The sequence below is a fragment of the Parasteatoda tepidariorum genome, chromosome 4, assembly GCF_043381705.1.
Source record: "Parasteatoda tepidariorum isolate YZ-2023 chromosome 4, CAS_Ptep_4.0, whole genome shotgun sequence".
NCBI lineage: Eukaryota > Metazoa > Arthropoda > Arachnida > Araneae > Theridiidae > Parasteatoda > Parasteatoda tepidariorum.
In genome coordinates this window covers 16,070,427-16,142,515 of record NC_092207.1, presented here as the reverse complement: position 1 = coordinate 16,142,515, position 72,089 = coordinate 16,070,427, and the positions used below count along the sequence as shown (strand labels likewise).

Below are 72,089 nucleotides of genomic sequence, written 5' to 3'. Positions count from 1 at the left end.
TAAATACAACACCGATCAACCCAAATCTATAATGAAAGAGTTGAAAGCTTTGTGAAAGAATATAGAATGTGTCACTTAAGAGTATTGATACTTGACGAGCTTAGCTGACTTGAAATAGAATGGAAAAAAACAGTTGCTAACGTAAACAAATGCCACGTTTTAACAAATAGAACAGGATCAAGATACCCCCGACTACATCACTTGCAGGTATCCCTTTAGTTGCACAAATTTCAATAAAACATCTTTTTCTTTTCAAAAGTAACGAAAAAAATATATAAGCGTCAGAAAAATTCCAAAAATGAGGAAAATTTAAAGATCAACATCTGAAAAATTCGTTATTGGTGGTCAACCACTCCGTTATCTAGAGAAAGTTTTGAATGTAATTTAACATTCCAGGATTAAAAATTTTGGTACGAGAAGAAATTCAAGGAGACTTCAATGTAGAGGACTCTGCTGTGCATCTCTTGTTCATTCAATCGTTATAATTTCCCTGTGTGTCCTATTAGGTTCATTTATTTTTGGGAGAAACTAAATATGGGCTTGTCATTTAAACAACGTTCATTGAAGATTCTTTTACTAATTGACCATAAATCCCGAAAAAGGAATTGAAGATCGAATCCTATTATACGTGAGACTTCATTCGGTAAATTGTAAGGTGGCATGAATAGCTCGATATTTGATCAATAAAAAAAATGGCGAAACGTGCCTTCAGATATTAAGTTCTTTATCTTCCAAGAAAAAGATTGTTTTAAAAATCTTTTATTGATTCCATATAAAAATGAAATGTTGGCGCATGTCCTTTTAACTAAACGCAGGTTTTTGTTATTAGAAATACGACGTTTTAAATGATCATCTAGTCAATATACAAAAGTACTTTAAAGGTGTGGTTTATAATAGTAGGTAATGTACTGCAATTTTGCGAATTGTGTTTATTTAGTTTAATAATTATTTAAGACATTTTATTGCATATTTTAAAAGAAAAAAAAAGTAGCCATCTGCATGAGCATTAGAGTAAGTTTTTAAATTTATATTGTATTTTTATTATATACTCGCTGAATACCCATTTTTTGTAAGGAGTGAAAACAAAGCATCAGTTCATCTGTACTGAACACTACTACAATGCAAAAAAACTTTGATAAATACCAACAAAAATTATAAAGTTACAATGATTCCAATGTTTTTTTATTTATTCATTGTTATTTATTACCCTTCTCAGTTGCTTTACATTATTAGATTAAGCAAAATGCATTTTTAGTAGCTCATCCGATCAAATTAAAGATTAACTGCAGTCTGTATCATCTGACATAATGTTGTTCATTAAGGCAACCCCATACTTAAAATTTACCACAGTTAATCTACTTTCACCTGTACTCACCTTTCTATACAATAAATCTAACATAAAATTGTACAGTGTTGAAGCAGCTGTAATCAGCATTATATTTACTATAAAATATTTTGTACGTATATAAGGTTATATTTGGTACCTATTAAAACGGCACAAATTACCACGAGGCCAGTAGTGCTCATTAACAAAATTATGCATAATTGGTGTTAATAATAGTAAAGCAACTTTTTTATGGCACCCCGTAATGAGAATAAGTACATTTTCTCCATTTATTTTTCAAATTAGTTCATAGCATTTCATTTAAAATTTCAATTAGTACTTATTACCAAAATTTATTAAGCATCATTGGCTTCGATAATAATTTACCGAATTTTTACGATCTCTTGAGCAAACTGTGTAACATTACTCTATCAATTTTGCCTCATTGTTTTATTTCAATTAGTAATTTACAGTTACTAATTAGTACAAAGCTTATTATTTTACTTCAATTAGTAATTTACAGTCACTAATTAGTACATAGCTTATTATCTTACTTCAATTAGTAATTTACAGTTACTAATTAGTACATAGCTTATTATTCTACTTCATTTAGTAATTTACCAAAATTAATTATCATTGGCGTCAATAATAATATTGGTGTTTTTTATGCTTATTCATCAAAAAATTAGCATAAAACGTTTATTAATTATTATTATGAAAAATTATTTTATTATTTAATATTATACCAAATTAGCATTTCTTCATTAATTTTGCTTTTCATTACAATACTTTTTTTGTTTCCATTATCGTTGAGATCACGTTTATATGAGATCACGTTTTAAAAGCATAACTATAAACAAAATAAACACGTGGCTTCCGATAACCTTAGGAATAATAATTTGGTGATGTAGTTTGCCTATGTTACGATAAAAAAGATAACCTGGCATAAGAAATAAAATATAATTAAGTATAAGAAAACGTGATATAATCAATCATTTTTAATTATAGATGTAAGTTAGCAAACATTACTGATGTTATCTTTAAAATATTTTAAAAATCTGTAATCGTCTTGAAAAATCTATATTGTCTTTGTGCCGACCGGCCAGTGTAGGGGTTAGGGAACTGCCCTTGGATCAGAAAGGTTCTGGGTTCGAATCCCGGGAAAGGCATGGATGTTCTTTCCTTCTCTGTACTATCTGTCCTTACTGTGGGAGTAACGTTGGCCCACGTAATATGGTGCCCCTGTGGCGACCGCCATCTATCGTTAAATACTTTCACTGCGCTGAAACCGTCTACCAGTTGTCGCGTGCAATCATTATCTAGCCACGCGCTTGCTTTTTATAAAAAAAAAACATTATCGTTCTTTTTCTTGCCATATTTTTACAGATCTGTTATATTTAAAAATAAAACTTGCTTGTTATGTGAATTCGTGATTATTGATAAGTTAATTCACTTTCTGATCCATACTTACCACTTACTACACGAATTTACACCCCTGAAAGTGTGGCCAACAAATTTGCTCTTCAGGTGCCTGTATGACCTAGGGCATTATCCAGGTGGTCATTGGAAAAAAAAAATATTGTCTTTGTTGAAAATCGTTTATAGCCTATTTTAAAACACTGGTTTCCGCTAAGCCAATGATAAAATTCCCTTTTTGAATTTAAAATATTAAATTCCATTTTTAAGTATATTCCATGTCTCTGAATTTAAATTATAATTTTGAAATAATCGGGCTTCGTAATTAGTTAAAAATTTTACTCATTTAGGTTCATTTTGAATCTCGTATTTTCAGAGGTTATGGTATACCCCAATCCAGTATACAAACATGCACACACACAAATTCTTTATTTAATTATATTTATAGATAATTTGTTGCATCGTTCGGTGGCTTTAAGTTATAATATTAAGTAAAACACATTTTTGGTAGTTCATCCCATCAAAATTTAGACTAACTCTTTTCGGTATCAGCTGGCATATGATATTTAAATTTTTCACAATCAAGCTATTTTCTCCTGTATTTGTTTCTTCGAGAAACTGGATAAAATGTATCATTAAAATGTATAGTATTTTGTTTCATTATGAGGGTATATTTGGTTCCTATTAAAACTGCACCAGTTACCATGATGTCAGTAATACCTGTTACCAAAATTTATCATCAATAATATTAAGGCAACATTTTACTTTGTTTTAAGCGAATAAGTATTATTTCTCCATTAACTTTGCCTTCTAGTACAAAGCCGAATTCGTTGGGGAAAAAAGTATGTTTATTCAGAGAAAATGCATTTTTGTGTGCAATTTAGTAACTTAAAATAACGTTTACACTTATTAATTAGCATATTTGAGGTCAAACCTCGAATCATTAATATTGAGTCTTAGAACGTGAAAATCCGTTCATTAAATCAAAAATTATTTTGAAGGCTCCGTATTTTTTTTTTTGACGCACTGTATATTATTTTGAATAATGATGCAATGAGACTTCATTCGCTATTGGCTATTGGCGCTATTATTCGATATTGGCGTTAATTAGCAAGCTGCCCAAGTCCAGTTTTTGTGAGAAACGTAAATTTATTTGCTATTCTTTAACAAGGTTTCATAGTATAGTGCAAAAAAATTTCGTATATACGATGCAATATAAAGAAAGAATCATTTACTTAGGATGCATTTATAGAATATTTCTTGAGATAAAATTAGTTTGTTAATTGAACATGCACACAACATAGAGAGAATATTAACATGAAGTCGAACTAAGCTTAACAAAACCAAAGTAAACAGACGTTAAATGAAAAAAAAAAAATTTAAATTTTTTTCTTTAATTTTTTTATAACCGTTGTTGAACAGCCGACCCAATTTTTGGACTTACAACTATTACTGTTCAACTCCGTAGCCTTGTAATTTTGAACCCAATCCAGAAGACAATTGAACTCCTGGATCAAGTATTGGGGGAAATTTGCCTTGGTGGAGGACTTTTTGATGGAACTAACTCGCATTTGTCTTACATGGAGAGGAAGACCACGAGAACCTCCCACGGTTAGCCTGTCGGCAAAGGGACTCTAACCCCTGATCCGTCTATCACTGAGAATATTATACGTCAGCACTGTGATTGGTGCAAGCCGAATGCAGAAATCGTATCGACCAGCCATCGCTGGGATTCGAACCCGGTTCACCTCATTGGAAGACGAACGCTTTATCCCCTGACCGGAAATTCTCTTTCGCTCTATCCACTGACAAGGGAAACTAGGGAAGTGTGACTCGCAAATTTTGAAATAAACTAGTGGGATGTATGCTTTATGAGGAATAATTTTAGGGGGCAACATTCGTTTCGGCCCATAGAAGGTCCTGTGAGGGATAAAAAATAATTCAATATATAGAAAAATCGGTATTTTATTACTTCAATGCAGACTATTAGTTATTGTAATTGACTTATATTCCAATTAATTTGTAATTAATCAAATAATTAATTAATTTGCCATTTAAAAAATTATTTAGCTTATTAATTAATTAATTATTAATTAATTAATTGATTTGCAATTACATACTCCAATTAATTTAAAAAACTTTTTGAAAAAAAAAAAATTTAAAAAATCATATGTCAATTTTCCTCTTTAAATTAACCTAACAGGTTTTTCTGAAAAACTACAGATATTTAAAATTTTCGAAATCAATTTTGACAGTAAATATGCATTATATAGTACGTGAAAGTATCACAAAATTAATTAGAGTATGAGATAATTACAGTAACTAATAGTCTGCATTGAAGTAATAAAATACCGATTTTTCTACATATTGAATTATTTTTTATCTCTCACAGGATCTTCTATGGGCCGAAACTAATGTTGCCCCCTAAAATTATTCCTCATAATCCCACTAGTTTATTTCAAAATTGGCGAGTCACACTTCCCTAGTTTCCCTTGTGAGCCATCGCGGCTCAGACGTTAAATATTAAAGAGATTTCGCAAATTTACGAAAACTTCCGTACGCTCTCGTACGTAAGATTTTAAGTAATTGCGCATGCGTCAATTCTGGTGAAATGTGCACGTGCCCGTAAAAAAATATCAACCTACGTACGAGAAAATAAGACATTTCGCAAAAGTCCGTAAATTAAAAACTGTTAACGTGGAGGAATATCGTTTTAACTTCGATTAAAAAATCAAAAAAAAAAAGCATTTGCAATAATGGGTATTTAGTTTGTCTACTGCAAGAACTCCCCCGCCACAAAGTCTGAGGCCGTCTGCTATTGCGGAAACAAGAATAGCGCCTTTCAGGGAGGGTAGCTTCTCTTCACTCTAGGGCTAACACAATAGACCGAAGAAAAAGATTCTCTTCCTCTAGTTGACCCGAGCCAAAACTTGTCCTAAACAGTGATCACACACCCGTACTTAAAATAGTTATGCCTCGTTACCATAGTCACAGCCACGGGTCCAGTCGAATGGCTTGGAGAGTTCTCACTGTAGACAAACTATAGCCGATCTCTTCAAAGGAAAGGAAGGTGAAGGATTCAAGATGCATTGCTCTACGTAAAATTGCGGTTCTGTGAGTAGAACAACTGTGTAGACTATTAGATTTTGATGAATTCAACGACAAAGAATGCAACTTATTATTTTGAATTTGTGGCTGAAGATTTAAAAAAGTTTAGTCTCTGCATGAGGTCCACAATTTATCATTTCTTACGGTAATTGGCTATAAACTACAGGTAAGTTAGTTCGTATAAGGAGTATTTATTAATGTTTGATTAAATGAACACGAATAAAATTAAATTTTGTTTATAGGAGTTGAAAGTTTAGCTACTTTGCTTAGGATATTGAATTACCCAAACAGATTGTTCGATTTAGAAAGAATTTTTTGGAATTTGCTCTAATGTCTAAACATCATCACAAACACGATCGCCAATTACGGTATGTGCTTTTTCCTCTAATATTTGTTGCTATAATTTATATACACCGAAGAGCCATTACATTATGACCACCTTACATCCATAACAATGGGCTCGCCGAGGTTTTCATGGTTTCTCGCCCAGGAACAATGTTTTCATGGGGCACATTAGGACCCATAATCCTCATAGAACAATCCCTGACGTCTGTAAGCTACTTGAACATAGTTGCAGACCGGGTTCACCCATTCATGGTAACAGTTTTTCCTGGCAGGGGAAGGTGTTTACCAACAGGATAATGCACCATGTCATAACGGTCGAATCGTCATGGATTGGTTAAAGGAACATTCCAGTGACTTTCAAGTCATGCCTTGGCCCCCAAATTCACCTGACCTTAATCCAATAGAGCATTTGTGGTCCTACTTGGAAAACAAAATTCATGCTGCCACTCTACCGCCCCCTCGCAATGTGAAGGAATTGCAAGACCAGTTGGTGAGCGCTTGGTACCAGATACCTCAGACTACCTATCAGCACCTTGTGGAATCAATGCCACGGCGGGTGCTAGCAGTTTTGAGGGCTAAAGGTGGTCCTACATGTTATTAGCAGGGTGGTCATAATGTAATGGGTCTTTGGTGTAAATTTCTTAAGTATTTATATCTTTCATTAGAATAGATCTAAATTTAATAAGATATGAGAACTTTCTTTATGAGCAAAAAAAAAATTAATTAAATTTATGTATCTAATATAAGAATTGAACTACACTAATGTCTTCAATTTTCTTAACATTGAGACCCATTTCTTGTAAATAATATCTCTCTATTTTTTCTCTCGTTTGTTAAGTAAATTTTTTCCGAGATAGAAAGCACAATTTTTTTTTCAAAAAGTAAATTTTTTGCAATCATTTTTAATTATTATTTTAAACTTAGAAATTAAATATTAAAAAAGTGATTATTACGAGTGATGTATTAAAAGATCAAAACTAGGTCATCGTTGCAAGACATAAATTCTTAATTCTCTAAGATAACTGATGATCAAACACTAATAATAAATAGCTTTGTGAAACATCAGTATACTTACATGTTCGTGCCAACTAACATCGCAAAAGCAGTTGTATTAATTAATAGATCCATTAATGTATCAAAATTAAACTGTTTCCTATGCTGGAAAAAAAATTTCACGAAGAGAACTAATATTATGCACTTAAAATTTCTCTAACAAACATCTACATCGGTACCTTATCACGTTAACTACTATCGCCAAAAATCAAATGGGTTTTGTACACAAAATTTTTAAAAAAATATTATGTAGTGTTTGGCCGGGATTGACTACGAGTTAGTCACCTTCTGCTTTTATTTTAAATAGTTTCTTTCAAGCCACTATCGCCAAAACTGTAACTAATAAAATGTATGATAGCAAATTAATTTTTTGGCAACTAGTGGCTGTTGCTAGGTACACATTTTCTTGCTTGGAAAAAATTGTGATTTTTAATCTTTTACTCCAATACTTTTTCTCACGATATATTTCTCACAATAAACAATCACAATATATTCTCATAGATATTTTCTTCATAAATGTTTGTAAATCGCATGTTTGGTTTGTTTTTCGATGAAGTATTGCATTTATATATTTGTTTTATCAACTTCTGAATTTTATAGCAAACAAAAGCGTTTCTTTTTAACAAAAAAACAAAATAATTTTTTATATTTATTTACTTATCTATTTTTATTTGTTACCCATTGGCAAAATGGGTGTTGTTTTGAGTTTTTTAGCGTGCGCACCTTATTTGGACGTTATCACGCTTTTCAACTGTATTCAAGAGTAATAAACGGTGTGCATGCGCCGTCATTACATGCATTGCTATGGCAACCGCTGCTGTTTGATAATCTAATATATAGATATAATTCTCTTACGTGACTCCCAAATTTTGGCTGTATTTCTTTTCCGCCGGTGGCAACGTTTGCTTTGTTTTGTTTACTTTACTATTTCTCTTACACAGCGAATCGACCAATGATTGCCGCTAAAAATGCCACATGCCAAATCTAGCTGAGGTGGCTCAACATATAGCTCTTTTGAAAACGGAAATTGAAATAACTAGAGAGCATCAGCTGCGGCAATCTCATACTATTAAGCTAGGCAGAAGTGAGTAGTCTTTGTCGATAGATCTCCATTTTAGTATTTTGTCAAAAGCGCTTTTTTCACGAATTTATATATTACGAATTTATTTGACGATTTTTGATTTATATCACGAATTATACTATAGCACATTTCTAATAGGTTTAACGAATTACATGTCATTTATTTGAATTGAAATTTATTTTAATGACTTAGTATTTACTAAAAAGATGTAATTTTTAAAAAAAAAGCTTTTACATGGATTTGAATGATTGTTTTGAATTCTTAGAATTTTGTGCATTTGCAATGTACCTAAGTTAGTAGCGAGCGAAACGAGCTTGGTTTGCGAAGCAAACCATATAAGATTGCGTAACAATTTTCGGGGATTGGCGAGCGTTAGCGAGCAAGAGGCGCAGCCCACTAGTATTTTTAAAATTCTTTTTTATTTTCACAGCAGGCATTTTTAATGTATTTACATAATAATAATTTAAAGTATTTTTTTATTCTTTTTATTAATAATTTATAATTACTGTTTTGACGTTGATTTTAATATAAATATGAATATTGAAGAAGGAAAAGTATTTTGTGACCTCTTGAAACACGTATAAGCAGGATTTGAAAACCAATCCGACTACAAAGATCAATTGAAACGGTTTTTGCAACCCATGATTTGAAATGTTATGGAATTTATCAGAGTCCAGAAAAAAAAATATTTGACTAATGGATAACCAGTGATTGTATTAAAGCGATCACAATTTTTACTGTTTGTTTTTTATTATTTAATTTCATTTTATTTTTATTTATTTAGTTTTTTTTTTTTTTTTTTTTTTTTTTTTTTTTTTTTTTTTTTTTTTTTTTGAGAACAAAGAATTTAATTAGGTTTCACAAACTCAGCTTAAACATTTATCTTTCCGTTGTAAACATATAGAAGTGACTTTTTGTTTCATTGTAGCTTTTATGTTTGATAACTTTCGACTGTCTTTAGTTGAACAAACTTATTAGTCTTTTCGTTTTTGAGAAAACGAGTAAGACTGTTCGATCAAAAATCTCAATATCGAAATAATTTGATGGTTTATTAGAATTTAATAACTCGACAAGAAATATATGATTAACTATTTGTACGGTAACAGATATTTTGTTTTTAAATTCAACTCTCATGATTTTGTAGAATCTTCTAATTTGCTTATTTTTTACAGATAATTTATTAGAAGGACCCAGAAATTCAACAAAAGTTTCAAGCTTTTCTGCGGAATGCTATTTATGATAAAGGAGCTCTAATGACCTATACTTATGATACTTTATTACCTACCTGATAGACATGTCTATATGAAAATCAAACCATACTTTACTTTTTCATTGATCCTTCGTCGTTAGCTGAATGTCTGTCAAACTTATCTCATTTTTTAAAAATCTTTAATACAAATAAATACTTAACATCATTATGTGTGTAATTTCTTCTTTTTTTCTCAGATATATTTAAATCAATGTGTATCAGACAATTGTTTATCACAAAATTGTAGTCAGAAGTTCGAGAGAATTTCTGTTTTTCCGTTTAGTATTCATTCGAAGTATTTTTTGTTGCATGTGAAATTTAAAAATTGGATATTCATTTAACACAATGTTTAATGTTCCCCAGATCGAAAATTAAAAAATTCATATCTTCAATAAATAACAAATAATCGACTATGATCTTGGTACTTGCTCTGCTGTAAGTTCTGGGTTTGATTGCTAAGCCTAGTTACAAATGTCCCCAGATCAAAGATAAAAAAAGTTCTTATCTTCAGAAATAATGTTTATAATTAAGTAAACTCACTCATTATGTGTAGCTGGAGTATTCTATATCGATTATATCACTGTAATAAACAAATAAAAACCACAATTTACTTTTATTTTCCCAAAATTACGTAGCATTTAAAAACGACAACTCACCTTCTGGGCTGTTCCAAACCATGAATGGTGTACAATTATGTGAGCGTTATCAATTATTGGTGTTAAGATTTATCTACAACACTTCATTCGGTATTAACTTGAAGTAACACACAATCTTTAGAGTTTTTGAGCACTAAATTCGGATAGGCGTACATCACACACCACACAGTTTTTACAGAGTACTATAGTGCACTATTTTTCTAAAAATATCAGTAATCAATCCGCTATAATATGTTATGTTTTTTTTAGCATTTTTATACTATGTATAAAATTAATTTCATACTATTGTTTTTAATTAATATTAGTAATCACAAAATCACCATTTTACATTTATTTAATACTAATTCCTGACACGTTTTTAATTTTAATTAATATTTGTAAACGAAAGGTCGACGTAGTAGCTTTATGGTAAAAACATAACAATTATTATTAATAATATTAATTAGTTCAAAGTAGTATTTAATGATTATAATAACATTATGATTAATTCTCTTTCTAAACATTTGAATTGCTATGCATGCAATAAATTTTATTTGTCACAATTTCAAGTTAAAAATATTATAAAAAATTTTAATGTTAATTATCAAAAAATTTTCTTAACTTCTTTCACTAAATAATTGTTATTACGAAATCAAAATTTTAAGTAAAAATATATTATTCATATATTTTTAATTCAACTAAATGCTTTAAATAAATATTTTCAATGAATATTTTCAGTTATCATGATCAAATTTAATAAACTCTTTAATACAATTTATACAATATATTTTGAATACTTTTTAATGAATATAAATAATAACGACATCACAATTTGATATTCATAATGCACAGTGCGCAGAAAAACTGGAAAATCATGAATAACTTTTGATCTAATGATCAGATCTTATCATTCTAGAACTCAATCTTAATGGTTCGTGGGGAGGACCTCAAATATGCTAATTAATAAGTGAAGACGATATTTTAAGTAACGGAATCAGGCACAAAAACGTTCTTTATCGGAACAAATATACTCCTTTTTCCGATGTATTCTGATCCCCAAAATATAGAGGGTAGCCGCAATCTGCGAAATGTGGTCCCAATAGTTTGGTCAGGAGGACGCTCCGAAATTTGGATCCCTTAATGTTAAATAAATATTTTCAATGAGATATACTCACTTGTTCGTTGTCCAAATTATTATTGTTAATATCCAAAGTTGGATATTGAGAAATATTCTCAATCGAGATATTGCGTATTTCGCAATATCTTGAGAACTTTCTAAGCGAATTGAAAAATTTTTGCAAAAAATTATAAAACTCGTTTATTTAAAGATGATTCCTTGCAAAAACTAACAATTAGTAAATATATATTATTTTTTATTATTTTATTCAAAAACTGCTGAAGTGTAAGGTATAAATTTTTTTGTTGTCTCACTGCAAAGAATGTAATTTTACAAGTCAAAATGCAAAATTGGTCGAATAGTTTCTGAGAAATTAAATTTTAAATATCCGACTTTTTAGAAATTCAATTTCTCAAGAACTATTCGACCGATTTTCATAAAATTTCGTATTTTGCGATGCGAAATTATATTCTTTAAAATTACGTAAAAATATTGTATACCTTACAATTCAAAGTTTTTTCGACCATTCTTAAATAAAATAATTATAAAACAGACATTTACTAAAGGTCATATTTTCGTGAAATTATCGTTGGATAAAAGAATTTCTTAATTTCGTGATAAAATTTTTTAATTCACTTAATAAGTTCTCGAGATATAGTTAAATACTCAAAAAGTAGATTTAACATTAAGGGGTCCATACTTTAGAGCTCTTTCCTGACCAAAATATTGGGACCATATTTCGCAGATTGCGGTTACCCCTTATATTTTGGGGGTCAGAAATCCAAATCCGTCGAAAAAAAAGGTGTTCAGACGTTTTCGTACTTATTTCGTAAATTAAATATGGTCTGCACTTTTTAATTAGCATATTTGAGGTTACTTCTTGGAGCCATTAAGATTGAGTCCTAGAACGTTAAAATCCGATCATTAGATCAAAAATTAGTTGTTTTTTTTTTTTTGCTCAGTGTACATTTTTAATGTTGTATACTTTTATTGTCGTATACTATACATTATACAATAGTATACTACACATTAGTATACTATTGTATACCATACATTATACAATAGTTTACTATACATTAGTATACTATTGTATACTATACATTGAATAAAAATAGTATACAATAGTTGAATACTATTTTTATATAATGTTGTATAATTTTATCTACCGAACGCTTTCAATTAATAGCTTTATATAAGGCTAGTGATCTTGGTATCACAATGGGATACCTGCAAGCGACAGGTATCTCGATCCTGATTGGTTGTTGAAGCTCTGAATTTGTTAATGTTAGCAATTTTCTTTTCATTCCATTTCGAGTAAGCCAAGTCGTGAAGCATCAATTCCTTTAAGTAACACATTCTATATTCCTTCACAAAGATTCTTTCACAACGATTTCAATTCTTTCACTATATATTTCTTACTTAACTCAAAGACAGCCACGAAGTCATATAGAACTAATTAGGCATCGAAGTTACAATGCTACAGTTATTAACCCAAAACAAAAATATATGACGGTTACATTAAAATACATAAAGAAATAATAAATCTAAGTAAAGTTAAAGACGTAGGCGAGAAAGAATTATATTTCATCAAATTCGATGTGTGATAAGGAGCTGTATTTAAATAATTTTTTATATTAATTTGCATTCTAACTTATGTGGAATAACTTAGCTCAATTCTTAGCTGTTAAAGTTGAGCTATTTTGCTTAGAAACGGTCTAGCGTCATAGGTTACATGTGTGGGTATTGGTGATCTTCTTCTTCCTGAAGTGCAAGTATCCAATTTTACGTTATAAATGCAAATTTCATTTAGTTTCTTTTTATTTTTAATAATTTTAAATAAATATGATTAGTTTCGATGTCGCATGTTTAGAATGACAATATTTATTGAAAAAGTAGTGTTTAATAGTTATCTATGATTGCATGTTATTGAATTTTATAAAGATATAAAAAAACTTCAAATTTTATTTATAAACATTTTTATATGATTCCTTAAGCCAAATCTGAAACTTAAATCAAGTTCGTTAAATAATTTATACATTTAAGTTACCAGGTACACACACACACACACACACAAAAAAAAGAACAAGAAAAAACATATACGTTCGGTAACTATTCGATCTATGTCCAACAAATACTACTAAATTCATACTTTTTAATCATTTTAAAATTAAAAAATTAAATAATTATTAAGAACTATTTCCTTGCTTTGTATTATGTTTGAAAAAATGAGTTTATATAGGTGATATTAATCAGTTTTGAAAAAATGAGAAGGTAAATAAATAAATAAAACTATCATGAAGGGGACAAAACTTTTGATTTCTCTTTTCGGCTTTTAATCTCCCATCAATATGTATTTTAAATTCTGGTGACTCCTATATATTTTAAAATTCTGAATTCGAATTGGTTGAAAAGAAACGAATCTAAAATAAGTACGTTTTCATGTCTATTTTAGTACTTAGTTCGAAGTAGTATTTAGTTTAGTCTAACCTTCAAATCAATAATATTGAATCTTTCTACGTGAAAAGCCGATCATTAGTTCAAAAGCGTTTCAGGGTAATGCAATACTTATATTACGCACGGTATATCGAATACAACAAGCGCTCCCTGATGATCATAAATTTACTCATAATTATAACTATTGTTTTCGTTTTCGTAGTTCGATTTTTATGTAAAAAATACATATTCTGTTCTGTAAACAGCGACATTTTTTTTTTCTACATTTGTATTGAATATTACTTTCGCATAATTGAAGTTCTAAAATTTTCTTGTATTTCAATGTGCCTACACTGTAAAAAATTCCCGTTCTTTTCATAAACTTTTTCTGTATATTTGACGGTTTAAATCTGTTTTGTACACAAAACAGTTTTTCTCTGACTCTCATTCTTATCATTAACAGATCAAAATTCTAGTTTTTTTTTTTTTTTTTTTTTTTTGCATACTGTTTTGCTTAATTGTTGTTTGTTCATTTACGTCGCACTGGAGCTGCACAATGGGCTATTGACGACGGTCTGGGAAACATCCCTGAGGACGATCCGAAGACATGCTATCACAATTTTGATCCTCTGCAGAGGGGATGGCATGCCCTCTTTGTAAACCCGACGACCTGCACACGAACTCGAGCACTTAAACAGTTTAACGAGGATCAATAACGCACATCCTCGGTCCCTACGCACACTGATCCAAGTGGTCACCCTGACCGCAGGCAGTGATGCTTGACTTCGGTGATCTGCTGGGAACCGTGTCTTAAAGATCAGTCCCCTGCGGGACAACTGTTTTGCTTACAGTACGATAACTTTATCTTTTTTCAAATCATTTTACGATTATTTTCTTTAATAACCTTATTTTTCAGCAATTATTATATGGTTTTGAACATAGTATAAGAAAACTTCCATTCGACTATATTATCAAATTGATATAGTACTCTACCTAATTATTATATTTCTTTCGATATTATTTTTTGCTAAGTTAAGTTTCCACTATAGATTTAAAGTTTTTACTCTTAAATATTATTTCAATTAGTAAGATTTTTAAGATAAAAACAGTTTGAGATTTCCCTTCATGCTAAGACACTAGAGTTGCGGTAGCTCAGGGAATAAAGAGCTTGTATCCCAATTTGGTAACCCAGCTTTGAATCTCAGTGTGGATTGGCTCTTGGCTCACGCTGACCACAGTGTTAATATGTTTATTTTATAGAGTGTTTTGTGAAAATAACAATACTTATCCACCTAAAAAACAAACGCCTGTTTTTAACTAATTGTATTTTCTGTAAAATAAACGGTTTTAATCTGTTAACACCAGTCGACATTTTTTCCAGTAAATTTAACAGTTTTTTTACAGTGTATGAATGCTGAAATTTTCTTAACTCCATTATCTCTAGCACGTTTTCGAACGACAAAGAGGAAAATATTTACATAAGTAAATAATAGAATGATAAAAAAAAAGTTTGTTAAGAAAATAATATTTTTTTTTTTTGCAATATATTTGTTGTACCCTGGCATATTAGGTATACTAAAGCACTGTCAGACCTTTATATTTCGTTATTTTTCAAACATAACTATATTGTTTAAAACTAATAAAAATTTATATTTATAGGGAAATTACTAGACTGAAGCTGTGCATTAATTGCATTTTCGTGTGTGCAAAATCGTGCGTGGGGGGGTGCTGGAATCAGCAAATTTCGTTTCATTGCAGCCCGCCAATCCTTGCATAAGCCAGAAGCAACTAATTATCATAGTGCATGAGGATAAAAATGATAAGTTGAAAATTTTTCTTCTCCTTAGATTGACCGAGAAAAAAAAATCTGAAACGTCCAGCATATAACAGTAACTACATTTTTTAAAATCTTCTCTCAATACAAAAATTATTCGACCAATGCTGGCTGCCAAGTTTTCAGCAAATAACTGGTGGATCAAGATAAGAGGGGATTAAAGTCTCCAATATTCAGTGAGCTCTTTTCAGACCTCGAACCGCAATATCCCTGATTGTGGGAGTTTAAAGAAAAGAGGGCACGTGCCACGAGGAGGCCACTGGGTCGTAGGTCAGTTACAGCTGTCCCTTTTGTGTGCCTTCACTGATAGAGGGTGGAATTAAGAGGACTTAACGTTTCTTTTCAGCTTTTTCTCGTACCTGATGATAGCCGTCCTAAAAGGTGGCCAGAAGCAGATGTTAAGCACATTTTAACACATATGTGAAAGATTTTGTACAAATTCAGTCGCATTCGATAAAGGATTATTGATAAATTTGTGTGAATCAAAGTTATTGTTCAGTAGTCTTAAAATATAAGGAGAATTGATGTTTCTCTCGCTGAATATTGAACCATTATCATTAGTTAATTTTCTATGAAATATTTTAAAATTTTGAAACGAGTGTATGATGCATCACCGTGATTGAGAAATATACAATTAGGGCAGAATCGGGTAGCCCCGCCCACTTAAGGAGTATTGCTTATATTTCTGTATAACATTGAGTAATAATCAATATTTTTGTATGTTTCTATTGTTTTATCATCTAATTAAATAATGCAAAAAGAATAAACCAAAAAAAGAATAGTTTAACTTAAAAAAAGAGAAATTTAAAAAAACACGTTTTGCAGCTCTTTTTAAAATGTGTCGGGTAGCCCCGCCCAGTTACAAAAATTACGTTCTTTTACTGTTCTTTCAGGTGTAAATGAAAATGACCAATGTATTAACAATAGATAAACCTCATTTATTATTTTTATCACAAAATTCAACAGATTTTTCTTAATTTCATGACTACTGTATTCAACATATTTACAAAACTATTGTTTACCATGTTACCAGCAGCATAAATACTTGAAACTTTGAAAATAATCTTTTTTTAATATAACAATTAATGTCCGATCGCCCATTGACTTGAAAAAATATTCTATACATATGAAATTGACAGTGGGAGGGGGTACTCGACACTCCCTTAACTATTTTTTTTTACTTATATTCCCTAGTCAAAATTATTGATGGTCCCATCAAAACATTTTGATGGTTTATGTTGGTTTCAGTGCTATTCAAGATGGTCCAACATCATTTGGTGGTCGCCATTATCCAACATTTTCCATTATGCGGTCATGGATTTTGATATGCCAACAAACTTCCATCATTCCATGATGGAAAATGCTACTTTAAAACAATGATTGTTAACCATCAAGAGAAGTTTGATTCTCATGAACCAACAATCAGTGATGGTTCCAACTATACATTTCCATTAAGTTTTAATCGGAATTATTGTTAGTTCAGCAGGAATATACCATCAAAACAATTTGCTTTATTTTTTTAAGTTGGCCCAATTAAAAAATCAGTCCGAATTGCTACATTGGGATGATGGTGGTTCCTGATCGTTCCAACATTTGATTTCTAAGAAACTATGATGGAAATTTCTGATGGTTTAACAAGAACAAACCATCAAAACAAGTTGCTATTCTTATGTTGGACCATCATAAATCAGTCCGAATTCCTACAATGGGGTGATGGTTACTTATGTTGGTGACTATCAAAATTATAATGGTTCATGATGATTATTGATGGTTACCATCAAGATCATGTTGGTCCATCAATGGAAAACCATCAAAAATTTTGCTGCTTATACTATAAAACAGTACTTCATTCAATAATTTAAAAGGTCGCTATTATTGGACTGGGTTCTTTGTTGGGGTTCACGGACATCTCTTATTTTACAGTCATTGACAGCAATGACCATCGAGCAAGCCTACTTTATGAAGTTTAAAAACTGCCATTTTTAGCATGATTTAATTAACATTTGAACAAAGTTTATGTGCAAAAGAATACTAATTTTGTACTCTTTGTCTAGTTATTTAAAGTTAGCAAACTATGGTTAATGACAAATTAATAGTGTTTCAGTTGTTGATGATAATATTTCATAATCGCGATTCAATTATATTATCTGCTGTTGTATGCTTTATTGCACCCGAATTTATGAACATATTTTGTACCCACTGCTAATTACCTTCAGTTATCTTAAGTTCGATGTCATAAAAAAATAATAAAAAAATTCCATAATATTTGCGTTTTTTAACGGATGGCTGGGTTGGTTGTGAAAAGCCGTAGAATTTACAAAGTAAATCGGTAGCCTCAATAGCTTTTAACCATAGAAGAACAAGTTTTTTTCCGCTTAAGTTCCTGAGTAAATTCATAGGGACAATGAATCTTTGCTATACAAATACGCTTTATTGTGTAAAATAAGTTTTCTCCGTTAAAACTACGAAGAAAATCCGTAGTCAGAATCATTTTTTACCATTTCAAAACAAGTTTTTTCCGTAAAAGTTACAAAGTAAATGTGTTTAGTCAGAACAGATTTTAACCCTATGGAAACAAGTCTTTTCTGTGAAAGTTACGAAGTAAATTTGTACTAACACCAGGTATGGATATTTTATGACAGCACTACGGTCGGTGCATGCCGGAGCAAAATTTGTATCGACTAATCATCAAGCCTGGGGCACATCGAGATCACTGTCCCTTAAGCTACGGCTGCTTATCATTATGAAAAAAATTATTTTATTATGATAAAATGTTTAAAACTATCTTTACCTTATAAGTCTTGTATAGAGTCGTGGTGGCTCAGGAGTTAAGCTTTCTCTTTTCCCTGAGCTGACCCAAGTTCAAATCCCTGTGATTGCTGGTTGATATGAATTGTGCTCCCGGCAAATCTTATCCAAGATATTTCTTAAGTTTTGCTGCGTTTTTGGCTCTATGGGAACACCAAAAATCTCGGTAACTTTTACCAAGATTTTTCAAGAAGTCGGTGCTTTGCTCTTGAAAATGGGAAAAGTATCCATTAAATATGGTCTTATAATGTATGATAAAATTTGGTAAGTGTGATATAATTTTGAAATTTTATCATTATACTTTGGAGCCAGCATAAATCCCATTTATTCGGTTAAATATGCTTTTCAGTTTTGATTTTTTTTACAAAAAGTGCGGTGTTAAGAACTATAATTTTGAAAACCAGAATTTCCGGTCAGGGGATAGAGCGTTCGCTTTCCAATGAGGTGAACCGGGTTCGAATCTCAGTGATGGCTGGTCGATACGAATTCCTCATCTGGCTCACACCAACCACAGTGATGACGCAAAATATCATCATCAGTGGTAGATGAATCATGGGTTAGAGTCCCCTTACCGTCAGGCTAACTGTGAGAGGTTTTCGTTGTTTTCTTCTCCATGTAACTTAAATGAGGGTTAGTTCCATCAAAAAATCCTCCATGAAGGAAAATTTCACCCAATACTTGATCCAAGAGTTCCCTTGTCTTCTGGATTAGGTTTAAGAATTACAAGGCTACGGAGTTGAACATTAGTATTTGCAAACTCAAATACTTGGGCCGTCTATTCAACGACGGTTATAGAATAAAATAAAATATCGAACTTAATACGAAGTGACTTAAAATTTGCACTTCTTNATATATATGTGTGTATTTTTTTAAGCCAAAATTAAGGTATTATTACCAGAAATGTCATTGCCACACGGTTCGATAATTTTATCAGAATTTTTGTCTCAGTGTGGAAACAATTAAAATATTTAACATGAATAATTTTACAGTTCTTCAACTGTACAATGATTACTGTGCAACTATTAATGCTGAAAAAAAAATTGTGTTTTCTTGAAAAATTCTTTTTTTTTTAAATCAATGTAAACTTAAAAACTTGTAATGTAATCAGAAAAAAACATTTATTATGTAATTACAATAAATATTTACAGTTTTTGTACAGTCAGTTGTGAACAATTATCTTGCATCAAGTTCCATCTATAACTTGCCGTAAGTGGTCAAGTCATTGACAATAAAAACAATAAAACATGTTGATTTGCACAATTATTATCATAATTCGGATTAAAGCTTCTTTACGACAAATAAAAGTTTAAAATAAGAAACAAAAAATTTTCGAGAACTATCATATTTTTTTAAAAAAAGAAAGGTTTAAAATAAAACTTAACGTAAACATAACTTCTCTGTTTTTCCAATGTATTGACGATGTGATTCAGATAAAATTCCAGTTAACACATTTAAGCTCTTTTACTCATGTTTTTTTCTTTTAACAAATACATATTAAAATTCATGGGTATTCATGTTTATATTTTTTTGGAAAAATATTTTTTACATAAAATGTGTACAACAAGTTTGTGTTTAATAATTCAAAACTTAAATGCTATCGAGGCAAAAAATTAACAAAAATCTCAATATTCTTGATTAAAAACGTTTAATTTTAAGCCAATTTCTACTTTGAAGTATTATTTTTGCAACGAGTAAAAACTACCGAGTAAGCAATAAATTAAGTTTAGTTTTGTTAAAAAAAGAAAACACAATTAATTTTTTGACTCATGAAAAAGCATTCTCTCAAAATTGACCACTTAAGATATTTTTCTCTGAGTGATAATGTTTTTAAGGCCTGCACTGTAAAACCTTCAGGATCAAATTACGGTCTAAAGTGCATCATTCATAAAATCTATTTTTACAGTAAAATTGATAATTGTACCGTAATTTTTACAGTAATATTAATTTAATATGGTGATTCAGTGATTTTGAGGTAATTATTACTGTAAAAATTGCGGTATATCAAAATTTTGTTCCGTAACAAGTTCTGGTAAGTTTTCACAGTGTATTCCTTATTTTCAAGTTCTCTCATAAAGTTTGTCACCTACAATACGGTAGGAAAATAGATAATGACTAGATGCACGACTTGAATCATGTTGATATCATAAAAAAATAGTTATCAACTTGTTTTTAATGTTTCAATATGATTATGAAGTTTGAAATCATTCAAAGAGACGGGTAAACCATTTTGGTTTGAGTTCTTTACGCTTAGTTGTCAACTTAATTTACATTAAGTTATATTAACAATAGTGTTAGGTGATGATTAAATAATACGAAACGAATTACGATGATTTGTTGTTGTTGCTTGACAAAAGGCAGAATAAAAGCATTAAAACTTCAGCTTGGAATATACCAATACTATCATACAATACATTTCCATTTAACAGTTCAGCTTACTCATGTTGTTAAGTCTCTCCAGCCTTAATTATCACTTTTTCCCATAAATATTATACAAGCTATAGTGAGGTTAATGACTAGATACAAGACTTGGATGATTTTGTCATGCATGAATGATTTAATATACCATGTAAAAGAAAAAAGAAAAAATTTCTTTCACGTGTTTCAATGGGGCTATAAAAATTGAAACCTCCATGAAGTTCAGCTTATTCTTACAATTTTGTTTCTCCATTACTAATTTCAAGTTTTCTGTTCCATCTATCAAAATTATATTTAAGAAAGTTCTTAGCTAGAAGTGGTAATTTAATGACTAAATGCATGATTTGAACAATGTTGTTATGGTAAAGTAGCATAAATATTTTGAAAAAAAGTAAATGGCTTCTGCGTTCGATTACTTATATGAAATAGAATAACCAGATGTCTCCATGCCAGTATGGCTTAAAAATGATACAGTTCATTGTTTAAAAATGAGCAATGCAATGTTAAACAATGCTGTTATGTGATGATCAAATTTATGATTTAAACTAAGATGATTTGCTGCTGCAGCATATAGTTGTTGAATGAGCATATAAAATATTTATATGAAGTTTTTAAATAGATTTATACAACATATACCCAGCTAGAAGTTTAAATATTTGCCACTTACTCATGTGATCTTTATCACGATTCCTCACGATTTAGTTTTATTCATAAAAATAACTAGATCAACTAGTAATGATGTGATAAAGTAGCATAAGAATAAGTTAGTATAGAGCTTCGATTATCCGAACCGATTAGGACCAAAACCGATCCGGAAAACAAAAAATCCGGATAATTGAACAACTCTGAAAAAATGGTTATAAGAATGTTATTAAGTAACTTATTTTCACAATTTTTGCAGGCTTAGGACTGGAAATTTTAATATAGCCTACAGTAAGCATACAAAGAATGGTGATTTTAAAATGTTTAACTTTGAACAGTAACATTTTATTTTTTACAAAATTTGCCTGACAAAATGTGTTTTAAGACTGAGAGAGGTTATTTGAGAAAGGTGTTTCACCTCCTTTTTCTAATTCTTGAAAAAAGAAGAAATGAGCTCCCCTTCTAGAAACTACTAGCCTCTTGTCACCTATATTGAAACTCAAGAGCAAACGAGAGATATTTTTCAAGGTTACCAAATGAAGAAAAAGTCATTTTCTTTACCCTTTTTCATATATTCCGAAAATAAAGGAGCATTTTTGCGAAATTTCTTTTTTTTTTTAAAGTTGTAAAAAACACATGGTCTTCGAACGTTCCGGATAATTGGACAATCCGGTAAATCGGCAATCGGATAATCGACGCTCTACTCTATAAGCAATTATAAATACCGCCATAAGTTTTTTAATGCGGAATCATGGATTGAAGTATGTCACCAGATGATAACTTTAAGTTTTATCTCTATTTATAGGGTTGAATCTTGCCCATAAACAACGATGTTGATCATAATGTGTATAATGATTAAGTACTTGACTTGTATGAGGAAGAGTATGAATTGTGAGCATAGAAGTATAGCGACTACCATTTTGGAATTTCCAATAGGCAGATCAAAGTAGGTCACTAAATAATAGTTTCAAAATTCATCCTTGGCTAAAGTTCTTGACATTATCTTAGTTTAGCTTTTATATAGGTTTAAGATTTTATACTTGGTGTCACGGTTTAAAGTTTCATCTATAAGCAACTATTTCAACCATAGTGTGGATAATGACTGGGAACATGACTCGAATGATGATGGTGGGGTAAAGGAGCGTGACTAGTTGGGGTAGAAGTATAAAAGACTACATAAAGACTACATTTCAGAGTTTCCAAAAGGCAGATCAAAGTATTTCACTAGATAATAGTTTCAAAATTCATCCATGGCCTAAGTTTTTGGTACATCTGAGTTTAGTTTTTATATAGGTTTAAGATTTTAAGCTTGGTGTCACGGTTTAAAGTTTCATCTATTAGCAACTATTTCAACCATAATGTTTATAATGACTGGGAGCATGACTCGAAGGATTATGGTGGGGTAATGGAGCGTGACTAGTTGGTATAAAGACTACCATTTTGAAGCTTCCAATAGGCAGATCAAAGTAGGTCACTAAATAATAGTTTCAAAATTCATCCCTAGCTTAAGTTTTTGACATATATGAGTTTAGTTTTTATGTAGGTTTAAGATTTTATGCTTGATGTCACGGTTCAAAAATTCATCCATAAGCAACTATTTCAACCATAGTGTGGGTAATGACTGGGAACATGACTCGAATGATGATGGTGGGGTAAAGGAGCGTGACTAGTTGGTATAGAAGTATAAAGACTGCTGCTTGGAGTGTTCCAATATGCAGATGAAGATTGGAACAGGTTACCTGATGGTGGCACGGCGCTATGGTGTGGGTTCATGCTGAAGCTGAGTTTGGGTCCATGTCCATAACTGGGATAAAACAGGTCACTTTGATATTTGTAGGTGGAAGTTGGGTCTGTGAGAGATGGCTGTGAAGCTTGTTGTGTTAAACCATGGAAGTCAAATTTGTAAGCATATCTTTTGCCATGTACTTTGGTCATGATGTTTTTGTCATAATAATACCTCAACGCTCGACTCAGCTTGTCGTAATTCATGTTTGGTTTGCTTTTCCGTTGGCCCCAACGTCTGGCAACTTCATCTGGATCTGTGAGCTTGAATTCACCGTTTGTACCTTCCCACGTTATGCAAGATGAATTGTTGCTATCGGATAACAATTCAAGTAAGAATTGCCACAACTGAATTTGTCCACTTCCTGTAACAAGGTACAAAACTGTCAAATTAATGATTACTTGAATGATATTACTAAAAATTTAGTTATAGTTCAGAAAATTTATATGGTTTAAGGTTTATGTTTAAAAACTTAATGTTTTGATTACAGTAGAATAATCATGTTCAACTTCAATTATTCGACTTCAAGAATTTCAGCTATTCATGAAATAAAGTTTCAACTATGTTCAATTGAATTTTTTTTTAAAAACTTAAATTGGTCAAAATATACGTGTAGTTAGTCCAGGTTGTTGTTAAAAGATCTAAATGAGTAAAATTACAATGATATATGATTTTATGTTGAAAAGGAATTTCAGATTATAAAAATGACGTAATGCTTACTTAACATTGTCTTTTAATTTTATAAATAAAGTAATACTATTCTTTATTCCAACTCACATATAACTTGTAAATTAAAACTTAGATAAAAAGTTTCAAACTTTCGGAGCTATAAGCCATTATCAGAAAAAAAACACAATATTTCTGTGATATTTCTGTGATTTCTGTCATATGTGTTAAATATACACATTGTAAGAAGATATATTTAAGTTGTAAGGTAATTAGTTGGGTACCATTTTAAATATGTTATCATAAAATATTGCGTAATAGGGTAATATCATTAAGTCTAATTTTATAATAAAGGGACACTGATTTCAGTTTTAAAATTTTGATTTTAAATAATAATTAAAATTAAAAGCGTAATAATGGCTGAAATTAATGTTAAAAAAGAATAAGAAATGTATATTACGAACTACTAGCTGTTAAAATTTTTAAAATGGAATCGTAAAAGCTGAGGTTGTGAAATAGACAGGAAAAAGGGAGCTAATAGAAACAAAAAATAAATTAATTAAAAAAAAAAGTATTAGTTACCTGAACTAGCTAGTCGTGAACTAGTCGCTCCAAACATTTGATATGGATCTGAAAAAAAGAAGAAAAAAAACATGTAATTTTACTGCAAAGCATATTTCTTAAAAAGAAGTTTCTGCTCAAGATACTTTTTTTTTTCCAAAGAAAATTATTAAAAATGAAATAAACTGCTTTCGAAACTTTAAGGCACTCTTTGAAAAAAAATAGATTTAGGTTTGATAGATAAGTCGAATGAAGTACGAATGAATTATTTAAAAATTTATTGACACTTTCAGAAAGATTGGCTCAGTAAGGAACCATAACAGTCTTAATAATAACAATTTCTGCAAAAAGGTGTTAAATTAAACCATGTTTTAATCCAGGTTGGACCAGTGTGTTTTCTTTTATAACCGATGTCGAACAGTCCACTCAATTCTGGACTTACGACTACTAATGTTCAATTCTGTAGCCCTGTAATTTTGAACCCAATTCAGAGGACGTGGAACTCCTAGATCAAGTATTGGGAAAAATCTGCCTTCGTGTAGGACTTTTTGATGGACCCGCTAACGGAGCTTTGCGGCTCATACAAAAAATTTTCTACTAATTGCAGTATTGTAAAGGTGTAAGCGATTCAGATTTGAATTACGTAGAACAAACATTCGGTAAAATCTCTCTATTATTGTTCAACTAAGTACTTTATTATAAGCAGATGGTTCAGAACGGTATAAAATTGTAGCACTTTTCATGCATCTTTAAAAATATTTATAGACAAATTTAGATTTGGGGTCATTTTAAAAATTTAAGATGTTTTACAGAAATGAATCATAACAATAAATTAAAATAACATAAAATATAATGAAAACTTTTGAATTAAAAATAAATTTGACTTCATTTTGTGTTTCTACTTGTATAAAGACTTACATTACAACTAAAATGTGAGGAATATAATTCAGTTATTTGATTAATCCCTTTTTCATACTCTTTTAGTGCAACTGGTGTCTTTTTATTCGTCAGAATTGATTAGAATATTATATCATGTTTGATTTTGAGAATGGTGTATTAATGGTTAAGATAAAAGCAAATGCCGGCTTAAAATGATGTAAGAAATTTTAATATATATATGTAACATAAAAAGCTTCAATTAATCTTTTTATGTTAGTTTCTTTTATAAAACTTCATCCTAATTAATTATTCTAAACGAAATACTTTCTCACACTTTTAAAAGCCACATCCTGTTCTTAAATCTATTTTTAGCTCAAGTATGCATTTAATTAAGAGCAGGACATTTTTCCCTTTGCTCTGTGTGGGAAACATTCGATCTATTTCATAATCCAATGGCAACTGCAGAGATTTCCCTCTTTCCCTAAATTAAGACATTTTACGGATTTTACTTTGCAAGATTTTCCCTAACATATAACCAAGGAGCGCAACTTTTCATGTGGACTTTCACTCACTCTCATGACTGCTCTTGTCTAATAATTAATAAATTAATTTTTGTACCCTCCTTCCCGATCTATGACCTGTTTTAATCCTTCCACTCGGCAATGACGTTATATATATATATATATGTTCTTTATTAGCACTCTTATGATTTAAATAATATTTTAGATATTGATTTTGAATTCTGGCAAAATATTGTTAATTTATATTTAAATATTGTTAATTTTTATCCGTGTCGGTATTTTTCTGCAGATTGTTGGCATACCACAGGATACCAATTTCGCAAGTATCCTTGCAAACCTTTTTTTGTACTTCGTTGAAGAAAATGATGCGATTTCCATTAGAAATGACTTCAGATTTATTGATGACTATATTATTTTTAATTGTGTGGATTTTATTAATATTGAAGACACAATTTATTCGGAGGAATCAACTTTGGATAAAACTAATCAATCTAATATAACTTTAGATTTTCTTGATTTATTTATTACATTAGACTCATCTAACTTTCAAATCAAATTGATATTTTTAATGAAAGAAATTATTTTCCATTAAACAAGTTAATTTTTTGATATTCTGATACATCTGTTAGTATCTATAGAAATGTTATTATATCTCAAATTAGTCGCATTAAGTTTAGTTGCAATAATTATATAATTAATATAATTGCATGATTAGTTGCAATAATTATATAATTAACTGTAAATCTTTACGTAAGCTTCTCCTGGATAATGATATCATGGTTGGATTTATAAGTAGATGTCGGCTGGATTAGCTTGAAGCATAATCGGGTGCCTGTTTACATTTTCAGTCGATTTATTTAAGTTAATTTATTAAGTTTAATGTTTATTTTTATGTTATTTTATCATTTTCATTATTCTTTATTATTTTTTCATCTTTTTACTCATACTCGAACCAAGGGCTCCGGCAGAATAATATATAAGGGGGTGCAACCCTCTTGCAAACTACCCACCCCTCCCCCCGAAAAAAAATTAAAATATTCTGCTATTACATTTTGTTTTGTTATTACATATACTTTCATCTGTTCATTTCTTCCAGATACATTTCTTCATTGTTAGCAAAATATTTAAAAAAAAGTACGAATTTCTTGTACTTGCAAATTTTGCCCAGAGGCGATCGCGCTGGCGCTGGCATAGCTACTGACTTTGAAGCGCAAATAACTACAAACAGTAGTTTCGTATACTAACGTGTTTGTGCAAGATTAACATTGGTATTTATTGTGTTGATGAAGTCTTACAGTTGCGAGAAGTCAGTTTGTGTTATACACCTTTGTTAAACTGAATAACTAATAGAGAATAAAATATTATTTACATTTTATTAAATGAAATTTAAAAATATAGCTTGGATATCTGCTAAGTTTGTGAATGCTCAGTGTGCATAAGAAAAGAATCAAAGATGACTCAGAATTCATTGAAAAAGTTATAAACAGATTTGGACAGCAAACAGGACGATTACAATTCTTGTTTGATTAAACAATTTTTTAATTGTTATGTATCAATAATTACTTAATTATTTGTTTTCCACAAAAATATGTTTAATAAAAAAATTTTATAACAAAATTTTTCTGTATCTCTGTAATTGTTTTGAAAAAAAGTCAGGGGGGTGAAAGTGCACCCCTTGCACCCCGCTGCCGGCGCCCTTGACTCGAACCCATATACTTGCTTGGTATTTGCACCTACAACATCCCAATTTAATCCGAAAAGCTCTGTTTCCCAGGTGGTGATTTTATGCACTTCCACTTCGATTTTCAAGAACACGGTTTATTGTCTGCGTCGAGTTTTCTTTTGTTTTCCTTGAGGCCGAAATATATCGCCGAAAGTGCTCCCGGAAAGACTGCATGATCATGCCCCCCTCTGCATGGTAATGTATGTCAGGTAATGTATGCCCGTTTTGGTGATTTTATTCTTTTTTTTTTAATTCTTTCTTTTTTTCGATATTTAGGATGTTATTTCCTGTTACAAACTTTTGAGCATCTCCTGTCTTGGTATTCCGAAGGTTGCTAATGTTTTTTGGATATCCCCTATTGTGGAAATACTTTCAGTTCTCTTATGAGGTAATAACTTTTTTTTTGTTTTTATATATAGTCCACTCAATTCTGGACTTNTATATATATGTTTGATTAATATCTTTTCTTGTTAATTGTTTTTTATCTTTTTAATATTATTGAGATATTTTTTCTTACCTTGAGGTTGAGTAGTTGGTGGGGCCGTCCATGCTGTTTTGTAGGAACTTTCTAAAAGAGAATGTAGCAGGTCAAAGTTGAATATTTGATAGTTATTAATGATGCATCATAATGTACGACATTCTTAGAAAAATTGAATGTTTTTCCAAAAATTTATAACTATTTTGTTTAAAAATACCATATTTTCATAGACAAAAAAATTTGACGTTTTCGATTAAAAAGAATACTTTCCTTAATATTGTTTGTACACAAACATATCAAAATATTCATGTACAGTTTAAACAATATTTACTATAATGTTGATTAATATCTATTACACTGACAAGGTACGTCAGTCACTGAAAAAATGAAACGCTCTGACTTATGAATATTGTATTACAATCACTTACAAAAATCTAATGTTGAATTCGTTTTTTCAGTTGTGGTTGTCATTTTAAAATCGATATTTTATCGTGCCCTTTATGCTGTTCGTAAAAAATGCATACGTGGAAAAAGTATGTTTTTTTTTTTTAAAGAAATATATTCTATTCTATTTAGTAAATCTATGAAAACGTATTCTCTATCTACATTATTTGGGTTCATAATAATAGGCAAAAAATTAAGAATTATTAATTGATTTTCGCGATTTTCTTTGTGATTTTAAAATGAAGCCAAAACAGTGATTCTCCTCTTTTTATGAAAAAAAATGCATGTTAATCATTTTTGAATAATTAAGACATTCGCCCGTTCTTAAATACAGGTAATTTTCAGCAAGATGTAGTACAAAGAGTATAAAATTAACATTCTAAATTCTATATACTACTTCCGGTTTACGTTAACTTTTCTTTTCAAACTTTTTTTTATTAAAAAAAAGGAAGAAGAATAGAACAAATTTAATAAAGATAGAATAAAAACTTAAAAATAATAAATCTATAAATAAAAAAAAAAAACAGAAAAACTAAAAATTGTGAAGACGTTTTGTTTGTTGGGTGACTTAGTTTTGAGTGTTTTATTAATTTGAAAGGTTTTAAAAAATAATTAAGATAATAATGAAGCTTTAAGAATAAAGAAAACTTTCGTCTCTAGTTTTGGTTCTGGTCACAATAACTTAAACATATAAAAAAAAATCAAAAGTTTTTATCAAATATGAGAATCTTTACTTGTCAACTTGCCACAATGTATAATTTTGCTGAACTTTCAAGTTCTGAAAATTACGATGCAAGATGTCAAGAATTTCACAAGTACAACTTTATTTGTGCATAATCCAAGCAATTAAAAAAGATGCAATCAAACAGTTAAAAAAATGATAATTTTGGAAATAGGCATAGAAGTAATCTGTAGAGAGTTAATATTTAATGAAAAAGATTTGTCTTAAAATTTAGAAATCTCTTATAAATAATTTGCAAATTAAAACTTAATTTTAAAATTAATAAAATCTTATTTAATTGTACATAAGTAATTAGTACTTAATTTTAAAATTAATTAAAACTTATTTTAGAGAGATTTTTGTTTCATAAAATGCATTTAATGAAAGAAAGTTAAAACAATTGTGAACAATTTAAAAAGTGTCTGAAGTATGAGAAAGTATGGTAATCAATAAATTTTAAATGTTCTACAAAGAAAATATGTAATACGTAAAAAATATTTCACTCAAAAGTGCTTTAACAATTTCAATTTTAACTAAGGAGTTACGAGGTTTTTGAGTTATCATATTTTTTAAAACTATTAAAACTGTAAATACTATTTAAACTATTAATAGTATTATACCATGAATGTGTTGTCAATGGAAGGTTGATTTTGAAACTAAATTGGAACTTGAAATAAAACTTGAAGGATGCAAATTGAATTGAACTGTAAATTATCAGAAAAGTAAAGCAAGAATAAACTCTAAAAAAAAAAATAATAATAATCTTAAAAATCTTCTTATTTAATTCTTAAAATGCATATTTTCGAAATAGGAAAAAAAGTATTTCATTAAATTTTTTTAAGTGTATTGCATTTTTTAAACTATTTGATATCAAGTAAGAAGCTTAACCATAAATTTAATGCTAAATTTTAGCAGTTGAAAAATATTTAACATGACACGATAGAAAAACAACATGTAAATAGTGCATATAAATTAAGACATTTAAAACCACGAGTTTGTCTCAAAATATTAAACTTGGAGGTAAACTTGAATAATAATAATTATAATTATAATAATAATAAAAATAATAATAAAAGATTTAGGGATAGATAAAAGATGGAAAACAAAATGGAAATGATTAAGGATAAAAGAAAAAAAAGAAAAACATTAGATACCTTTTTTTTTTTTTTTTTAGNCCTTTTTTTTTTTTTTTTTAGCGAGCTTCTCTCAACCACGAGCTTGTCTCAAAATATTGAACATAGACGTAAAATGGAATAATAATAATAATAATAATAATAAAATGCTTAGAGATTAATAAAAGATGAAGAGCGAAATTGAAAGGATAAAGGATAAAAGAAAAAAAAGGAAAACATTAGAGATGCATTTTTTAAAAAATATTTTTTATTGATGTGAAACAATATTAAAAAAAATAATAATAAATAAAAACATAATCGAAAATTAAAATTATTATAAATAAATGAACGATGATAAATAAAATAAAGATGAAAATAGATAATATTATATGGAATAAGAAAAGAAATTAAGCCGTTTCGTTTTAAAACTTTTAATTCTTTTTTAAATTCAAAAATTTAACACTTTGTTATACATTTTTTCATAAAGTTTCAATTAAAAATATTTATGAGGAACATTTTTCTTCAAAAAATAATTTTAAAGAAAGTAGCAAATTCAAAACGTTATAAGCAAATCGAAAATATGATTAAATGGGCATAGCATGCTATTTAAAAGTGCTATAAGATTAATTTTCAAACACAACTGAACTATTAAAAAATTCCGGATCAAATTACAGTATATAGTGATGGCACTTTGGGTGCATCATCTGTAAAATCCATTTTACCATAAAATCAGTTTTCACCGTAAATTCCATTTGTACCGTTAATTATTTTACAGTAAAATTTACTTAATTACAGAATACGGTAATTATTACTAAAAAAATGCGATCAGATTTTTGTTCCTTAAAGTGTTTCTGTAAAAATAGACTTTTTACTGTAATTTCTTACAGTTCAATGAGTTTTGGTTGAAACTTTTTGAATGGCTTATTTGTTTTCAAGTATTTTAATGTAATTGCATTCAAAATAATGCCATTAAATTTAATTAAGAACCATTAGCATAAAATAACTTTCAGAACTTAACGCTATTAGATTTGTGGTCAGAAAACATCTTTGAATGATTTGTAATAATTATGGAGAAAGTCGTAATAATTATGGAGAGAAAAAAATAAAACTTACCTGTGAAGAGCATGATGAATTACTTTTTATCAATTAACAAACATTTGGTTTACTTCTTTAGATGGATTAAAATAAAGTTTTAATTCAACTATTAAAAACTGGTTACAATTTTTTATACTTGATAAACGAAACAACCCTTTTCCCCTTATAGTACACAACAGATTTTCAAACAGGAAACAATTATGATCGTTTCATAGTTTCCATGAAATTCATGAACTTGTTAAAAAGCGGAAAAGCTTGAATGATGAAAATTGTCATCGGTTTCTGGTCACAACTCATTTTGTACCAAATATCATGCCTGGGAAATTCTTGAAACACTTCATTGGGAGGAGTTTAGTCAGGTGAGATCCAATTGTAGTGTTCTATTATGTGACGTCATGTAAAGCGAGGTGTTCATTGGTTACTTTTTCCCACTAAAGAATGTTCACGGTAAGAGGCGGCAAATGGTAAGCAACGTGAGAATTTTTTTTAACAAACCTGTATTGAATCTAATGTTTAACAAGGCTAATAAAAAATAATTCTGGCTACTGATTAAGCTGAAATTACTCAAAAAATATCATTGCTCGTTGTGAAATAATATATAATATGAAATAATTAATGAGATAGATATCATTTTCAATACGCAGTTAGGTTAATGAATAACAATTTGGACACATTTAGAGAAAATACGCAAGAATTCTCTTGTTCGCGTATCTTTTTACAGTTCGCTTAAATGTTAAATTAAAATAGAAATTAAACGAGAAATTCAAAATTGACATTTACAAAATTTTTCTAGTAATTTGTATTTTTGAAGAAAAAAAAAGCATTGACAACTATTGGTTATTCTTATAATTATATTATATATTGAATTTTTAAAATTTAGAGACTAGGAAATGTTAATATTTTATGCTTAATCACTGAAATTAATTAATTACTTAAATGTTTTTATAATAATTGTTATTTATAAGTATTTCTTCCCTTTTAAAATGTTTGTATTACAAAATTAAATGATATTTATCAACAAAAGTATGAAGTTTCTTTCGAATAAAAAAAAATATGTTTAAAAATGTATATTTCAAATTGTATATTCAAAAATATGTAAAATAAATATATAATATAATACAGGGGGTGGACAAAATTATAGAAACGCTTCTATACGAGTACACTTTTTCATATTTCTCAAGAAATACTTAACGAAATTTTTTATAGCTTCAGAAGTGCTCCGATCATGCGATATATCATACATATCAATGAAGTTAATGTGCGTATTCAATAAAGAAAAGCTTTTAGAGGTTTGAGGGATTGACAATAAATTACAAACGGTAAATAACACCCTTTGCCTAATTTAATTCTAAAGTTTTTAAACACCCTATGCAAATCAACGTAGTAATATATTTCTAACTTGTGACAGTTATTTTGGTTATTATATGCAATAATTAATCAAAATTTCGCAAGCCTAGCTTAAGTATTTATGAAAATATGGAGATTTTCATAAAAAAAATGATTTTTTTTTGTCTGTTTTTTTTTGTTGCTATTTTTTGCTATATCTTTTAATGTGAAAAATATTCATTAAAACTAAACAAAATTTTTAGAACATTTTAAAGTTAATTATAAAATATTTTTCTTCAAAATTTGAGAAAAATTCGTTTAAAACTGCGTAAGATAAAAGTAATTAAAACAGTTCGTTTATACTGCTCAAGCGCGTGGAAAATAAAAAAAAAAATCTTCCAAACAGAGTTTGTCTGAAAAAAAATATTAGCAAAAGAAAACAAAAAGATCACCATCACCACAAACATCATCAACTGAATGATTCATACGTAGAACTATGAATAAAATTGAAAAAAAGTAATGCTACTATAGATAAAATTAAGATAAATGCTAAAAATAATTTGTATTAAAAACTAATAACCAACATCATACATGATTAAAAACTAATTACTGTCATTAAATAAATTAGCTGAATCGGTACGATATTATTTGATTAAAAATTTCATCTGCCTCAAAAATATACACATTAGAAATGACAGTCGACATGTTTCAAGCCCTCAAAAACAGGAACCCATTTTCAAGACTTCTCAGACGAGAAGAAGAATCACTTTTGTTCCTTCTCATTCGCGTCTGGCAAGTTTTGAAATGTTTTTGAGCTCTTGAAACATGTCGACTGTCATTTCTAATGCGTATATTTTTGAGGAGAATGAAGTTTTTAATCAAATAATTACTAATATTAAAACTTTTTTAAAACTATTCCAAAAAGGAAACCACAAGCCCAAAGAACATGAGATTTTGCCTTTTTTTACAGTTCTAAATATCAGTTTACGTACCTTTTTCTTTCGTTTTGGTAATAAATTTTCTAGAATACAGGATTTTAAACCTTGGGAGGTTTCAATATTGACCGAATGCTTTATACGCACTACTATTGATAAAATTACAAAGAAATGCATATTTAAAAGAAGTCATTGTCGAAAAAATTATTTCTGTGTGCTTATGATGGATTTATAAACATCCCCAAAGAAGATCATGAGTACTAACGGGTTAATTTTGTCAATTTTTATGCTTCTAAATTTCAATATATGCATTTTTCTTTCTTTGTTATGTTAAATTTTCTAGTATACAGGTTTTCAAACCTTCACTACATACAATGTGTCTTTCTTTTTTTGGCTTGCACACGCTGATACATTCTTCGTTTAATATAAACTGATACGATCTTTCTGAAAGCATTTTTTTTTTAAATAAATAAATATAAAAACAGCTCAGGCGTACTCCTGTTCCTTTCATAGCTTCTTTTTTTACAAAATGACACAGTTTATTTACACTTTTAAGGCCATATGCTATTCTTTATAGGGGGACAAGATAAACATAATAATTTCTCACGTGAAAATCAGTATGATGCGCACAATAGCTTTTGTTGACACAGAATCGGATCATAACAATAAACAACTTCTCACTCCTACTCCTCCTACGCATGCGCACTTGTCAACAGTCACAATTGATGAATTGATTTGAAACAGCGTGAAACCGGAGATGTCCTGTTGTCCAGTTAAATAGCATCAGGAAATCACCATGAGCACTGGGTAAGTGACTAAACATATTGGAGAGCTTGCGAAAGACACTCTTCCAGATGACCCTTACAATTAGTATACTATGCTTAACTAAACTTCCAGAAGTCTTACCATTTTTTAAGATAACAAATCACTGAAAAAATAATAAAAATTATTTTATGAAATTGAAAAAAATTTGCAACAGAGTTGGAAACTGCAATTGTTATTTTTATATTGAATTGAGTCAATTTTAGATTACATAATAAATTATACTGAATGAATAAATTATACTTTTTTCAAAAATTACTTTTATAAAATAAAAATTAAAAAGTTTATTACAATCAAAAAGCTATTTAAAATAAAAATAAAAAAATATTAAAATTAAAAGAAAATTAAACTTAGAAACTAATTAAAGTTATACAGAAATTAAAATACTAATTAGGAATCGAAAAATTAATGAAAATCTAAAAAACATTATAAAAAAAATTTAACAGAGTGTAAGAATTTCTGAGATAATGTCAAGGGGGAAAGTGGAGAACAATAACAGTTTCAGATTATGCAATTTAATTGAAGTTTTCTTTTTTTAAAATCACCAAAATGCTGTTTTATAAACATTGTAAAGACATAGTTTTTTTAAAAAAAAAATTTGTTTCCTTAGAATCAAATATTAGAAAGTAAAAAATTGTTTCTTCTTTAATTATTCAAACATAAGAAAGAGACTGGAATAAATTCTTGCTATAAAAATCTATCTATATAAAAATGAATGTCTGTTTGTACGTCCCTTATAGACTTATAAACCATCCGACCAAAAGCTATGAAACTTGGCATACAGATAGTTTCAAGCACGAGGAAGGTCACTGTCCACATCAAAACATTCCACGACAAGTTGTTCCAATAGGATGACCGAAAAACGAAATGGGATTTTCTGATTGGTTATGCGTTAGCCATTGTCTTAAATTTAACAAATCAATTTTCACATATTTTGAAGATACATCAGTGATAATTGCTAGCTTATAGCTCAATTTGATCAAAAAATAGTTTATTGCACGTATTTAAATATTTAATTATTTTATATTCGCTACAGATGAATTCAATGAACATTACGTGGTAGCACGCGTGGTCTCTGCGTCACCAAATTTATACTTTGTCTGATACCACATGTTTTTATTTTATTTATTTTAATTCTTTTAAGCGAGTTTCTAAAAAATTACTTATTTAAAAGCAACGGTAATTGAATTGAAACAAAATATTTATGTAATCAAAAGCAAAAATTAGTGGGAAAGTGGCACTAATCCGTTTAGGAGAAACATAAGAAATTGGCCCCCATCGACCCCCACAAAAGTAATTTTCTGTTAATTAAAATAAAACTCTATTAGATACTGTGTTTGTACATTTATTTTATGATTCTAAACATTTATTAAAGTAATAGTACATTGTGTAACAATAGTTTTATGAAAAATATATTAACATTGAAATTTAAATACCTTATTATTAAATAATAAGTAATTATGCATAAGTAGATATACTAAGTAAAGTAACTAAAGATTTACTGCTTCTTGATCAATGAGATGGGTGTGCCTGGTGTTTTTTTGCAAGGTTCGCTATATTGGGTTCAAAATTGGTCAATTTTAATTTTCGTCAAAATTGGTCAATTTTGTAATTTTCGTAAAAAAATACAAAGTGTGCTATAGTTTTGTCGCGGGCTGTACTAATCCATATTATTAAAGCTTACCTTCTTTTTTGTGCATTGATAATTAAAATTGATATCTAAACCAAACGAATGGTTTTATCGAAACAATAACTAATTATCCAAAACTATAAAAGTTTTAATAATGACACTGCAAATATTCAACACAGTTTGCAAAGATAGCTGAAACTGCGTATGATATTTGCATTTGTAACGTCAATGCTCGTCACACGTGACATTTGGACAAGCGCACATATGCATATGACTTATAAACTGCGCTGAGTTCGTGCCACTGCGCGGTGGTACGTAAATACTTGTTTCACCCCAATAAATATACGTTTATTAATTTATGTTTTATAAAGAAACTGATATTGAGTCAATTATAAAAAAAATTCACAAATTTTACATACTTAATTAGGTATGTGTGATTTGCGTATTGAGAACTGTTTTTTTTCCGACCCTTCCGATTCGGATCGACCCCCATTCGCCCCCCTGTCTCAGATCGACCCCTGCTTTTGTTAAATAGACCCTTGGGGGTCTATATAGACCACTTTGGCGACCTCTGATCTAGAAGAACCATAAGAAATCATCATACTATCATTAACGACAATGATGCTTGATTTTTTTTTAATGTTAGTAATATGTTAAATGATATAAAAAAAATTTGCGTACCAAAAGCAAAAATAATGGAGACTATGTACTTATTCATTTTGGGGAGTCGTAAAAAATCACGATATTACTATTGACACTAATGCTTAATTACTACTGATAATATGAATTAATTGAAATAAAACAAAACAAGTTATGTGCTAAAAAGTGGATTTAATGGAAAAAAAAGGGTTTTTCGTAATTTCAGAAATTATTTTTTTCAGTGGTAGCAAAGATAATGTATTAATATTTTAATGTATTAGAATATAAAGAATTTTGTTTCTTTACTGCTTATAAATATTTTAATAGTAAATTAAAGGTCGGATAGAGAAATACCCAAGCTCCGAAAATCTTATCAAATTCTAATAAGAGCTCGATTAGAAAAAAAAAATTGCTTTTGTTGGCTGTCACTGATAAATGTATTTTTCACAGAAGTTAAATGTTGAAGGGTTATGTAATATGCACAAATATACTAATAATGGTATAAAATATATTGATATATTTGGTGATTATTAAGACAGCACCAATACTTAGTAGTACATACTGATACTTTGGAAATACGCTTTTTATGGTCCTCGAAAGGCATATGTACCTTAGAAAATTACTTGATACTGCAATAGCATCATGCGAAGTGATACTAAATACATTTTATCTTTGTTCTAATGGGCTAAGCTACAAAAAACCGGTTTTGCTTATTTCAATAACCAAGGCCACCAAAAAGGAAAACAATTAATATTAAATAGTACCTGATAAGTTACATTTTCAGAACTAAAAAAAAAGTTGCATCCGAACTATTTTATTACCAATTAATTAGAAAAAGGGACAAATATTTCTTTGTTTTTAATTATTTACCCCTGCCAAATTTGAAATAAAAATCATGTAAGCATACTGAAAACTGATGTAATTAGTTATGTTAGGATTTGAATGAAGGCAAAAACAGTTCTGTAACATTAAACACACCCGTATTGATACAACCACTTTTTTATTTTCTCTGATTCATTAATTCCTCTAAAAATTTCACTTACCAGTTTCTTCCACCAAGTTCTTTAATTAGATCGGTATATGATTTTCAGTTTTTTGAACAGGATTTCGTAGTGTTTCTTAATACTGATTTATTTATTTTTCATTTATTTTTTTATTCTCCCCGTGTGAAGAACGGGTATTCAGCTAGTAAATAAATAAATAAGACTTTTACTTAGCCAAAACGAGTGAAATTCAATTATTCAAGACAAATAAATTGTTCCAGAAAGTTTGTATGTCTAATGGCAAGGCAAAGGGTACAAATAGAAGGAATAAATTAATAACGAATACAAATGTACGTAGGATAACAAAGAAAGAAGACCGAAGTCATTGCTTTAAAAGTTCTCTTGCTTCCCAATATCTTGAGGACTCAATGTGTCCATGAAGGGCCCCACGTAGAAGCAGGTGATCCCTGCCCAATTTCTCTCCAGATTTACAAAGTGGACAAAAAGGCGTGGTTATTCCAGAAAGTAATTTTATTTATATTTTAATAGAATAAAATGAATCTTCTTAATGAGGTGCTTAACAAACCATGATTAAACTAAAAAATGCAAAGGTAGACGGGGTTAGAATAGTTCCGGTTGATAGAACATTGAGCTCGTAATCATGAGAACGGGATATCAAATCCCGTTTCAATCACCGTCCCCGTTTATTAAATAGTGACTGGTGCACTTAAATTTGTCGGGGTCACAACGTCTTCCAAGTTTCCATAACAAATCAATACGTCTGGGGTACTGAATTGAAGATTGATCGTTCTTTGGCTTTGGTCAAAATTACGATCCGTGGATGAATAAATGGGGTATGATTGAATTCTCCCTGTGAAACGGACTGCGATGTATGTTTGCCTGAAGGCGTACTCTTGGCCACAGATGGCCCCACTAAAAAAAAAGAAAAAAGAAACGCACACCCTGTCCTAAAAATTCGCTTGATTTCAAGCAGGCTTGCTGGAATTGGAAAGTGGCATAATTAACAACAACATAATGGTAGACTTATCGTTTATTCTCACTGTCAAGAAAATGATTTTCTCAAAATTGAGCATAAATGTGTCAAAATAGTTTCAAAACTAATACAAACGACTTTAATATCCACATGTCTTCAATATTGTGCATAGTGATATGCTTAAAACTGCATGTACTCATTCTTGGGCAATGCATTTTGAGTAATTTATTGGTTAAACGAAATTGAGCATAGTCTCAAAAGTAAGTACATGCTGTTTCGAGCATGTCACTATACTGAAAACTGGTAAATAGTCACATGATAAATAGTTATATTTAATTTAAACAGTTACTTTATATGGGCTGGGATAGACTGGTTGGTAGGGCATTGGACCCATGTCCAACAGTTCGTGGGTTCGATCCCAGGCCGGCCGAAGACTGAAATGTAATAGTATGTAGTAAATGGTGACTGATGCACGCTGAATCTGTCGAGTCGCAAAGTCCTCTATGTTCCCATAACAAATCAATACAGCTGGGGGTACTGATCCAGGAGTTTCATTGACTTCTGGATTGGTTCAAAATTACAAAGCTGCGGAGTTGAACATTAGTAGTCATATACCTAAAATTGGGTCAGGTGCTCAACGATGGATATAAAATAAGACCGGCTACTTGGAGACATTTTTACTCAATTTCAAGAAACCTGTCAACAATTTGCGAAAGAATTACTCAGTTTTTATTTATTTACTTAAAGAACGGCTACTTTGAGAAATTTTTGCTCAATTTCAAGAAACCTGTCAACAATTTGCGAAAGAATTACTCAGTTTTTATTTATTTACTTAAAGAACGGCTACTTGGAGACATTTTTACTCAATTTCAAGAAACCTGTCAACAATTTGCGAAAGAATTACTCAGTTTTTATTTATTTACTCAAAGAGCGGCTACTTTGAGAAATTTTTGCTCAATTTCAAGAAACCTGTCAACAATTTAAGAAAGAATTACTTAGAGTTTTTATTTATTTACTTGTTTAATATTTTTCAGAGTTCATAAATTCATAATAAGAATTTAATTCCAAAAACATTAGCTCATTGGAATTATTTCTCTTCGGATATACAGGGTGTTCGATAATGGCCGCCTCTGATGAAGAGTAGTGTTGTACCTTGACACAGTTTTTACATGTAACTTTTAGCATCGATAATTATTATCAGATTTACAATCGAAAAAGAATCAATAAAAGCCCAAATGTTTCTTACAGTAATGTGTATTTTTCTCTCCAGAAATCAAACTAAAATAAAAATTTGATAGCAACGTAAAGTAGAAATTGCAAGTTGTCCTAAATTACAACAACTAGGTCATATCTTGGGATGCAAGGTCCAAGAACAAGTTTTGTTCAATTAAAACAAATGATTTAATTTTTTAGGGCATTTAATTAAGAAAATACATACTGAAAATATATTTCACAAAAAATCGAAGTTCTTAGCTTTAACCTAATGTAATGTACATAGTAATGTACATCGAGAAAAAAAAATGTTCGAAATTGCCAGAATATAGTAAAATTCACTGCAATCTGGTATTACCGTACACCGTAAGGGTCGGTAATTTTTACCGAAGTGCTTTGGTAATGATTTTGATAAAATCATCAATAAAATATGGTTATATATAATATCTGATACAATCGAGTAAATGTGGTAAAATTTGGCAATTTTATCAAGATATTTTAGATCATGGCATAAACACCATTTGTTCTGAAATATTTTAGAAAATAGGAAAAGTGGATCTCAAAGAAAAGTTCGTTAAATAAAAAATTTACTTCAATAATTGGAAGTAATTTTACGAAGAAATTTCCAAAATGTTCTTGTTTCCTAGATCGCAAAATAGAGAAATTAGCAAAATGGAAGTTCGTTAAATAGAAGTCCGACTGCATATAAAATTGGAATATTTTGAGCTTTATTTATGATGGCGGTATGTGCCTTACAATTTTGTGCATGATTTCGTAGTGATTATTTACTTTGATTATTTACGATTAATACGATTAATACTGATTTAGTGATTATTTACTTTGTTTTATCGCGTAAGAAGAACGGGTACTCAATTAGTTATATATACTATTATGATTTTCCATGCAATTTTTATTCAAATCCCTTCTGATAAACATCAAGCGATCTCTTAATAAATAAATAAATAAATAAATAAATAAATAAATAAATAAATAAATAAATAAAAAGCATCAATAAGTAAATAAATAAATAAAATTGGAATCATTTGAGCTTTATTTATGATACCGGTATACGCCTTACAGTTTTGTGCATGATTTCGTATTACTTTGATTATTTACGATTAATACGATTAATACCGATTTAGTGATTATTTACTTTGTTTTATCTCGTACGAAGAACGGGTACTCAATTAGTTATATATAATATGTTCTTCCATGCAATTTTTATTCAAATCCCTTCTGATAAACAACATGCGATCTCTTAATAAATAAACAAAAAGCATCAATAAATAAATAAATAAATAGAATTGGAATCATTTGAGCTTTATTTATGCTACCGGTATATGCCTTAGAATTTTGTGCATGGCTTCGTAGTGATTATTTACTTTGATTATTAACGATTAATACCGATTTAGTGATTATTTACATTAGTGTTTATTTCTCGTACGAAGAACGGGTACTCGATTAGTTATACATAATATGATTTTCCATGCAATTTTTATTCAAATACCCTTTCAGATAAACAACATGCGATCTCAAGTTTGTTTTTCTACCAAGTATGAAAGAGTTCGATTTTTAAGGGGTAGGAGGCGCGTTGATCTCAGAATAATGGAAGTTTCATTGACGCGTGGTTGACACTAGATGCGTCAGAGATAAGGTTGATCCGTTTACTTTTTGTTCTTTTCGAAGGAGAGTTCTTGTAAAGAACGATTTCGAGTTTGACGGATTTGACTCTTGTTTACGCGAGGAATCCCACAACGGCCACCGTACAAAATATAATATGACACCCACGCTGTTTTTTTCCATGATTGAAAAGGGTTTTGTATATTGTTTTCCTATTGCGGTGGTTCGGGTATTTGCACAATATTGCGTCTCAAAAATATTGACAGAAGGCTTATGTTGAATAATTTTTTTTTTTAAAGTTTCGGAATCAAATTATGTGCTTTAATTAACTTTGTTTAAATTTTGAAGTACTAAGGTGGGGTTGAGTTGATCTCAGATGGAAATTTTGTATTTTAACTTATTTTGTTTCGCGTATTGTTTGCCTTTTGCTTTCGTTTAGGTTTTTGCAAAATATTATGTCTTAAAAATATTGAAATAAGCTTTAAGGGAAGTTTTTGTAATTTTTATTTTAAAAGTGTTACAATCGAAATACGTATTTTAATTAATTTTGTTTAACCCTTAAAGTTTTAAAAGGGGGCGGGGGTCAATTTGATCGTAGCCGGGTATTTTGTATTTCAATTTATTTAATTGTGTACGTTTTTTTTCCAATTGTGGTTGTTCGAGTATTTGCGCAATATTACGTTTTAAAAATATTGACAGAGGTTTACGTTGAATATTTTTTGTTGTTATTGTTTTCAAAACTGTTGGAACCGAATCATGTATTTTAATTCATTTAGTTTAACCCTTGAAATACTAAGGTGGAGTCGATTTGACTTCAGCTGGAAATTTTGTATTTTTTATTTATTTTGTTACGTGTGTTGTTTACTTATTGCGTTGGTTTAGGTATTTTCACAACATTGTGTCTCAAAAACATTGAATTGAGGTTTACGGGAAGTTTTTTTTATTTTAAAAGTGTTACAACCGAAATATGTATTTTAATTAATTTTGTTTAACCCCTTGAAACACTAGGAGGGGATAATTTGATTTCAGTCGGTTATTTTGGATTTCAATTTATTTAGTTTTGTACATTGTTTTCCTATTATAGTGATTCGAGTCTTTGCACAATATTACGCTTCAAAAATATTGACCGAGGTTTACGTTGAGTATTTGTTGTTGTTATTGTTTTAAAAAATCTTAGAACCGAATTATGTATTTTAAATAATTTAATTTATGCTTTGAAGTACTAAGGTGGGGGTCAATTTCATCTCATTTGGATGCTTTGCATTTTAATTTATTTAGTTTTGTACATTGCTTTCCTGTTGCTGTGGTTCGTGTATTTGCACAATATTACATATTACGCCTCAAAAATATTGACAGAGGTTTACGTTGAGTATTTTTCTTCTTGCTCTAAATAAGTTTTAGATTCGAATTATGTATTTTAAATAATTTAGTTTAATCCATGAAGTATTAAGGTGGGATCAATTTGATCTCCTCTGCATGTTTTGTATTTTAATTTATATAATTGTATATTGTTTTCCTATGCAATGTACATTGTATTTGTACATTGTACTTCCTAAATAATGCTATGTTTTCGAATCCCGGTGGTTCGGGTATTTGCTCAATATTGAAAGAAGGTTAACGTTTATTACTTTTTATTTTTACTTTGAAAACAGTTCAAACCGAAGTATGTGATTTATTTAATTTTGTACGTTTGAAGTAACAACGTGGGTTCAATTTGATCTCAACGGGGCATTCACTATTTCAATTAATTTACTTTTTAATATTTAAAAAGTGCAAATAAAATTATGTTTAAGATATTCTCTTACAAAAGTATTTTTCATAATTTTGTCTACTTGATAATTTCGTGCAGTTTAGTATAGTATTTAAATGATTTATTTGGTAATTTTTCTATTCATATGGTGACTGTTTACCGGAAATTCTGGTTTTCAAAATCACAGTTCTTAATATCACACATCTGGTAAAAAATACAAAATTGAAAAGTTAGTTTAACTGAATAAATGGTTTTTATGTCATGCTTTAAGGTATCATGATAAAACTACTTAATTTTACCACTGCTGCTAAATTTTATTACATATTATAAAACCATATTTTATTGTTAATTTTACCAAAATTATCAACAAACTGCTTCGGAAAAAATTACCGAGCAATCTGGTGTTTCCACAGAGCCAGAAACACGGTAAATGTTACCAATTTCAGGTAGTTTTGACCATATTCTTTCTTATAGTACGTGTTATTAGTTTTAGCGTTTTATTTATGCGATGTTCAAAACCATAACATAATTGCAGAAAACTAAGAGCAAGTATAGAAAAAAGTAGTAAAATAATTTGATAAAAAATATATATAAATAAAGTCATTGTACGTTAAGCAAAAATATATTGCAAAATCTCGAATTCGAATTGACGGTTTTAATCCGTTTATGAATAGGGTGGAAAACAGAAAAACCGTTTTGTCATCAAAACAGCTTAAAACGAAAAATACAAAAAAAGTTCGAAAAAAAGGAATTTTTTTACATTTTGTGGGCAATGGTAATAGTATCTGTATTTTTCTTTAAAAAAAAGTTTTCTGTGACAAATATTTTTCTTTCTGTAAAATTTATTGTTATTTTTAACATTGTGTAAGCTATATTTTTATTACTAAATGGTATAGTTAATTTGCGAGATTTTAAGAATGAATTGAAAGCAAATAATGCTGATTTTAAACTTAATATGGAAATTCTTTTTGGAAAAATAACTACTATGGAGTTTAATTTTCACTAAATTTCCTTATAGAAGTCTCCCACTGAAGTTTTATATAGAGATTTTTTATCCTTAAGGTTACATATTTCCTATTACAATTTAGAGTTTTCTCTCAAGTTGTGATATAAAATTTAAAATGTAAAAATCATATTAAATGAGCAATACCACCATTTCATTTGTATTCTGGATGCTAACAATTTGCTTATTCGAAAGTATAGTGCTCAAAATAAATAACGGACCACTCTGAATACCTTTTGATCTCACGATCGGATCTTCACGTATTGGAATTCACTGTAAATGATTCAAGGGGATGGCCTCAAATATGCTAGTTAATTAGTGAAGATGATATTTTAGGTAACGAAATCAAAAAGAACGAACTTTCTCCGAATAAACATAATTTTTTTTCCGACGCATTTGAATTTTTGACTGATTTCAATAACGGACATTCAATAGATATGTTATTTAAACTTTAGGCATCAATTGCATGGTTTTTAAATTACATATTGTACGTTGGCAATTAAATATCGTACGCAAAATCGTCCTCTTACATCATACTATAATAAAACATAATTTTATTTGTTTCACTTTAAGAAAATATTTATGAAAAACATTGAGTTGTTGTCATAATCATATTGAGTACTTAATTACCATCAAAAGTTAACTTATTTGAGCAAGATTAACTCTTCCCTCCCCCTTAAATATTCATGACTTAGTCTTGTTCTTGTCTATTTTTTTTATTATTTATTTATTTATTTATTCTAATTAAAACTCAGTCCCTGCGCATAAATACAGCAAATTGTTCTAGATTTAGTATTTCGGTAATACTTTCTTAATCTGAGCAGAGATTTAACACATGTAATGTAAAAACTAGATAAACGTAAAAAACCAAAAATGTTTTCGCGTACTACATTATTTGTCATACTTTAACTTATTTATATTTTCTTTTTGGCAGGATCATAATTTTAAGTTAACTATGATTTTTTTCCAGCCCGTTGGAATTCCCATAAGTGTAGACCTAACATTAAAATGTAGAACAAACATTAAAACGTAGAAAAACATTACAGTAAAAATTTTAAAATATAAATTGTAAGTTGGCAATTAAATACCAGCAATTACTGAAATACCGCCCACTTACGTCATATTGATAAACAAATATTATTTTTCAAAACAATATCTTTTTTCTTTTTCCTTCTCAAAAATAACCATAAAAAAGTTTAAGATTTTATTCTAATCATATTAAGTACGTATTAAAAAATTGCATCAAAAGTCAACTTATTTGATTAAGAATTTTTTTCTTCCAAATAATCATGATTTTTTCTTTTTATTGTTTAATTATTAAAAGTTGGCCTCTGTGCTTAAATGTATCAAATTATTCCCTACTTATTAAGCCCCATAAACAGAACATAGATTTCAGGCAACAAAACTGGAAAAATGTATGTTTACAAAAAAAAAAAGATTATTGTGTATATCTATGCCATATTATTCCAAAGGAAAACTTTATGATCAAAATATTTAAAAATTTTAAACGCGATATTGGTATTAAAACAAGGATTTATTATATTTTGAGCAATTAATGCTTTATTTTTTATATGGTTTTAAATTTAATGATTTAAATTAATTATGATTTTACATGGACATTGGAGCAACAAGCAAGCAACGTTATCAGCAAGCATTGCAGTTTAGGAAAAGATTATTAAGTGTTGATCATTGCAGTGCAGAATCAATATATATATATATTTTTCTTTAAAAAAAAATANTATATATATATATATAATATATAGAATTTTTATGAGAACTATGGCAACAAAATCATTTTCCCAGCTTCTATCAAACCTCGTAAATTGTAATTATTCATGAACTCAGGATACCATTTATAGGCCTCAATATTATATCTTTCAAGTACCATGGCATGTTCCCTCTCCTCCCACTAGCAGGAAAAGAGCCGTTTGTATTCGAATCTATTCATTCCACGCTATCGAACAAAAGATGTCTATGATCAGGGGGGTCTGGGAGACCGACTACCACATCACACGCACGCAGTCTGTTTGTTGATAGATTGACGATGCGCTACGTTACAGTTACAGTTTTTTTTATTTTTTATTCTTCTCATTTTATTCACACTCTTTTGTAATGACAGAATGTTCCAGTCTAATTAATAGTCAACTTCCGATTTTCTCTACATCTAAACTCGTCTCTTCTAGGAAATGGGTCTACGTGACCCGAATTATGAAGTTAAGTCTCGCTTCTATTTGAGGCGTAGAGATTAGAGTAATTAGTTAGCTGGAACTTTTTTATATGTTCCTCAATAAATAGATTTAAGGTTTGAGCTTTATTGAAATGTTTTATTTTCCTCGGTTAGTGGCTAGAAATTTATTTCTCTCGAATAAATATCAATTGTTAAGTGTGGTTAATTTATAATATTTTCTACGTTTCCATAGTTGCATCCTTATTTCTGCACAATGTAACTGAAATATATATATATGTCACGGCGAAAGACCGAAATCGGTGGTTGTTGACTTTCACCGGTTAATGTCGACAAACACCAAATACGTCGGTGAAAGATCGAATATTTCATTACATTCTTGTACATTCGGACTCTCACCGGTGTATGTCGACAATCACAGATATGCTTTGGTGAATGTCCGAAATATTTATTGCATTCGATTTGATATGAATTTATTCGTGGATATAATTACATTTATTCGATATTTTAACCCTGCACTGATGTTTTTTTAGGTTAAGTGCCACTGCCCGGTATACATTTACCCGGTATACCCAACACTGATGTTTTTTTAAGGTCAAGTGCCATTGCCCGGTATATGTTTGCCCTATACTCCAAACACTGATGTTCCTTCTGATCTATTGTCAGTAAGTATTAAAATATAGAATAAATATAAATATATCAAATAAATATAATAATATTAACGAATAAATTAATATAAAATTGGATATAACAAATATTTCGGACATTCACCAAAGTGACTATGTGATTGTTGACATTCACCGGTGAGAATCAGAAATAAGGGTATTTAGCAAATATTTCGGACGTACACCAAGCGACTACGTGAATGTTGACATTCACCGGTAAATGTTGATATTCTCCAGATTTCGGTGTTTCACCGTAACAAATATACATTGCTACCTTTAAAAAGTAATCCGGTTAATTTCATCGACTTGGTCATTTTGACGATACGTTATTTCAAGTAAGCTTAAAGAATGTTCTAGTTTTATTAAAAATTAGTGATAAAAACAGTTAATTCTCTACATTTATTTGCGTCTCATTTCTCTGAATTCCAAAGTACATTAGTTAGTAAATATATTGCTATTTCAAGGGTGTTTTCAAACTACTTTAGAAAAGTCGAAAAAAATTGTCAATACTCTTTGAAACGAATAATTAGCTTTAATTAAACAGTAATTAAAAGGTTTGAAAAATTCGCCAATTTGGCAATATTTTTCCACCTTGAAAATCTTTTTCTACGCACAAGAAATCAATAAATATTTTTCCATTTTCGAATATTTTATTGCTTCCAACAATCTTACGTTAGAGTAAATTTTTGAACATTTAAAAACTTGAGCACGTACCCGTTTTAGTTTCACAAATTTGGGGCTTTTCAACTTAAAATAACTGTGGTTATTTTAGGTAATGGCTAATTTAGGCCACTGGCTGAATGTGAGCAAAACTGAACCTAACAATTACTGCTACAAGTAACTGTTACAAATTCACAACAATCATAAAAACGGTATATTTGTTGAAAAACATTGCTTCATATGATGTCAAAATCTTCGAAGTACAGTCTTAAAAGAACGAATGAAATATTTTTGATTCAAAAACACGAATCTATTTCCAGACTGACCTACCAAAAAGCTTCTTTTTTGTGTTCACATACCCCTTTACTCATAAAAAGAAAAAAAAAGTAAATGCACAGACACACAATGGCCCCCAAAACTTTGCTTTCGAAAAATACTCTAGTACAAGACCCTGGTTCTGTAGTTTTCCAAACGAGTTACCATTCACAACTATCCCCTATCTTCAGGAGGATGGGGCAGTGTTTTGTTGAAGAGTGGGAACAACGTTCACGTGACGTCGTCACGTGTCCCCCCATTATGGATCATGATCCGCTACTCGCGTGGAGGATACTGATCACCGTGACTGTACTCACGATGGTCACGTGTCACTTCGTCGAATGAATGGGACCAGTGAATTCAGAATCAGAATATAAACATGGGATAATTTTTTAGATGCCGAGCAATAAAAATTATATTTTTCAGTTTTTTTCTTTACTTTCTATTTTTTTTTACATTTTATTGTAAGGACATTTATGCTAATCCTTTAAGCATAATTCGATTCCATTAAGTTTGAAGAGGTTTTTAAAAAGTAATCTGTGCGTGGTTTAGTATTTTAGCTAGGCATTGAAAATAAAAATAAAATATATAGAATATAAAATATCTTATTTTTATCCGGATAAAAACTATTTTTTTTTAATTATTTCCTGGCTTAAGAGACAAAAAAAAGGAAAGAATTTGTGATTTTTAAGAATGGTGAAGTTGTGCCAACGTAGTGGTGCTTTGAGAAGCACTAATAGAGTTAAAATTTGAACAAAATATCAGGTCTGCATGGAAAGTTGGCCCTTCCGGCCAACTTTTCGACAATGGTAGGGCACTGGGCCCATGTCCAAGAGGTCGTGGGTTCAATCCCCACCGGCCGAAGACTCCCCGTGTACTAAAATGGTGAGTGATGCACGTTAAATCTGTCGAGTCACAAAGTCCTCGATTTTCCCATAGCAAATCATACCTCTGGAGTACTGATCCAGGAGTTTCCTTATCTTCAGGATGGTTCAAAATTACAAGGCTACGTACTTGAACATTAGAAATAGTAAACCAAAAAACTCGATCGGCTGTTCAACGACGGATATAAAATAAATAAATAAATAAATAAAAACATCAATTCAGACTCATTAATTAAACCGTCATCCTTCAAGCCATTTTATGGAATTGGTCCTTTTTTGAAAAAGGAGAAATTGGTTCTTACAACCAATTTTTTAGTGAGACGTGGAACCAAGTTTTTGGTGATGGGCAGCGAACACTAGCCTTTCATAGAGATAGCTTAACACCTTTATTCACTGAGACATTGCGACTAGAATAGAGTCTTTCGCTTTTCGTAAATCTATGCTTATATATATTTAACCATGATTTTTTTGTATTAGTAAAATAATTTTACAGTAAAAGGTTGATCTAAATTTAAGGGTCCTTAAAAATAAAGTGTTACAGGGATGGTCTGGTGCCCAATTTTAAATAAAGATATTTTTTCGTTCAGGATGCTTTTGAATTTTAGTTTTTTATGAAAAAATATCTTTTGGTTACATAAATAATTGTTTAGGTTAAAGGCAATGTAAGTTGAAATGTGAAGAAAGCTTACCTGGAAACATTTTTAATTTAACGGTAATCATGGGGAATCTCCCTGCAGGTCTTTGCCAATGTGTACCTTTGTCTTGACCTACTATTTTTAACAACGTATAAACGACTTTTAAGTTTTTATATACAAATGAAGTTTATAGATTATACAATATTTTGACTTAACATTAAGCACTTTTTGCAATTTTTAAGTATTTTTTATAAACTTATTTTGAAAGTCTAGTAATTAATATTGTTTTATGTAAAACTTAGACTCTTTTATGTTAAAAATAGTTTGCTTTTAACAAAAAGGAAAGCTATAAGACTTTCTCATAAGAAAAATTTAAGTACAGCAATTTTTAATTTTTATTATTTTATAGCCGTCATTGAACAGCCGAACCAATTTTATGGGTTAACGACTACCAATTTTCAACTCCGTAGTCTTGTAATTTTGAGCCCAATCCAGAAGACAAGGGAACTCCCGGATCGAGTATTGGGAGAAATTTACCTTCGTGGAGGACCTTTTGATGGAGCTAATCCGCATTTGCCTCCTCAAGACAGCAAAAGCCTCCCACGGTTAGCCTGACAGCAAGGGGACTCTAATCCATGATCCGTCTACCACTGAAGATATTTCACGTCAGCACTGTGGTCGGTGCTAGCCGGATGCGGAATTCGTATCGACTGGGATTCAAGCCCGGTTCTCCGCATTGAATGCGAGCTCTCTATCCCCTGAGCCATCGCGACTCAAGTACAACAATTGTTAAATGTTTTAGTAATTGCTCAATGCAATAGTTCGATCAAATCTGTTATGTAGAAGTAATCAAAAAGAGATTTCTTACGGGTGGCCAAGTTGGGATGACGCATAAGATCAGCAGTGTTTGACTGGCTGAATTACATACAAAACTTGCAAACTCATAGCCTCGTGTCTCCTACTTTGTCGTAAATACATGTAATTTAATCAAGTAAGTTGTGAGAAAATTTTCGATAACCACGATATCACGTGTACCTTGGATAAAGTACCTGATTTATCACAAATATTATTTCTTTTTCAAAAATGAACTTCAAAACAATAATTCTATATTCTATGCTAAGTGATCAAAGTAAAAAAAAAATAATAATAAAATAATAGTTGAAAATAACGTTTGCCTCCTGATATCATATTTAAAAAAATATATAGAAAATTAATTACAAAAGAGAGTGAAAAGTGTAATTGCATTATTGCCATCACTTGTTAGTTACAAATTCAACAAATATATTTTTTTCTTTCTGGATAGACTGTCGTAAATGCCACAATATTTCCAATCATGGGTTTCAAAAACTGCATCAATTGTCGTTCGCCTTCTAGTCGTCCTATGGACTAGATTGGTTTTAAATTCCAGCCAATATACTCGTACATTGCAAACGGTTTCTCAAAATTGAGCAAAAATGTGCCATTTTTGATAACGTCACATACTTAAAATACCTCTGAAGTAAATTCGAAGCCTAATTTAAAAACCGTATCTTACTTACTACTTATTACTGTACTTATTACTCATTACAGTACTTAATACCATGTACTTATTATTGAGTACATTGATATCTTTAAAATCGAATCAACATATAAATCAAAATTTATAAATGTGGCATTTATGTAATTTTATATCTTATTTCGACCAATTTTAGTCAAAATTTGGATTTTGTCATTAAAATTACCTAATTTAAAATTGTGAAAATTCGTTTTCCTTTTATTTCAAGATATAAGACATTGATTTATTAAGAAATATGCATATTAATTATTAAAATTAATTTTTACAAGAACTTTCTTCGGATAAATTAGTTTCGAGAGCAGACTTTTTTTTTTCATTGACTTAAAAATTTCTGAGAACTAAGCAAAATGGGAAATTAACAATACCGATTTCTCGACCACAAATATTGAGACAGTATTTTTAAGATAGCAACCCTTAATACCATTGAAACTGGCACTTAATGTGTGATAATCCAATCATTAGAGCAAAAATTATTCAGGGTTGTATATATATATATATATATATATATACCGAAGAGCCATTACATTATGACCACCCTGCTAATAACATGTAGGACCCCCTTTAGCCCTCAAAACTGCTAGCACCTTCCGTGGCATTGATTCCACAAGGTGCTGATAGGTAGTCCGAGTTATCTGGTACCAAGCGCTCACCGACTGATCCTGCAATTCCCTCACATTGCGAAGGGGTAGCATGGCAGCACGAATTTGGTTTTCCAAGTAGGACCACAAATGCTCTATTGGATTAAGGTCAGGTGAATTTGGGGGCCAAGACTTGACTTGAAAGTCACTGGATTGTTCCTCGAACCAATCCATGATGATTCGACCCTTATGACATGGTGCATTATCTTGTTAGTAAACACCATCCGCCGCAGGAAAAACTGTGACCATCAATGGGTGAACCTGGTCTGCAACTATGTTCAAGTAGCTTACAGACGTCAGGGATTGTTCTATGAGGATTACGAGTCCTAATGTTTCCCATAAAAACATTGTTCCTGGGCGAGAAACTATGAAAACTTGGGTGAGCCCATTGTTATAGATGGAGGGTGGTCATAATGTAATGGCTCTTCGGGGTATATATATATATGCAGTGGAACCCTAACTTTACGTTTTCCGTCGGACTAGCGTTAAAAAGCGCATGACGCGGGACAACGAAAAATAGGGGGGGGGGGGAAAAANGGAAATACAAGTAAATATTTTAAATATTAATGCTTTCAAGATGGATGATGCTTTCAAGTCTCTATGTTTTTTTTTTTTTATAGATACAATTTCAACAATATCCTTCTCAATATGTACTATTGTTTGCAATTTCTCTTCATGGTTTAAATTCGCGAATGTTCCAGATTTTTCAAGCTATCAAACTGTTGATTAGTTGTGGGTATATCCTCCGATATTATTTGCTCATCTTCATCTTTTTCATCACTAGTATCGGGAGCAGACATTAAATCAGATAGGATGTCGATCTGTTTTGAAGTCGTTCATCGACTTCAGAAGATCTTCAAACATGTAAATTTATTCCGAAGAACCAATGTTCCCATCGGTTTCCAAGAACCAATTAACCCCTAGAAACTTTATTAAATCCAACCGTGATCAATTTCAGTCGACACTGTGCAACGCTTTAGAAACCAAATGCAAAGCTTCCAGTACATTTATTTTTTTCGTCAGAAGCATCTTGATGCTTTTTTTTAATTTCTTTTTCTTGAAGGTCACAAGAAAAAGAAATGATTACCAAACAAGTTGTTTAGTGTAATGTTCTTTAAAGGACTGAATTACACCAAGATTTAAAAGTTGAAGTTTGTTGGAAAAAATTCCACTCACAAAATTTGCAGTTTAACCTCCCATACTTCCTTTACCCATTTTTATCGTGCTTTGCTTATTCCATCAATTCATCTGATTTTGAATCAATCGGGAAATCCTCTCTTACAGACAAAAAGATAATGACTTCGGCTAACCGAACAGAATAGAATAGAAAGAATGATTAAAAAGCTACATCTAATGAACATCTCACATCCAATAAATAAGCTACAGCTAATAACGATTTTTCTTTTCTTCTTTTTTTGAAAGAAAAGGAAGAAGAAGAAAAAGAAAACTCATAAAAGGTTTGCGCGAGATTTGCAGAGAAAAATTTGCTTTGATCTGTTAGAAAAACGTATAAAGTGGGATATTTCAGAAAGGGTAACGTAAAATCCATGATATCTTAACATTAGGCTAGTTTGAGGAACATGACCTAGAAAGCGGGATAACGTAGGAAACGGACAACGTAAAATAGGGGTTCCACTGTATATACTTTACATGAAAGATAAGCATACTAATTGAGGTAAACGTGTTATCAGGATATAACAAAAACGCTCTTAAAAGTAATTGAATGTAAATTTTATTTCTAATATGGACATTATAATATTAAAACAATGAAAGATTCTGTTTTCTCCCTTAAAGATAATCATATATATATATATAAATATAATNTATATATATATATTATATCATATTGAATATTGATATTTTAAGCAAAATTACACTTTACCTCGTACGAATGTTACTTTGCAGCAATAAAAGTTTATTTTGCAAAAAGTTCAGAGCATAAAATTTGGAATATAAAACCTATACTGAATCAATGAAATCTGCAAAGTAATAAATACAATGTTTTTAAATACAGTTGAATAAAATATTAAAAATACTGTCAAGTCTTTACAATATAAACTGTATTTTCTGTCATTGATATTTGATAAAGTTTAGATAACCTGTGCACTTAGAAAAAAATATTCTGGTAAAATTACCATACCGTATGAAAACCACATTTCTGTTAAAAGAAAAAAACTCCACTATTCTGGTTATTATATCTAAAATATATGGTATTTAAACCATTTGTTGGGTAATTTTACCCTTCATACGGAAACTGTTTACCAGTAATACTTGCTTCCATAACTAGTTCTTATTAGCAAGCATTAAACAATTACAAAACTGAAAAGTAAATTTTACCGAATAAATGGTTTTTCTATCGTGCTCTAAGGTATCTTGATAAAATAACCGAATTTTATCATATATTATTAAACCAAATTGTATTGTTAATTTTACGAAATTACAATCAAAGAGTTTCAGTAACATTAACGAGCCTTTTGGTTTTCCCATAGAGCCGGAAACACTGCAAATTTTACCATATTCAGGTTATTTTGACCCCTACTCTTTTTCTCAGTGTTCGTAAAATTTTTACAATACTACATTTTAATAACAACATTATTTTTATGCACTTAATGTTAGCCTGATTTTTCAGGACTCTTACTACATTTTATTTGTGGTAATGATGTATTAATTGATCTTGTCAAAAAAGTTGATCAAGACGAAAAGTGTGCGGGTTTAAGAAACGTAGAACAACAAAGAGGTAGATTAAAAATTCTGGTAAAATTACCATACCGTATGGTAATGACATTTCTGCAGCAACAAAAAAAAAATGCTGATTTTGGCTACTAAAGCCAAATAGTAGAAAAATAATTTGGCACATTTTATGTTCATATGGTAACTACTTATCAGAAATACTGGTTTTCCAAATTGTAGTTCATATTACCTCATATTTAGTAAAAAATAAAAACTGAAATACAAATGAGCCAAATAGTAGCCATGCTCTAAGGTATCATTATCATATGATCAAATTTTACCACGTTTAACAAATTTTATCTCGTTTTATATTGTTAATTTTACCGAAATTATCACCTTAACGCTTCGGTTAAAATTACAGCTTTTCAATGTTCTCATCGAATAAAAAACACGGTAAATTTTAACCTATTTTGGTAGTTTTGATTTTTTCTTTTTTCTGAGCTCCATTATTCAATTTTTATAATTTTAAGTTCAATGATCATCTTTCAGTCTAAAACATTTCCTTTTCACTCGAAATTTCATTGAATACATTTTATTGCTTCCATGGTCTTATTCATCTTTTCAATTTTAAACAACCATTATTTAATTTTCATCATTTAATTTCAAACTTCTTTATTCATATTTCACTGTTTCGATTTCATTTTTATATTAATTAAAACAATTCAATCTCATTCGCCATTACTTCAATACATTACAAAATTAAAATGACCTTCATTTTTTAAAGTTTTATAAGTACATTGTCCCTTAAATTCAACGCGCGTTTCGCATTAGTCTGGAAACACGATCATCTACTGCGGCTTGGTGCACCAGGTCATATTTAAAAACCTCTCTATTTCGACACGTGCTAGGATACGTAGTACTTCACCGTTAAAGATGAGTCCAAGCAAACAATGTTGAAAAACAGTTAAATGTTGAGGACAATAGAGTTGCAGGGAGTTTTTTTTCTTCTTTTTTACTTCACAGATAGCGAATTTTTTAACGGCAATAATCCCTTAAACAGAGTACTTTTGTATTTTTAAATGAGTTTTCTAGTACCGGGAGTTCTTTTAATCTTTCTTTGCCGAAGGGTAAATAGCGGTATAAATTTGTTAATTTAAAAAGTTTCTACTTTAAACTCGTTAATTTTTAGAAAAAAAATAACTAAATTTTTTTTGTTGAAAAATATTTATAAATGAAAGTTAAAAGATCTTTAAAAAAATTAAAGTTATGAGATCGTATTTTTCATTAGATATTTTCATTAACCAGAAAAAGTTAATATGATCTTATTTTAATGCATGTAAACAATATTTAATTAATAAAATAATCTATTTCATACCAAAAAAAACTATATTTTAGATTCGCAACTTGTAAGTAACTATGAAAGTACCGAATTTAAAGTAATTTTGCTGATGCAAATCAAAAGGTAATGCAATGTTTATATTTTTTGTTGACCTGTTAATTTTTTTTATAAAAGAAGTTTGTGTTTATTGTATAGGTCAGATTTTTTTTAACTTTGTTTATTGTGCTTTTGTGGACATTATAAACGCTGTAATTGTTTTCCTTAATGTGTTCTGTAGAGAAGACTGCCCGATTTGGTATTTTTCTGTCGGGAATAATTGTCCAATTCGGTCTGTTTTTCAGCCAAAATTATGCCTGATTTGATCTTAGTAGTTAGGAAAGGGGAATACTAGCACAGGGATCCGGGGATCCCGCGGGTGTACTCTTGAAGGGGGTTGGGGGGGATCCATCAAATGTGACAGCTACTATAGTTGAGGGTGTTTTTTCATAATTATTTTTTTAATTTTTTATTTTGTATTTAAATCTTTTTAATTGTTACTTTTTATTTAATTTTTAAACTATTACTTTTTTAATTAATTTTTTGGATTTTGTAATTATTTTTTTATCTTTGTTTTTTATCTTTATTTTTTAATTATTTATTTTTCTGATACGAATGATATTTGAAAAAGGGCACAAAAATGAAACCCGATGTCATACAATCAGGATTGAACATGAATCAGGTTTTATTAATAATCAGTCTGTAAGATGAACATGAAAGCAATCTTGCAAGATAAAACTTGAAAGCAATTTTGCAAGATAAGACATGTTTCCGTAGGATGGAGTGAAGTCATTTCTCCGAGTCAATCAAAACAGCAATACGTGATGTCATACAATCAGGATTTAACATGAATATGAAGTACGCGTCTGCAAGATAAGGCATGCATTACTTCTGGACGGTCTAGAAAGGCGAAGTACATTGAAATGTTTCGTTTACAATGACATTGTTAAAATTGTTTTTAATACTGTTAAAAACAACGCTTCATCCTGTCACACAAAATAATTTATTAAACTTTGTAACTGCTCATTTCCTAGAATCAATTGATCTTGCTGAANCAAAAAACCGTTTCGGTTGAAAACAATTTATGTTTATTGCTAAAAAGTAAGTTTTTGTAAATGATCTTGTAACTTAAAATATCGTAAACACGTAAACACTAATAAGTGTATTTGAGGTTACTCCCCTGTACCACTAAGATTGAGTTCCCGAACGTGATTCAGGGTTTTGCGCACTGTACAGTGTGTAACACCCTGAATAACTTTTGATCTAATGATCGCAACCTCACGTGATAGGACTCAGTTTTAATGGGAAGACTTCAAATGTGCTAATTAATTAGTACAGACTTTAAGCTACAAAATCAGACGCTAAACGTACTTTCTCGGATTAAACATAACCTTTTTTCATTATATTTAGATTTCTGACCCCCAAAATATAAGGGGAAGTCCCAATCTGCAAAATATGGTCCCCATAGTTTGGTCAGGAGCGCGGTCAAAAGTTTGGACCCCTTAATATTACTTTTATTTTATGCGTATTTCACCATATCGCGGGAAATTTGAAAGAGAATTTAAAATTTTTCTTGCACACAATTATAAAGTAAGTATTTATTATTTTTATTTTATTATTAAAAATGGCCGAAAAAATTTTGAATTGTAAACTTAACAATTTTTTACATTATTTTAAAGAATATAATATTGCATGACAAAATACAAAATTTCATCAAAATCGGTCGAATATTTCCTATTGAAATTGAATTTTCTATATACGGCTTCTTTTTTTGGCTTATACGGCTTTAAATTTGATTTCTCAGAGACTCTTCGACTGATTTGACTAAAATTTTGAAAAAATTAAGGGAATTGAAATTTTCATTCTTATTGTGTATTATTTTAAAATTATATTCTTTAAAATGACGTGAAAAATAGTATGCCTTATTGTTTTAAAGTTTTTCGACTATTATTAAATAAAATAATAATAAATACTTTATAAAAGCCATTTTTTTGCTTGGAATTATCTTTGGATAAACGAATTTCATAGTTGTGGAAATTAACATAAAGAGTACCAAGTTTTGGATCGCTCTCCTTACCAAACTATGTGGTTTAAAATTCCCAGCTAGTCAGCAATCTGAATCTCTCTCTCTCCCTCTCCAAAAAAAAAAAAGAAAGTGTGTTTATTCAGGGAAAATACGTTTTTGTTATTACATGTCGCAATTTAAAATATCGTCTGCTCTAACTAATTGGTGTATTTGAGACCACCCCTTTAAATTATTCAGATCGAGTCCTAAAGTGTGAAGATCCGATTATTAGATCAAAAGTTATTCAGAATAGTTCGTTTTCAATTTTGCGCGCGGTACATTAGTTTAACCATAAACAAGTTGAATGCTGCTCCACAGTGAGAGGCATTATACTTGTATTTATCACATGCCACAGTGGGCCAGCATCCAAGGTTTCGTGGCCAAAATTAGTATTTCGATAAAATTTGTTTCAAAATTTGGGGTTTTTTATTTAGGGTTTTCATGTGCAAAAAATTTAATTCATAGTTGAAATTATAAAATACACTAAAAATACCAAAAAACAAACAAAAGAAAAAACAAGATGGCGGCTGAAATATGGCGAGCAAATATATAGATATATATAGTACGTTTAAATAATTAAATATAGCAATGAAAATATAATAATTTTCGTAATTTTATATTAAAAATGAAAAGCAAATTATATTTCCGAAGTAATATTACAAAATAATGCGAATTAATTACAAAATAACGCGAAAAACATGAAGAAAAAAAACATAATTTTTGTTTTTCGGTATATTTAGTCAACCTTTCCAATATGGGCAAAATGGGGCAGGTTTTTTCGAAAGAAGAAACATCAAAGAAGACAACAACAAAAAAGTTTTGCTAATTACCTCGTGGAACTTTTTGGACACAACTTTTTGGAACTTTTTCTATTAATTCAAACATTGTAAAATGTCAAATGATAAGATATAAACTATAAGTTTGTCCAGAGTATTAACTAATCCAACAAATTGAAATATTGTACTATAATTTCAGACTAATTACTCTGATAAAAATGTAACAGAAAGGTGAAATTCCTATATATATTTCTGAAATATAAATTTAAAAGTTTTTTAACATATTTTTCATTACATTGTACTCTCGTCGGTCCAAAAAGTAAATCATAATGTCTGGAATGATTATGAACACTTAATTTGGGCGATATTAAAGCTGCCTAAACATATTTTAGTTGAAATTTAATTTTTGACTTTTGGCCAAAGATCATGGTCTTCTGGCCTACTGCGCATGCTTGTAAACGAAAGAAATAATTTATCAATTTTTTTTGAAGAAAAAAAAATGCTAATATCTAAAGATATATTTAAATTAAATTATTATTTTCAAATAATAACTAATTAAAATCAATAAAATTAGAAGCAATAAATTATAATTCAAAAAATTAATTATTGAATATTGTGTAAATCTCGCTCAGACAAACCATTTTTCTCACATCTCAATAGCCGTTAATTCATCACACGCTATTTAAATTTCTATTTTTTAGAAATAAATTAGCAGGAGTCTTTACAAAGGGATGTCATTAAAGCATGTACAGTTAGATATCTTAATTTGGGTTGAATAATATATATTTTGAAAGTGCTACTATATCAATATTTTTCTTTGGTTGAACCATATTATCGTAGTTAATTTAAACTTCCTAACAAGTCGCTATATTTCAATTTGGACAGAAACATGGTACAAGGTAACAAATAATTGCTATAAATTTGAATCGTGTAGCTAGTTAATGTACCATATAAATGTTTAACTTGGTATATTTTTTTCTGAGTGTGTTACCTATAACAAGTATTTTGTAAATAACAGAATAAATAAATAAAGTCCTAATTGACAATGAATTTATTTTTCATTTTAACTTCCAAACTTTTTTTTCAGTGACTTGTGAGCAAAAAAATGTCAATTCAATTGACCAAATGCGGACTTTTTATATGAGATTTATTTCAACATTAAGCTAAGTCAGTTTCTTATAATACTTTCCTTCAATTATTTTGTGGACACACATTATTTTGAAATCTAACCAAAAAACTTATTAACACTTAGTTTGTTCATTTCTAATGCTGTTTAAATCTTGCGTCAACTTTTTCAATTGCCTCACAGAAGTAAACTACATTATAATAAACTTCAGTAACATTCATAGAGTTAGCCGTTAATTTATACGACCAACTCCTTTTTTTTGGAGAATAAAGTCCAAAACTCGCCATTGTAACGAACTTCTGCAAAATGAGTAGAGTTAGTCGATAATTTATACGGTTATTATACAAAGCTTCCTAACTCAAGTTAGGGTTATACAACCGTTTCCATGGTGGTTACAGAATCAAACCACAAACTCAAAGGTCTCGGGTACGTACCCAACTGAAGCCAAAAGACATCAATCTCTCACATTTTCTCTACATTTTTGACCTCGGACAACTAACAACATCTTTCACTTCTCAGCAGCACTATATTACTTCGTCTCATTCCACGGTAAGTCTTTTTTGATAAACAAATCGCATATGTCTCAAACAACGTCAAGGCACGAATTGCAGGTATTTTTTTACCTTAATTTACTATCCGTGTCATAAAAATTTGAAAATTTACTGATAAATTTATTAAATAAAAAAGCTTAGTCACGCGAAATAAAAATGTCCCTTATACAATTAATTTTCACAAAATTTTTAATTTTCAAAATTTTTCTCACAAATAAAATTTTGAACAATTTCTAGGATCACAGATTGAAATGCTAATTTTTTGAAATAAAAAAATTTTGTTTAAGAAAAATTTTGAGAATTTTTTGAAAATTTAAATTGTTATTTCTTTATTTATTTTATAATAATGAAGGAATTTAAATTAATAATTATTGTACACAATATTTCTGTTCAAAAGTTTGAAAAATTGATATTATTTAAAAATATTGCAGTATAAAGAATTGTTTTAGTTTAGAATAATTAAGAGCGTATTTTAATTATTATCTTCTAACTTTCCCAGTTTTTTATTTTACATATGCATAGAAAAAATCTTTCTAAATGTGCGCTGCTTTTTTAATAAGTAAAAATCTGGTCATGAGAGCAAAAGTTATGGAAGTTGATACAATGCGCACCAAATAATGCGTACCAAATAATGAAAAAAATTCTAAAAGAATAAATCAAAAAGTTTAAATAGCAGCAACGATTTCATCCAATTTATTCTTCTTTTATCAGCCGAATATTGTACTATAAATAAATTGTTTACCGATAGCTCCAATTTTTTAGGTCAATGTATTTCAGTGCTTTGCATTTCAAGTAAAAAAAAAAATCTGACAACACATTAAAAAATAATCACTTAGCGACTATTTCAGGTATTGAAAAAAAAAAAACTTTAAAGTAATATAAAATATTCTATTTTCCAAGGTATAATCATAATTCAATCAACCACAATTTTTCCTCAATTTATTGAAAATAAAGCAACTTCGTCATCCAGAACTCTGAGACATCGGAAATGCAGTTTCCTGAACTGGAAGTCTTTGCGTTGTCCGGAAATACAACTGGCCGGATAACAACTAAGAGGTCAGAATTTTTCCGGATGCGTTTCCGGCATCTGAAGCATTGACTCGTTTTGATGTCTCCCAAAATTCAAATATCTATCATCTACATGTTATTTAGAGAGTGAGAATGCGAATGTTTATCTTGGTTTCTCATAATGCGTCGTAATACTGGGATTTATGATTGCACTTACTTTGCTAATCGAAATGTCAGTTTTTATAAATAAAAATTTGTTAGTTTTTAGTTGCGACTGTTTAACGTAATAGTGTTCCATGTTGTGTCAATAGTACTGAAATTTATGATTGCACCTACATTGCAATCTGTAATACCAGTTTTGTCACTACTACTATTCAGCAGAGCTAGTGGTAAAAAATTGTTATTTTTAGTTGCGATTGTTAATTTTAGCGTCCCAATATGCTTCATAATATTGAAATTTATAATTGCATGCACTTTGCAACCTGTAATACCCGCTCTGCCATAATTATGATTTACTGGAGTGAGAGGCAAAAATTTGTTTGTTTTAGTTGCAATTGCTTATATTAGGATCCCAGTATAAGTCATAATATTGAAATTTATGATTGCATATACTTAGTAATCTATAATATGGGTTTTGCCATAATTATGATTTATTGGAGTGAGAGGTAAAATTTTGTTGGTTTTAGGTGTGATTGTCGATCTTAGGATCTTAATGTACGTCAGAATATTGAAATTTATGTTTGCATTTACTTTGAAACCCGAAATAATGGCATCGCGATAGTAGTACAAATTTGTTAGTTTCAGTGAAGTTTTTTTTTTTTTTTTAAATTTTTTTTATTCCCTTTGTATCATAATTTGATTATGCATCAAAATACTGGTATTTATGATTGCACTTACTATGCAACTACTATTATTTATCAGGGCTAGTGGTAATTTTTTCTAAAATTTTAGCCGAAAACATTAAAATTAAATAAGAATCAAATTTTACATTATTTGAAAGTATTTTTTAAAATTTAATTTCGATTTAATGCTTAACAAAGAAATCAAGGTAAATTTATGCAATACATTTCGTTAATTAACAGCTATTTAGTGCAAAACATTCATATTCTGCGTTGCATTTCAAGAATTCGAAAATAATTGTCCTTGTTTAAAATAAACTAAACTATTAAACTGAGCTTTATAATAAGGAATACGAAATATTTGCAGTTATTTTTAAGTATACAAATATTGAATATTGAGTGAAATTCATAAAATATATACTTAAGTAAAATATGCGTTTCTTTGTATGTAATACAAGTTACAAGATGTAATACAAGGGATAATCAAAATAATTGAAATATTTCGATACTAACTCTATGTAAACAAATGTTTTTTCCACAGCAAGTCTTGGAAGATTTTACAGGACGAAACTGTTGGCACAAGCACAATTTGAAAGATCATACTTGAAGCTTTTAGAATTGACGTCATTTTTACCCATGCAAAATCCTTCCAATGATATATATATATATATATATATATAGTATCCNCTGGTAAGCTTAAAACATATGTTTCTTATCAAGTTTAAGATGTAGAAGTCGGTCTCTCACAAAGAGCCATAAAAAGTCAAGATAAACCAGATAAGGCCAGATAAAAGAGTATTTTCTGAAGTTAATGGGCAATAATTCGCCGATGAAGTACACATTAAGATAGTCCCAAAAACTTCCCAGTGGCAGAGTGGTGATATCCTTTTAGCGAATCAGAATCTCTAATTGAATGACGTTTCAGTAAGATAAGAAGATCCTTGCAACCACTCCCTTTCTGAACTTTCCTTTAAAATCTCGGGACAACCAAAAATGCGAGTCTTTTTTATATTTTCATGGCTAGAGAAATCTGTGCCAGAGCCAAGCATCCCTGCAAGGGGGGGGGACCATCATTGTACAGAGCCAACGAACACTGCTTTCAATACTTAATATAACGTAATAAAATGCCGTTTTAAATGTATTCGCCTAAGTCTCTTCAATTATCTAGCCCTTAAAGGCATAACATTACTTATATATGTATAATTAATAATTATAATAATTTTGTCAGTATTTTTTACTCCGTGTGTGCTTGAATAAAATATAATTTTATAATTGTTGAAGGAAGAAACGAAATAAAAATTACCATAAGTATGTGGTTTGGCATCAGTATAACTTGTTCCAATTGTACTCTCATGCCTAAGTTGTGTAGCAACAGGACGATAGATTTCCGCTTGTGAACTTTGAAGTTTTGCACTCTGAAAACTGCTGTGAGTTTCACCTTGAGAAGCTAGAAGCTCATTTGGATATTGATAGATTTGGCTAGAATATCCCAAATAAGGATCTCTCATAGAGAGGATTGAACTGTAGATATTCCTAGACTCAGCATAACTGTATTTTATGTCTGAAAGTGTATGAGGTTCAGGTATCCTGTCTTCAGTATCTATTTGTCTGTAATCTGAAAGATTAAAAGAAGTTATCAATATCTTAAGGGCCGTTTAGGTGTTACGTAAGCATTAGCTGGGGAAGTGAGTTTATGATTTGCTTATTTTGGGGAATTGAGCAATGCTCACATTAGAAACTCATTTTTTAACCGAAGAAAACAAAGAAAATAAATTGAAAAGATAATTAAATGTGAGTAAATAATGTATAGGATTTAAAAAGGAATTACGAAAACATAGAAAGCGAAGTTTTCGTTTTGCCTACCTTTGCACACAAGGAAGGAACAGGTTCCTGAAATTTCCTAAAATTAAGTTATTTTTTTCAATATGCATTTTAAAAAATGTAAAAGAAATGGAAACAAAAATGCATACATACTAGGGGCTGCAAATTAATATTTAACCGAGGAAAAAGCCAAAACTCTATAGATATTTGACATTATAATATAGGGAGTGAAAGAAATAAGCTACAATACGTGTTTACATATATTAGTTGAAAGTCGGTTATAAGAAACACTTCCAAATTTGAGTGTCCAATTAAACCTGATATTCATTACACCGGCCTTCCTGTATAGTGGTTCGTCAGATTTTGAGAGCGTCTTTGTTTTTTCTTAGCTTAAATATTAGTTTGCGATCTCCCATGTGCATGTTTTTTTTTTAAATTTATGATAAGGAATTAAGGCCATAAATAGTAAAAATCGGTTTCTTCGCGTACGTAGCATCCATTCTTTCTGATTTTTATAAATGGCAACTGAAATTTAACATAGATTTTAAGAAAGCCACGAATTAAAATATCAACTTTACTACTTTTTAAAATTTATTTCCCCCCATCTAAAATGCTGAATAACCTCATTACGCAAAAAAATTGATTTTTAGATAGAGGATAAGGAACAATAAACAAATCATTAAATAATGAATAAAAAATGAATTAACCTGAAAAGCAGCCTACAGATGAATTAAAGAGTCGTTGGGTCAAAGAACAAATAAATTAGTGAATGAGTGAATCAATGGAAAACGGATCAACATATCAGTGATTTTTCAACTTACTGATTTACCTATATATTCACTTGCTATTTCAGTAGATCGTTATTCAAGTGAATCCATGATTTGTTTATTGATTTATTATCTTATTACTTGATTCTCTGATTCCGTTGTTGATGATTTTTCTTTTATTCATTGGAATAAATTTAAAATAAAAGTGATGCAAATCGTAATGTTAATAGCTGACAGATAAAAATATATATTTAAACTATTAAATCGATTATATCGATTGCAAAACAATGATTGCGCTTTCTTGATAAATAACTTCATATATTTTTTTATTAGATATAAGTTTATATTTCATTGCATTTATTTTATTATTTTATTTATTTTTTGTTTGTATTGTATGTATTTAACGCATATCATTGCCCACGATCTTCTGATTCCACCATCTGCAATTATCTAATTGACATGGGGTTTTTCAGTGATCTTATAGAACATAAAATTGAATTTTTTTTAAAAAAAAAGGGAGAAAAAAGTTTTATCTGCTTTAAAATAAGGTTTAATGCTTCTCTTTACCAATATGAATTGAAATAAAATATTTTAAAAATTATTAATAATTTTCAAATCAATAAAAAATACCGAAACTTTTATTTACAAAAGCCTTTATTTTTCTGCAAGTAAATAAAAGGAAATAAGTAAATAATATAAAATAAGTAAATAAAATAAAACAAGTTAATAAAATAAATAAATAAAAAAATAAATAATAAAATAAATAAATAAATAATAAAACAAATAATGCATTAAATAAATCAAGTAAAGCAAAATATATAGTATATAGACAAAAATAAGTTATAAATGTAAAAATTAATGAAGGTGGTTAAAGTCAAAGGACCAGAGCGCAAAAAAATAAACGAACCACCCCAAATAACTTTTGATCTAATGATCGTCTCGTCTCGTTCTAACATCCAATTTTAATGATTCGAGGGGGTGACCTAAAATACGCTAATCAATTAGAGCAGACGATATTTTAAGTGTCGAAATCAAGCACAAAAATGTATTTTCTTTGAATAAACATACTTTTTTCTTTCGACGGATTCGGATTTCTGAGCTTGAAAATATAGGGAGAAGCCCTATATTTTCAAGCAATATGGAAAATATAGTCCCAATTGTTTGGTTAGGCGAACGATCCAATCCTTGGACCCCTTCAATTAGCCATATCTTGAGAACTTTTTAAGCGAAATGAAAAGCTTTTGCATACATTTGAAAAATTTGTTTATCCAAAGATTCGTTTATCCATGCAAAAAATAAAGTCTATTAAATATTTATAATTTATTATTATTTTATTTAATAATATTCGGAAAAAAATTGAATTGCAAGGTAAATAAATTTTTACACCATTTTGAAGTACTCAATTTTACATGACAAAAGACAAAAATTGAGCGAAAACGGTTGAATAGTTCCTAAGAAATCTATTTGTAAATATGCGATTTTTATAAACTCCGATTTCTCAGGAACTATTCAACCGATTTCACTCAGATTTTGTCTTTTGTCATGTAAAATTAGAAAGTTTAAAATCATGAAAGTAACTGCATACCTAACAATTGAAAATTTTTTCGACTATTAATAAGTAAAATAATAAATATTTACTGAAATTTATTTTTTTGCATAGCATTGTCTTTGAATAAACAAATTTTACAATTATGCGCAAAAATTTTTCAATCGGTTAAAGTTCTTGAGATATGACGAAATCCGCAAAAAATAAAATTAACATTAATGGATCCAAACTATGACCGCTCTCTTGATAAAAACATTAGGACCATATTTCCCAGATTGCGGCTACCTCTATGTTTCGGGGGTTATGTTTATAAAAAGGTATGCAAATTATAATTATGATTTTGTAGAATAAAATAATAAGCAAAACTATAATATTATTAAAAAGTATAAAAAAGAATTTTTATATTTTGTTTTCAGCTTATAAAACTCAAATGTTTGAAAAAATAATGAATGTACAATAGATTCTAAAACGTAAACTGTAATGCATAAATATATCTGTTTGATTTCAAAATGATTACTAACTGAAAATAATTTTTAATTTTTTTCAAAAATTCGTTAGATTTGTTTTAATTAAATAATAATACTCTAGAATAAACTAATTACTTAGGATAATGAGAGTAAAAATTCTCTGCAAGTAAAATTTTTTTTGAAATATTTGATGAGTATACAAAATTATATCAGATTTAATTTAGATTAAATTTTATAAAAAAATTAATAAAATTGTTTTTTTTCAAACTATTCTTTATAACTGACATTTAATTTACACCTCTTTCCAGTTCCAGTTTGTAAATTTCTAGTAAATAATTAAATTTCTATATTAAAATTTTCAAAAATAGGACATGTGAATTTATTGCAATTTATTTCTAGAAATTTTGAAGAGTCAAAAACTTAAAAAATTCCATGTCTTTGCCTTGAGAATTTGTTTAGATCTATATATTTTGCCTCGCATGAATAAGTTTACAAAAATACATAAAAAACTAACACCTTGTAGAACTGGATTAGATATTATAAAGTTCATAGCTTACAAAATAAATTTAACGGACAATTTTGCTTGTAAAAAATTATCTGTTTTCCTTCTAAAAAATTGCGCAAATTTGCTTAATTTGTGTTGTCAAATTAAGTTGTTGTTAAATTGTTAAGTCAATCATATTAATAAAACTAATATTAATGTAATAAATAAATATTAAAAAAAATTTTTAACTTTTCTTTCTGAATTAACTGTAACTCTCAAAAACACTTCAGAGCTTAAATTATATAAATAATTAATTCCCTTTGAAAAAATGCCTCTTTTGAGTTGAAACGATAACAATAATAATTGAATCCATTAAATTCCTCAAATAATCACTTAAAACATTAAGTTCATTAGTTAAAAATGACGTTTAAATTTAAGATAATATTAGTTCTTTTCAACAGTAGACAATTACATTTTGACAAATAGATATGTTATGTAACTGATTTAGTTATTTAAAATTTGAATTCAGTTAAAGCAACACTAAAATAAGTATAGTAGATCTTTATCAAGTTATTAAATATTGATCGGACTTCTAATGGTAAAAAAATAACATAAGATAAATAGGTGACGCAACCATGTATCAATTTGTTACTATGTCTATATATGCGTGTCTATAAATATATGCATATATATGTATGCATGTGTATATCGCTCATTTGGTGAAACAATGACGTAACTGATAATTAGAGTAATTATCAGTTACGTCATTGTTTCACCAAATGAGCGATATGTATGTATATACATATGTTTGCATCTATATATGTATGTTTATAGATGCAAACATATGTACGTATCTATTTATGTATGTATATATATATANCAACACGTCATATTTTTAAAAGAAATCATTTCTAGTAATAGATATTCTTATTTACAAACAAATTGAAAGGAGAAAAAATACTTACAGAGACGTGAATTTTCTTGAACATTAGGGACCATATCTAACATTTCAGCTTCACTAAAGATAAATGAATAAATAAATATTAGCATAAAATTTATGTTATTCTAAATATTTTGACAATAAACTAAATTCAATCCATTAAGTTCTGAAATAAAAATTTAATTTGGCTTAATAAGATTCAGTACTTTCTAAGATTAGTAGCCACAAATCTAAAAAAATGTAATTATATATATATATATATATATATAATTTCTCATGCGAATCTTTCTATATTAACTGATAAGCTTAAAACCTATGTTTCTTATCAAGTTTAATATGTAGAAGACGGTCTCTCACAAAGAGTCATAAAAAATCAAGAGTAGGGTTAAAGAAATTTGTCTGAAAAGCATTATTTTTGACTAATGATTTTCATTAGTTGAGATCCTATCTTAATTGAAACTAAATTAAATACAATTGTTAGACGAAGCTAGGTGTTTCAAAAAGTTAATTAAATAGTTAATAATATATATTAAAGCTCAAAATTTTGTAAACTTTTTTTTTAACCTTTTTTTTCCAAAAAAATCTTACCTCTTATAATTATCCTGGATTCCTCAATCTGTTGGTTACAAGAATCCTGATTACAAGTATCCCGAGGGTCAGTGGTTCGATCCCCATCAGTTTTTATATGACACACACTGTTAGTCCAACCGTTAGGATCTGATCTAGAGTTTTCATCATTCCGATCAATTATGCTTCGGTCAAAATTCGCGCTACCGTGACCTGCAGCCTCAACTCCACCATACAAGGTGCGGGACACTTCCAAAAGTCCGACGGTTCCTTTTTCCGGTTCTTCATCTGGTTCCGTCCGGTAATTCCGTTGTTCTTCATCGTAACGACTATCACCTGATCCGTCAAACATCGCATTTGATTGAAATGAAGTCTTAGACAAATGCAATAATTGCTGAGAATAAACCTCCGGTTTAACTTCCGCCAGTCCTCCTTCCTGGAAGTGGAATATAGTTGAGGTTTTTCCGGTGCTTTTAGAGCAAATCATTTTCGTTCTTACATTCGTTTGAAGAATCAGGAAAGATGAGTGATCATCAGAAGGCGATAATTTAAAGAAATTTTTAAGTTCAAAAAATTAATATATTCAATAATTATAATCTGCACTTGCTAGTATTGGTGGTAAAATCCCGATTTTTTCTTATTTTTAATAATTTTAGAACTACTTTTTTATCAAAAAAGTCTTTTGAATTGATAACTTTTTTATAATTATAATAGTTACACGAAATGTGATTTAAATATTTTATAGTTTTTTTTTATTTGCGAAATTAACTTTTTATCAATGTTCATAATATTGTTATTCTATCAGACAAAACACGCACTTTGTCACACTTTCAAACGATTGTTAGAAAAATGTTTCCAAGCGATATTTTTCTAACTTATTATTGTTCTAAAACAAAAATTTTGCAACACTCTCAAGTGGATTAGATTGCGAAATTTTGCTTTCCGCTCTTAATTTCACCAAGTAACACGAGAAAAGTTGCAAGAAACAGAAAATGAATCTACAGAATGAGGCTAATAAGATGACTTAATCAGCTGCTGCTAACATTAAAAAGAAAAACTTATATAACTGAAACTCTAAAGAAAACAGTTCATATTCGATACTTTATCAAAACTCTTTTCATCATAATACTACCATCTTAACACGATCAAATATCTCGAATCTCCCTCGTTAATGTAACGTGATTATCGGCCAATAGCGAATAAGACTTCTCATGTAATCATTGGCCAAATACCGAGAAATTTTTATTAGGTGGTTCAGTATGGATGCGTCATTTAAATTGAAAGGAGCAATACGGTGTTATGTATATGGGGTTTTGTTTCTCACACATCACTCTTCAGATCATTGTTATTTGGCGCGTAAAAATTCATTGCGCGCACGCGATGACCAACATTGTTGTAGAAACCACGTGCGAGACATGTGCCATCATAACACAAAATGTTTATCACGTGACCCTGAAAAATAGGGAGGGTGATGCACATGACGAAATTGACAGGGCATGGAGGGCTTTTTCTGCTTTGAAAGGGGGGATGCTGGGAAATATGTTTCGTGCTATGAAGATGCTACTAATTATATGACTGATGTTTTTTTAGTGTCATCATTTTGTGAAACGATGTATTTTTTCTGTAGCAATATTCTATGGTGATCATGTAATTAGGTTTAATCTCAGCTCCCGTGGGAATAGAGTTTTTTCTTTTTTTTTCCCCATATGATTCTACGTAATTGTTCATTTATTTAAAACTTTATGTTCCAGTTTAAAAAAGAAAGCAAATTTCTTTAGACGTTTTCTAATTAATTATACCCTTAATTAAGCTATGCTGAAATTAAAGAGTATTTGAATTTAAATTAAACCCCACTCAAACTAATTAAATATTTTGAGTAAGCATAATGTTAGCTGTCATTTATGTCTTTAATTATTTTTTTACTGAAAAAAAAATGTAATTTAAAAAAATAATTGAATTAAAATTATAAAAAATATTATGTATAGATTTAAAAGCGTGGAAAAATCGTGGAGATTAAAAACCTGGACGAAAGATTTCGACTATTAAAAACTTTTTTTTTTTTTTTAATATTGAGACTAATATAAGTTTTAAATATTCTAAGTCATAAATATAATTGATAATCTAAGTCTTAAATGTCTGTACTTTAAAATATATAATTTGTATACGTTTCATTTCTCATCTCTCATCTTCTACTTTTATCGGTTGTTATGACTGTTTTTCAAAGGCTCGGTTCGTAATATTGAAGGATGCTGTTTTGCGAATAATATGCTATTTTTGTAAGTGCTGTGAGTTTGCAACGGCTACTCATGTCTAGGTCTGGGCTATAAATCGATATATCGCGACACATCGATTTATCGCCTGTATCGGCAGGCTGATACAACGACTTTCGTTCCAGGCGATGCATCAGAAATCTGATTTAAGCCGTCGAATAAAGAAGACGAACGATATAGCGATATACGATATAGCGATAGAAGACACGAAAGGATCTCTTACGTTCCGATGCCAACTCGCGCTGGGGAAGACGATGTACGTATCGTTATATTGAAACGGCCTTGATTGATGAGCAGTAGAATCAGAATCAGTTTTGAGAACATTTATCGTGATCTCGCATGTTCGTTTCCGCACCTCTTAGTTTTTTTTTCTGCTTTGTCGCGACTTGATATCGTTTCTTGTAGATTATTTTCAGTGGGACTGACTTTGTGATCGTTACCTTGTTCTGAACGTAATCTATTATTGAAAAGAATATATAAAGAAGTGTTTCTTAATTAATTAGGTATATTTTTTTTGAAACAAAACTTTCTTTTTTATTTTTAAATGTGAAAATTAATTTTGATGTTATATATTTAAGTATTATTTTACATTATTGAATTTATTACAAACGGAAATCTAATTTAAGGTGCCCATAAAGAATTAAATTAAAAAGTAATTAAATTTGTTAGGCTATTTTTTACTTTATTTTAATTTATTAAAAACTTTTTGGATAAAATAATAATTTAATGGGTTTTTATTACTGAGTTTAAATTTATAAGCCTTTAGTTGTTTTCATTTTTATAAATAAAATTATAACAAAACTTATTTCTCCTCTTTTGGATTTGGACATAAGTCAATCAACTTTGTTTATTCAAAAAAATTAGTAATGTTTGCGATTGCGACTTCTTTTTTTAAAATCGTTTAGCACTTCGTTTTATTAAAG

The 72,089-nt window shown here is 29.5% G+C and overlaps 1 protein-coding gene across 1 annotated transcript; it reads right to left on the bottom strand.

The window, feature by feature from the left end:
- Positions 1-19,504: 19,504 nt before the first annotated feature.
- On the bottom strand, positions 19,505-69,296 carry LOC107453482 (transcriptional regulator Erg). The gene is made up of 5 exons (XM_016070343.3): positions 68,918-69,296; positions 63,608-63,919; positions 28,111-28,161; positions 24,492-24,539; positions 19,505-23,607 (listed from the first exon to the last, which is right to left on the bottom strand). The coding sequence occupies exons 1-5, from the start codon at positions 69,246-69,248 to the stop codon at positions 23,060-23,062; spliced, it is 1,290 nt and encodes a 429-aa protein (XP_015925829.3). The 5' UTR covers positions 69,249-69,296; the 3' UTR covers positions 19,505-23,059.
- Between the last annotated feature and the right edge of the window lie 2,793 nt (positions 69,297-72,089).

Bases quoted from the DNA above. Each gene is read 5' to 3' on its own strand.
- LOC107453482 (XM_016070343.3), bottom strand. From the start codon at position 69,248: ATGTTTGACGGATCAGGTGATAGTCGTTACGATGAAGAACAACGGAAT. The intron at 24,540-28,110 runs GTAAGAAAAAAT...TCTTTTTTTCAG, and splicing joins ACCAACTACTCAACCTCAAG to ATCCATATCAAATGTTTGGA. The intron at 23,608-24,491 runs GTAACTAATACT...ACCTTGTTACAG, and splicing joins TTCACGACTAGCTAGTTCAG to GAAGTGGACAAATTCAGTTG.